Raw genomic sequence first — 70,866 nt, forward strand, 5'->3', positions numbered from 1 at the left:
CCCAGACCAGTTCAAAACTAAACAAAAACAAAATACATAAGATAACATAAAACAAGGAATTCGGACAGCACCACCCATAACCAATCAACAATGTCCCAAACGCAAGACCAAACCCACTATAGAAGAAATCGTAACCAAAGGTACCAAAGGAAAATGGTGATGACTCAATTGCTGTTGCTGCTACTGTTGTGAAGTTTGTGTATTCATTTAAATGGTTTATTCGGTAATAGGATTGTGCAATTCATTCATTAAGCCCATGTCCAATGTTTCTCATTTGTAAAATAGGTCCTTTTACGATTTAGCTTTCATTCGTGTAAGTAAGCATAACCTAATTTCAAAAACGAAAAATACATAACCTAATTCCACAAAAATTTAATATAAAAAATTGAAATATATAAAGAATAGAGAAGAAGCAAGAAGAAGCATATTGGAGAGAGTATGAGAGAGAGAGAGAGAGAGTGAGAGATAGATACCTGGAGAAGAGTGAAGAAAATAACCTTTGGAGAAGATAGCAGAGAAAAACCCTAGGGAGAAGAAGAAGAAAAGAGCGTTTGATTTTTTTTCGTAGAACGCGTGCTTAGGCGTATAATTAAGCGTGTATTATCTAAACCGGACTGTGTGGATTGTATTAGTTAGTCAGGTAAGGAGAGTATTAAAAGCCCAACCCGTATAAAATAGTCGAGTAATTAAATAATACAAGTTGACACCAAACACCTGACATAGACTATTTACTCCAATCCAGAGTCTAATACGGTGTACCAAACGAGCCCTGAGCTTCTTTATTCTCAAGGATAAGATGCGTATTACTAGTCCAATAAATAATTAAGAGGTATTATAAGATAGTTTGGTAACCATTGGGATTGGGTAAACTGATTGTGATTTTTTGAAGAGGCAATTTATGCCATTTTGGCGAGAGACCTGGTTTATTCACTATCAAATAAATATATGCAGGCAAGTTGTCTATGTCTACTTGTCTAGGGTTTAATTAAAGAAGGGCAAATTAAATAATAATAAAAACAGAAACATTTATCTTTACCGCTCGATAACTGGAAAGAGCTCTCCCACCTTGGGATATGTCAAGCAAGCAATCAACCAGTCCCAATATTGTTGGTTTAGCATGAGAATAAACATGTTCGGTGATGAAGATTCATTGTATATAAACTAGTAAGCCCATTTCATACTTAGCAACTGTAATTTATAAATTACCATCAACCAAAGGCAACTGCGTTTTATTATGACTCCTCAGCGATTTTCACACCAAAACAGAAAACTTCCGATTCCCTAATCTCAATGAACATTTTAACTGAATTTAAATATTAAAAAAAACAATTGGGAAAAAGAAATAAAGATGAGGGAGACTTGTTTGACAATAACTTTGGAAGGATGCATGAAATTTTTCTAAGCATTGAAAATGGAAAACCACCATTTCACAAAAGTCACATGTGTGCACCACACGTGACCCGGAGGGGGGACCGACCGGACCCCATGAAAATGACAAGGATAACCCCGTCTCGTTTTCAGTTTAGACCACGTCCACCCCACTCCTTTTCTTCGGAAGTCATTACATAATTACATTACATGAGAAGCCCCACAAAAGGGCTTGCTGGAATTGACAGTTTTGGTCTCCTCCTTCTTCGGTGCACCCAACCCATCTATCTGCCTATTTTATATTCCCTATTCCCTATACGAACAAACAACAACGTTACCGGTTCATCGGACCAGCTGACTCGCCGGTCCATCCAAATCCATGTCACGCCCCGCGCACGAGCTGCACGTGCAGTTTCCCAGTTCCAATTAAAAGCACCACAAATTACAAAATAAATCAAATTTTACAATTCAGAATTTCTGAAAAAAGAAAAAGAAAAAACTAAGAGGACGAAACGTTGGACTATCTTTCTCTCTCTCTGGTTCGAAAAGAGCTTCTTCACAGAGAACAAACCGAGGGTTTTTGCCAAGAAAGATAGGGAGGAATAGAAACCCTAGGAGCTAGAGAGAGAAAGCCCCAAACACACACACAGGGAAAAGAGAAAGGAGAGTTACAGAGTGGGGGGAGCTTCTCTATTGGAACTGTGTCAAAGCTAGGGTTTTCGAATTCGTTCATGAAGGTAAAGTAGAAGACACTTCTGATTGTAATTTTTGCTATTTATATTTCGCATTATGATGTTGTGTGATTAATTCGATTTCAATTTGGAATTAGCCTTAATTAAGCACATATCTCACAGCATTAATTCTCATAATCCTGATTATAATTTTCCATATCCTCGTATTTCACACCACTTCTCGTTCGGCCGAACCCTGAAAGCGTGGGATTTTGTTTCTCTTGCTTTTACTTCGCTATTTTGGATACTAGGGTTTGGTACTCTCTATACATGGCAATCGCAGCTGTTTGTTTTGTTTGGTTTTTATAACTTCCTTCTGAATAAATCAAAGGAACTCTATGCATAGCGGTTGAGTCTAGGGTTCACTGTCTGGTTACTGAGTGTGGGTAATTGTTTTCCCTACTAATGTTATATGCCTGTAGTTTCTACTTGCGCTTTCAATTTATTGCTTGTTCGGTTGTTTCAGGATTAGAGTACTTTTTATTTGTCGATCCTCATCAAGAAGTTTCTATCTACACCAGGCGGCAGGTATAGATCACTCTCTCTCTCTCGTGTTAAACAAGAGATTTGGAATATGTTATGTTAAACCTTTGTCTCTGCATGATATGTAAGAGATGCTTTTATCATAGGCGTTCTTAAATGGTCATTTATTAATTATCAGCATATTTATATATTTATGTATTCTAAATTTGGCGGTGAAGCAAAATTCTCCCTTCAGTACAACTTTCATTTCATGATTTATTGGACATCATAGTTTCATTTTATCCTGTTGTATGCTTGTATACAACATCATACTTTGAATATTCATATGAATTGTAGTTATTTTTATTGGATGACTCTCTGTGGATTAGTTCTAAGAACACTAGATGTTGTGCATGTGAGATAGCCTATTTTCTCTTCTTTATGCCACGCTTCCTTCCCTAGCAGCAGAAGTTTAAGTCATTTCATATGAGTTTCGTTGAACATTTGAGCTAATTGTTTTTATATGTTTTTAAAGCTCTTTGAAAACCCTCTCATTGATTAATGCATTGTCTGGCTGCTATACCCTTGTGCGGACTGGTGGAATGTACTAGTCTAGCAATAAGTTTTTTTTTTACTAATATTATTTTCAATAAGTTGGCTAATGACAGATTAGTATCTGATTAAGGATTCGTATATGCTGGATGTAAAAAAGTGAATCTTGTATCTGAATTCTGGTATAACCAGATTCAACGGGCAGTAGAAATGTGTCGGGTGTAACATCAATATGGGTATATTGGTCGGGCAGTTCTACTAGATTTTGGGAGTAGAGTTCTGTTCAGAGAGAAGTAGTTATTCTGTGACTGTGGGATAAAATATGTCCCGTAAACAAGAACTGCTAGTATAAAACACGAATTATCTTGTGAAGGATCATTAAAGTTGAAATTTGATTTGTGTTTTTCTTCTTCTTCTCATAATGGGGTGCACAACCCTCTCTCTCTCTCTCTCTCTCTCTCTCTCTCTCTCTCTCTCTCTCTCTCTCTCTCTCTCCCCCTCCCCAATGGTTGTTGTCATCTTATCCCTGCGGTGTTGTAAATAAGCAATGGTGGCAACGTATAATTTGGGGCTTACTTAAATATAGTTCATATTCATACTTTTTCAATGTTTTATTTCGAAATCTTTTATTGGAAAGAATCGTTTAATTTTGAATTATTTGAGGTCATTGAATTCTTGAGTGTTAAATGTACTTAACTAATTGGATTTGTGGGCATTCTGTCTTTCCAATTTAGCAAATTTATATATATTCTACTTTACAAGATCTCATCTGGGTCATATTATCCTTCTTTAGGTAAATATGTTCACATAATTTTTCTGTTATATTGACCCAATGATTGTGTGTTAGTTTATTTAGTTAACATTTATCTAATGCCTTTTATACATTTACTCTTCACCTCTCCGGCAAGTATATGTAGTTCACTTGTTAGATTTTGTAATTGGTCTCAATTCTTATACTTACACAATGAGATGTATGTGTGTATGTACTTGAATTTGTACTTTAGTTCAAATAATCATGTTCTCTTTCTTCACCTAACAAGGATACAAGAATTATAGAATGATTAGTTATGTTTGATTTACGTTTTAATAAGAAAAGAAATGGTTTGAATGACCTTAACATGCCATGAAGTTCTACTATTTTGTTGCATTTATAGGCAATGGGGCTTTATAAATTGGTGTAAATATCATCAAATACTACCATGCCATGATGCACTGACTGCCTGATATCCTAAATATGTTTAATTCTGTGTTGCTGACCATTTGAGGGCAATCATCTCATATTTTTTGTTGCAGTACGTATCAGTAAATTGGTATTAGTTTGTGTAAATGATTTTGTTTATAAGTACTGCTCCTAAATTATAAGTGGATTTAACTTGCTTCTTCATAATTTTATATTCCTTTATTAGAGGTATCATATTGCATTCTTGAAGCTTATGCTTTACGTGTCAATACTAGTTTGATCTTGTTTGTGATTAAGGTAATATCGATTTTATATGTCATATGTTTGATGGTCATAATACTTGTCTTGTTACTTCCGCAGTTCTATTTCACAAATATTGTCATCAAAGCCTACTGCAGTTCTTAATGGAAATTAAAGTTTTGGTGTTCTACATGGACTTCTTCGATTGTAAGCATGTTATGTAAAGCACCATGACACTCGAAGATTTCTTTACTTTAACTGAGATGAAAGATGGGCTCACAGCCCCGTCTCGAGTTGAGGAGCTGGTCAATGTAATGCAGAGTGAGAAAGATTCTATTGCGAATAATGTGGGTGATGCAACCCGGCAGTGGGCTGCTGTTGCTAGCACAATTGCCGCCACGGAGAATAAAGATTGTCTTGATCTTTTTATTCAATTAGATGGACTCTGGTTTGTTGATAGATGGCTTAAAGATGCTCAAAACTTAGGTAATGATACAAATGAGAGCTTTGTAGAAGAGTCAATAACTGCTCTGTTACGGGCACTTGAAAAGCTGCATATAGACAATAAGCGGTCAATATCTTCAGGGATCTGGAGTACCGTGAAGAGTCTTCTTGGCCACAAAAGCACAATGGTTCAGGATCGAGCGAGACTGCTGTTTGATAGCTGGAAGCAGGATGTTGAGAATGCTGAGGTTCTCTGTGTTGATGGGAGTTCTAAGATTTTGGAAGAAGATTCTAAGGCATCTGCTGTAAAAAGTACTTCAGAAGTAGGTACTAACAGAGAAAATCACACATCAGGACCTGCTCGAGATGAATTGTCCCCATTAAGGACTTCAGGCGATCTTCAACTAGAAAGTGCTGATGCTGTACTGAGTAATAAACAGTCCCCAACCCACAAACTTTTAGACAACGCAGACATCAAAGATAGATCTCCAGATCCTTTGGCCTCTGCTGTTGTCGTGGACCCTATTCAAGAAAGTCCTATAAAAGATGAATCCTCTATATGTTCTGTGGGAGGAACTACTTCAATTGGAACTTCTAGTTTTCCAGTAGCAAAGCTGAGCAATGTTGATGGACATTCCGACACTCCAAAATCGAATGAGTTGTCCAAAAATGAAAATCAGGATGAGAAAGTCAACAGTTCTCCACAGAAGTTGGGTGTGACAGACATCTCTTCGGGGCCTGGTCTGGTGGAGCCAGGGGTTGTTTCTTCAGGTGCTGATGGTTCAAATTCCCAGGTCTTTGCTACTGATTCTGCGTTGCAAAAAAGTGTTAATGCCAACCAGGACGATTCTTGTCAAAAATTGACTGCTCTTGCTAACGAAGGGACAGCTGCATCTGATCCAAAGGGTGTGATGGATGATGCAAGAGCAGTAAATCATTGCAATACTACAGTTCAAGATGGTGAATGCTGTTCAAACACTCCAAATGACTTGTCCGGTAATGTTAGCATGTCAGGAAAACTAGAAGATTTAGAGACTTCTTCCAGGATGGCTGACCTGGGAGCTGTTGATGAAGAGATGGAGCATGTCAGCGATGAAAGTGAGGAATTGACAACTGCTGACGATATTGATCATGAGTATGGGATGGTTGACGCTCTAGAAGTTGCTCGACAAGTAGCCCAAGAAGTAGAAAGAGAAGTAGTGGATTATAGAGAACCATACTGCAGTTCATCTTCAGAGAAAATCTCAGAAGGTGGACTCAGACGAGCTGATAGCCCAGACTCTATAAATGGAGAACAGGACTTACCCACTCATGTTTCACCAAAGGAGGCGGCAACTGAGCAAAGTCATTCGGCAGAGGTAAATCCTGAGAGGGAGGGCCACATAGTCAATTCAGAAAATGTGGGCACTATTCCAGAACAATGCACTAATGACATGGAGTCCTCTCAGGTGACTGAAGCAGCTCAAGAACCTGAACTTATCCCCGAAAAAAGCCTTTGTAATTTTTTTGATCTAAATCAAGAAGTGTGCTCTGATGAAATGGATCGCCCGGTAAATCCTGTCTCTACTCCAATTCCTGTTTCAAGGCCAGTAGCAGCTGCTGGTTTACCTGTGGCCCCTTTGCAGTTTGAGGGGGCTATTGGGTGGAAAGGATCTGCTGCTACTAGTGCTTTTCGCCGAGCATCTCCTCGCAGATTTTCAGATGGTGACAAGAATCTTTCTACAGGGGCCACCAGTGATGGCTCAAAGCAGAGACTGGATTGCCTTGACATTGATCTGAATGTGGCTGAGGGTGGAGATGATTTAGGAAAGCAAATTCCAGTGTCATCTGGCCTTCCTTCTGGGGAATCTTCAGTTGAAGTGAGTCAAAATAGATCAGGGAGGCCCAATTTGGATCTAAATCGTATTGATGATGATGGTGATGCCTTACCATCGGATTTAAGGGTGGAAGGACAGTTCTTAAACAATCGGAATGGCCGTCGCAGCCCATCTCCTGCTTCATCGTCATCATCAATGCAGCCTTCTATGAGGAATTTTGATTTGAATGACAGGCCATATTTTCATAATGATTCTACAGATCAAGGACCAGGTAAGTCTTCTCAAACTGCAAATGCATATGGATGGCCTAAACCGGATGCTTCAGTTATTTCTATCATGGGTACTCGAGTGGAGATAAACAGAACTGATGCTCCTCAAACTCTGTCCCTGGCAAATGGCAAGGCTATTGAGACTGCAGCAGATGTTAGCATGGCAAGAACGGGGAATCTTTTGGACATGGGTTCAACGGTCTCTTACACTCACTCTCCTGTTTTTGGGTACAATGGACTGGCAACAGGGCCTACCATGTCGTTCTCCTCAGCCATGTATGGACCTGGTGGCACAATCCCCTACATGGTGGATTCTAGAGGAGCTCCTGTTGTGCCTCAAATAATGGCGTCTCCGTCAGTTGTTCCGCCTCCATTTTCCCAGTCACCGTTCATTATGAACTTGAGTGCGATGGCACAACCAGGTCTAAATGGTGCTGGGCCCTCACGTCCTCCTAGCTTTGATCTGAATTCTGGCTTTATGGTTGAGGGAGGCAATAGGGACTCGGGCCTGAGGCACCTTTTCATTCATGGTCAGGGCGGCAGGTCTATGGAGGATCATTTGAGGAACAACTCACAACCCCCTCCTTCAAGTTCCACCGTTGGTGGGAAAAGGAAGGAACCAGATAGTGGCTGGGAATCATTCCCGTTTAGCTACAGACATCAGCAACAGCAACCACCATGGAGATGAGAAATTTTTAACTGCGGGCGGTCGTCTCTTTGGATCAGTTTCATAAATCCAACTAAGTAGTTTGATACATGCGATCCAGAAGTGGGTGAGCTCATTCGCTTTAGTTGAACTGAATAAAGTTGGAGGAAATTATCAAGGTAACATGATTTATGTGATTAATTGCAGAAGGAAGAATTAGGGTCTTGTTTTTATTTATTGGTTTTTTTTTTCCCTTTTCTTTTTCTTTCTGTGTTTCATAGAAGGCCATTTGCAACATAGGAGGAGACTTTGGTACGTGTAGCTGTAATTTTTCTTCCATGTATATCACAGAAATTATAGGAACAAATTCCTACATTATTTAAGTGTTGATTACGAGGAGGGTCTCTTAATAAGTGAGTTTACCGGAAACAGAAAAAAGTAAGGATTAAATTTAGAATGTTGTTAAACGAATTCTAAAATTAACATAGTACATCTTATTATTAAATTATTTATTAAATTACTAATTTATTCTAATATAAAATAACTAAAAAGGATATATTAATTTGTGAAATAAATGTAATTTTAATAAGTACACTTTACTAACGTTGATTCTCTGCTTGTTTTTTCTCGATTTGCTTGATTTTTCTTTTAAACATGTCACATCATTTAAAAACCATCTAAAACATTGACACCACATTTTTTTCCCTACACTTATCTTCTTCTCCATCTTAGCATTTGGACAGCCGAACTCTTAAAACCAAGCCCAGTAGAACCTCTTCTCCTTTTAGTCACTCTTCTTCTTCAAACGTGTAATTTTTTTCATTTTTCTCATCTTTCAATTCAAGAAATTTCCTATAATATTTGAAGTCCGTCGTAAAAACTTGTTTTCTCCAATTTCCCTCCACAAAAGTTGCCACACAAATCATATTGGGACCTATATCAGCAAGTAAGGCAATGAAAACAGACGGCATAAAATACTGTGTTTTTTGGAAAAAAAAAAAAATTTAAACCCTGAAGCTGCAAAATTGAGTATTTTAATAAGAGTGATTCACTTCCTGAGTATTACTCATTATTTGATTTAGGATCAATATCAAAGAATTCAGTTGAATGTTTTTGTATCATTAGTTAGATTTTGAATATATCAAAAACAATTTGTCCATATTGTAGGGTTAAAAACTTTGAGAATCAAAGTATGGAGAAAAAGGGATTATGGGGAGATGAATGTTTTTTTATTTTTTTTGGACAAAGAGAGTATTATGATGTATCAAGGGTATCTTTGGTAGTTAAATAGGTTGTATTTAGTTCATTTTACATTTTGATTTAAATATTAAGATGCACTCAGTTAATTTTAAAGTTCGTTTAGCAGCACTCTAAATTTATATTTACTCTTGATAGAGTCCTTCCAGCCCTACGCCTCGTCAGCCCAATTTCAGTGGGCTGAAGGCAATTAGCTATGTTTTTGGCCCATTATCCAGTTCCACAGATTAGATATAGGCCCAATATCTGATTTCCGCATATATTAGTATGGAGTCATTCTGTAGTGAGGAATTTATATATAGCCCTTAGGTGAGGTCATTTCTCTTAGAGAGACTTTGGAAAAGTCCAATGAGAGAAATTTTTTAAAAGAAGCCAAAATGAACAAAATTGCCCTTATTTATTTTTGGATTTCTTAAGGAATCCTTTACATTTGCATGTCTTTGGTTTGAAAGTTGAGAGGTTTTTTTATCTTTTTTGAAAAAGCTTTGGTTTTTTCCAAAAGTGAAAGTTTTTTTGTGGCTAAAACCTAAATTTACTTTTCTTATTAATCGTTAAATCAGGCTAATCAAAGGTTAAGAGAAAAAACCTCACCTAAGGGCCAATATAAGGCCCTCACTATAGAATTCTTATATTAGTTTGGCCGGATTGGGGACCTCAATTTCTGTATTTGGGCCGCTATTAAAATTTGGGCATATTTGTGGGCAACCATTTAACTATTTGGGCCAATTATTAGGTTCCCTTTAAAACATTTGGGCCTATTACTAGGCCGCCATTTATATTATTGGGCCTCGCCATTTAAGTATTCGGGTCATATATTGGGTCGCAATTTAAAAACAATTGGGCCTATTATCGGGCCACCATTTATATCATTGGGCCTCATATTGGGCTTCTATTTTGATCATTGGGCCTCTTAGTGGGCAGTCATTTATCTCATGGCCTATATTGGGCCTCTTATTGGGCCAAGTTTTACATCATTGGCCGCTATTTAAGATTGGGCCTTTCTTTGGCTGCTATTGATGAATTTAGGCCTATTATTGGGCTGCCATTTACATATTTGGGCCTAGTATTGGACCGCTATCTAAAACTTCGTAACATTGTTGGGCCGTGATTTTAAAAATTGGGCTTGCTGTGGGCTACTATATTTCGGCTTAGTTTTGGGCTCCCATTAAATTATTTGGGCCTCGTTTTGGGCCGTCATGAATCTCTGTTCCAACATTGGGGGACCACATTGTATATTCAAGCCCATAAACTGGGGACCAACTTTATTTTATGGACTATATCAGGGCCTCATTTCATGTTCTTGCCTTTACCAGGAGAGCATTTTATATAACAGGAGCACTTTACGTCATGAAAGGCGTTATTTGTTTCGGACGAAAGTTCATATTTACAATTTCCAGACCTTTATCCACTATAATATCAATTTCTATTTTAGTTACCTTTTGATTATTACTGTTTTATATTAAAACAAATCATGAATATTAATGTAGATATACGAATAATGCTTAAAAAATTAAACAAATTAACTGTATTAATGCAGATATACATGAGACAGGCAACCAAGCACGATTAAATTACATTAAAAATTCTTTTAGCACAAGCTAGCCAGCTCTTGCTACCATGGTAGTACGGTACCGGTTACGTGCTCAGATGCTCCTCAGTACCCCTTTGAAGAAACCAATCACACTTTGCATGGTATAGGGGATTCATTGCAAGCTTGATGGAGCTACCTCCGCTTGTACCTGAAGAAAGAAATCGAAACAGAGAAGAATTATTACAGAATTCAGATATACATGAATATCATTCATGCGGGGAGGTGATAAATACTTCCCTCCTTACCCATAAGGAGGAACTCCTCCTTACCTTTTGACTGAGGAAGGAAAATTATTATTTTTCAAAAAAGGTTGAGAAAAATCGTTAAGTGAAAAACAAAACAATGGGATTTAAATTATTTTTTTTTTTTTTCTGTTTTGGTGAAACACCTAGGGGTTCAGTAACAGTGGGGAAAAAAACCTCTTTTGACAATTAAAATATAGAGGAAATATCTCACTTTGTGGTTGAGCTACAATAGGAGGTCAGGAGGGAAGTATTGTCCATAAAGGATTGGCTTAATACGTGTCCTCAAGTGTACCATTAAAGTTCCTTTGTTTATGGAAACTAGAAAATACAAACATTTGAGCCACTAGTACCACTACAATTCAATGTTGCATAAAGGACCTTTCATTTATTTTTTCAAAACCTCTACCCTAAAGGACTACAATTCATGCTGCCAGGCTTAACCAAACAAGAGCCTAAATGATTTATTTCCCATCAGGATGAGATGTTCCTGCGAATTTATGTATAGAATTTATGTCCTCGCTCATCTGCCAATCTATATATAGAATTTATGTTCTACATTCAGCTCAGTTTTGGAGTGACTTAACCACAGATCTATTTCTCCAAGACTTTCGTTAGCCGAAATGAGCATCCAAAATTTAACTAAATGTAGAATATATATATATCAAATACAATGCTCAAGAAGGTGCAAATTAAAACCGAAACAAGTATATTAATCACAAGCTAAGGTGATTCATACCTTGACTTGCTCTTAAAAGAATTTTTGGACTTTTTCTTTCCGGCTCCATTGCTTTTTCTGTTCTGCTTCCTTTGACTCATGTCGCTCTGGAACAGGTCCTGCATCTCATCTGTCCTTGACTCAGTTCTTTGCGGAGTACTACTAGACTTCTTGCTAGGCTTCCTCCCAATCTTGCCAGCATCTGTTGCCTTCTTTGCAGCCTTCACAGCTTTTGCCCGTCGGTAAGCCACATCAACAAGTGGCATTCCAGTCTTCTCCTTCTTACTTTTTCCACTACCCTGCAATTTCTTACATAGTGATCACTGTGCGCAACTACACAATATTTTCTATCATAAAAGTTTTTTTTTCTTTTTCCAAATGTTGAGCTTTATGATTACATTAAAACTTAGAGAAAAGCACAACACGTACATAGAGGTACAGTATCTTTGACCATCTTCTAACCTATCTACTTAATATATACAATCATCGAAGTTTTTTTTTAAATGCTGAGCTTTATGAAGAAAACCCCCTACCTGGAGGTGCAATACCACATACAGGAGAATTTTGAAAATCATACTGATGAAATCGAACTGTTATTTAGCCATGGAATGCCTTTTCACAAAGGGAAATGCAAGGGACCAGATCAAGCAAACCCACTTGGCTCTTTCATTAATATAAAAATAAATAATCACTATCTAGAACCTCAGACCTCAAGCATAAAAAGTTTACAAACACCAACTAACCAAATGCTTGTGTTATTTGATAACCTCTCTGTTTATGCATATTATTCCACCATAACAAAACATATATATATACACTATTTAACTAATCATACATATGTATGATCTCACAGACCAATCTTGGTATCCAGGATCCAGGACTGTGTGGCCCTCATGCAGGATCACTCAGGCCAATATAGTAAGACTCAAAACTAAGATGACAAAAAACTGAACACTCTGGCTATTTTAATTTGACCAAAATGTGGACAACACAGGAACGAATGAGAAAGGCGTGTGTGTGTGTGTGTGTGTGTGTGTGTGTGAGAGAGAGAGAGAGAGAGAGAGAGAGAGAGAGAGAGAGAGACATACATCCGACTTTTCATTTTGATTTTCCTCATCTAACATTTCCCTGGCTGCTTCCAATTTCCTTCGCTTCTTTCGGGGCAAATTTTTCTGCTCCACAAACTTACCATGTTACATGCTTAACTTGGATTAATTAAAAAATAGAAGAAAAAAAAAATCCAGGATTATATCACCTCACGCTCCCGCTTCCTCTTTTCTTTCAGTTTCAAGTCTTCAGCTTGTTGGGCACTGATTACCTCAATTCCAGAGTGCTTTTCACTTTCATTGGATGCCTGCCAGCAGGAGAAAAAAATGTTACAGCATCATACCTTTACTTTGTTAAGTAAACACATATTGGAGAAGGGCTTTGACATAAGATTATCTAGCAATATGAGTAGTTTCTTTTCTTTTTTTATTGATAAGAATAATAAATTTGAAGATTAATTTGGTCTTACTACAATTTGAATGACCACTTTTATTTTGGCATTCAAAAGAGAAACAAAAAGTTTAGATATACCCTGTTAAGTTACAGAGTGGGCATAATAAAGTTCTTTATATCGCATACAAATACAATAGGGCCTAGTGACAAATGAACAGGACAGGTGGTAACTGAAAATTGAATTATCAAATCAGAAAACACGGCAGGTAGATAACAGTACAAATGGTTCCCAAGCGGTCATATCGGAAGCATTTGTAATGGTGTTTGCAAATGTGTCTTTCTTATATAACACAAATTTGTAGTCTATAAAACAATCCATGCAAATAACAGGCATCCATGAACCAAATCAACCACATTGTATATGACTGAACAAACGCATGTCAACATAAGACAAAAACAGTGCATCAATAAATCACCTTAGCTGCCTTCATTACAATCCTTTTTTCCTTTTCTGTTACAAACCAGGTTCTTTTGGGGCGCGAATAAATTTCATCTTTGTGTGCAATCATATTCTCTGCCTGCATTAAAGGCCACAAACAATCATAGTAGCAATTATATACGTAGCATCAACCTCCAAACAATGTATTGGTAGCAACATCAAAGTTCCCAAAAGAAGGGCAATGTAAAACCTTCTGATTGTTTATTACGCTCTAAAAAAATATGACAATTATATAGCAAGGGCGGAGTGGTGTTAAATACCTTGTTTGCTTCCATTTCAGCTTTTCTTAGTGCTTGCTCTTCCCTGCATATATTTGGCATCTAATTAGTTCTAGGGAAGACTAAATGGGTAAAAAACTAACGAAACAATAGAAACCTCTCTTCTTGAAAAATTGCGGCCACTTGATCTTCCATCTGCTCAATTATCTGAGACCACTTAGTAATTGATTGTTCTGCCACAATTCGACTCCTCAACTTTGAACCAGCTCTTTTTGCCTATCAAATTGAGTTCCACTGAGTTACAGAAAGGTTACAATAACAATTACATTAAATATGAAAATGTAAATTCCAGAAATCATGATCCTCCTTTAACAAGCAGCAGTAATTGGAAGACTTAGAAAACTTGAGGACGAAGGAAGAAACTCGTCCAAGAACACAATAAGGAAAAACATGACGCTCACAATGGCTTTTAAAAGTGATCGGTCATTGTCTGTCACGAAAGTAACAGCATATCCTTCTCTGCCAGCTCTTGCTGTACGACCCACGCGATGAACATAGCTGCACAAAGAAACAAAAGAGATTGAACTCACAAGGATGCACAAACAAGAATACATGCACAAACAATAAAATGGGACATGCAAGTCAGCAACAGGTGTATGGTAGGACAGGTGAATGCATGAATACATGGCAACTGTTAAGAGTCTCAGTTATTACCTTGTAAGGTCACGAGGACATGCATAGTTTATAACTGTTTGAACACCAATTATGTCAAGTCCCTATAAAATAAAAAACCGATTCATTAATTTCCATAAGGAAGCAAAACTTATGTATTTTACTTGAAAGTCAAGATGAAAGGGGAAGAAGAGACCACACTCCAACAAATTCACCTCTCTCCCACTCCCCACCAAATACACAGATACAAAAAACACAAATAATAAACATATGAAAGACAATAGAGGGATAAATAGATGGGTGGTGGAGTATAATAATAATAATATATTATTATTATTATTAAGGGAATCAATTGCCTGAAAAACTAGGGAAGAAATCGTTACCAAGTTTGGCCACACAGGAATTACTGACTAAGAGACGCACACACCTGGAAATACTAATGTACAGGAAAAAAATTGAGAATTTGTTCTTACACGAGCAGCCACATCAGTTGCAATCAAATAATCAGCTCCCTGCTTCCTGAAAAGTTCCAATGCCTACATAAACAATAAAAGAAAAGAATTTGAAAGATTAATACAGAAAGAAAAAAAAAAGCTCATCTGGAAAGCAAACGTATATCCAACAGGTTTCGACAATTTTCTCTACATTATAATATTATATATCCGAGAATACTTCACTAACACGTTATACAAATAACACAAATAACAAACTGTTCCCCTATGCACAAGTTACTCACATCTAGGCGCTGGACTTGAGTAAGGTTGCCATGAAGCTCAGCAGCTTTAAAGCCAGCTAACCCAAATAATATCTTCAACCTGTGTGCTGCCTGTTTTGTACCACTGCCAAAGAAAATACAAAATTAACAGAAGATATTAGGCGACAAGAGGAAGGGAGTTTAAAAGCAATTGCTTACTATGAAGTATGAAGACAATAGCGATTTACACATATAATACAAACCTGAATATGATCACTCTGGAAGTGAATGTCTTTGAACACAATGCAAGTAGAACTGCCTCCTGATTTACTTCACGCATTCGTCGTATTCTAACCACCCTACATGACAGTCAAAATGATGCAGACAAAAATATGACATAACTCATACACAAACATGTTTTTCAACATACATGTACTCATGACTGAATTATAGGGTCAAATGTGCAACAGTTAAAAAAAATATTGATTGGAGCAAATTGGAATATTGAGTATAAATGAATTACTCCTCAGTTAGTGTCACTGGACGTTTCGCAGAAGGGTCAGCTGAGAGGCGTACTGGTTTGGTCAGAGAAAGTTTGACAAGTTCATCAACTTCTTCAGTCATCGTAGCTGAAAATAGCATGGTTTGTCTCCTTTTGGGGCATACACGAATCTGCATATACACTAATGATTAGAAATTGTTTAATAATTTAAAAAAATTGTAAGACAAAACAGCACATTCTGCTTTTTAAGAAAGGGGAAAGGGGATACCAGCTCACGAATCTCAGCACTAAATCCAACCTCCAAAAGGCGATCTGCCTCATCAAGAATTAGAACAGCGAGATCTTCCAAATCCACAGACATAGAATTACGTAAATGATCTATAATGCGTCCAGGAGTAGCCACAACGATATCTGGCATTGATCTCAAGGCCGCCTCTTGTGCCTGATAAAACATGGAATTACTTCGATATTTTTGTGAAAGGAAAAAAAAAACAGATGAGCTAAAGAGCAATTAAAAAAACATTTCGTGGGCAAGCATTATGTAATGATCCCCATGGGCAGATGCACTTCATGTGGATCATCATTTCATTCACTTTCACATAATATGTTAACTTTTTCCATTCAGAGGTACGATGTAGTTTTTGTGCTTGCTACAAGGTCCTCATATTTGAGTACAAATATTTGACCTAATTCAGTTGATGCAAGCAATCCAACCTCAAACCAGGAATCTGACGATTAAGCATTAAGAAATGAATGCAAATCAAACCTTTAATGATAACCCTCCAACAACCAGGCAACATCTGATATCGGTAAACTGGGCAAGTTTCTCAATCATACTATGAACCCTGAAACCATGACCAGAAATTAGATCGAAACTAACAAGGCAAGACCAAAGGAGAAAAATTATATGATGTTTTACAAAGGGAACTCCTCAAAAAGCAAGCAATCTTGTCAGAACAACCAATATAAGACAAAATACGATATTATAGTAAGTATTAGATTGACTAGCTCATACTTAAGTTTCAACCAATTTGTCAACCAATTCCATTTACAATGTAATCCACTCTAAATAGGAGAAAAGGTGGATAAATATGTATAACGTTTTAATACAATAACCAAGGACAGAAATAACACATACTGAACTGCCAGTTCTCTGGCTGGGGTCAGAACAAGGACTCTTATAGCTGGTACCCGCTTCGGGCGAAACAATAGTCTCTCCAGAGTAGGTAAGGCAAAGGCAGCGGTCTGTGAAAATATTCCAGGAACAAAAGCGTTAACAGATTGAGATGAAATAGGAAGATCAGTCATTGCATGAACTAAGACAATTTTGTCACAACTACCGCGACTAACACAATCCCTAACCCTAACTGTAATGGTTACTTTACTGAAAGGAGAACTGGTTTACCTTCCCAGAACCAGTAATTGCACTCCCACATATATCACGCCCGGTCAGAGCTAATGGTATGCACGCTGCCTACATACAAAACCCAATAATTCAGTAAACTCAGACGATGTGTATGAAATTACGAAAGTAACAAGTAATGAATTGTTAGCGGAATAGGATTGGAGACCTGAATTGGAGTCGGCTTGGTATAGCCCAACTTCTCACACGCCCGAAGCAAAGGACGTGACAAATTGAGCTCCATAAACGAATTTGCATTAAACGACGCTCCGTCTGAGGGAGAGAAAAATGACTTACTGTCACTGACATTAGTGGCATCATCGCCTTCATCATCTTCTGGCTTATAATCTTCCTAAATAACCAACACCAAACAAGATTCATTTCAAAAACTTTATATAATTGAATTTATTGAAAGAGTTTCAGTAATCAAAAGAAATAGAAGTGTTAGTTGGTACCTGTTTGTCGGACTCGGATCCGGAGCTAGTACCATCGTCGGAAATGGGGTCTGAGATTGGGACGGATCGTTGTTGCAGGGCTTTGGAGATCTTGAAATCGACGGAGGTGGTGCTTCGACGAGCATGTTCTTCGGCGACTGTTTCGGAGTACGCAGCAAAGTCCCATGGGGATTGAGAATGGCGAGGTCGCGAGGGTTTTACACCTTCTTGTTGTTCATCTTCTTCTTCCTCCTGTTGTTCTTCTTGCTGTTCTTCTTCTTCGGCATCGGAATATTCTTCGTCGCTTGGGGGCTCGAATACGAAACTCGGAGCCATTGCAATGGAGAACTAATGCGGGGTCAGGGATGAGTTGAGGTTTAGGGTTTATGGATATTGGCTTAGGGTTTTAGAGAAGGCGGGCAATACAATCCAAACGACGACGTGGTGAACTGGAAGCAAGAATTTTTGTAGTAGGTGTGGCTATATCTCTTAATCGTTGGATCAAATTTGTTAATCTAATCTAGCGATTAAGAAATATGACCTCATCTAAAGGCCATATAAGGCTCTCGCTATAGAATGACTCGGAGTGGAAGGTGCTTGCTTTTTAGCTTTGTTAATGGCTCATACCATCACTGTGAGTCGAGCCTATTAGAAAACGCCACGTGACCATAGTTGGGCTAGGTTACCTTTAATACCGACCCGATCAAACTTGGTACCCTCGGGGGTCGATAAAAGGCCTCCATGCCAAGATCTAACGGGACAAAGGTGTATTTGAACACCGGCCCTACCACTGTGGTGCTAAGTTCGACCAGAGGCGCATCAATGACCAACATGCATGATCAGACCCTTGTCAAGTCAAACACTCCACCCATTTGATAAATAGCCTGGCAAGTGAGATAGATCAGTTAATGTACATCTCATCCAAGACCAGGTGTTGCCTTACCTTTTGAACCCCAAGCGAACAGGTTGGTGATGGAAATGGATCATTTAATGTACCTTCCATCCAAAGCCACATGTCACTCCGTTCGTTTGGTACACAGGACTGTCTTGGCATGGACTATGCTTAGGGACTGGCTTGGCTTGGCTTGGCTTGGTCTAAGTTGGATAACACTTATCCTGCGTTTGGTGTATGCTTGGACTAGGACTATAATTTTTTTATTTTTTCAAAAATATCTATATATATATGTATATATGTATTTTATAATATATATAATATATATGTATATACATGTATATAAGTATATTATAATAATATTATATATTTTAAATAATATAAACGTACATACATATATATAAGTGTATATAGGTGTATATATGCATATTATAATATACATGGGTATAATACATATACATATATTTATATATATGTATGTATATTATAATATATAATATATATGGGTATGTTATAATAATAATAATAATAATAATAATAATATACATATATATATATACGTGTATATATGTATATTATATATGTATGTATATATATGTATATTATATATACATATGTATATACATGTATTTTATAATATATATTATATATATACGTATATACATGTATATAATATATGTGTATATAGGTGTATCTATATATTATAATATATACATGGGTATAATACATATACATATACATATGTATATTATAATAGATAATATATATGGGTATGTTATAATAATAATAATATACATGTATATACGTGTATATATGTATATTATAATATATATATACATATAGTATAAATATATAATGTATATGTCTATATACGTGTGTATATGTATATTATAATACATACATGGGTATAATATATACACATATATGTATATATATTATATATGTATATATGTGTTTATATATATACATGTATATACGTGTATATATGTACATTAATATATAATATAATATATATTACATATATACATGTATACATGTATGCTATTATTATAATATTAATATGTATGTGTATATGAGTATATTATAATAATAATATATACACATATCTATATGTATTTATACTATATTATATATGTATATATGTGTATATATATATATATACTTGTATATGTGTATATACATGTATATATGTACATTATAGTATATGTGTATGTAATAATAATAATAATAATAATATATGTTATTAGTATTACAATATAATATATGCATCTCATACATTGGTAAACATAGGACTAGCTAATCCTCCCTTTCTACATGGGATTAGTAGTCCCCTCCTAAGGAGGTGTTTTTGGTGGGCCCGGTATTAACAATCCCATCTAAGACTAGAATTAAATGAAACAAACATGGTACTAAATTTAGTCCAAGCCAGTCCAAGCCAAGCCTGTGTACCAAACGACCCCTATTTCTTTTCTCTCCACCTTACTACCACTTCCGACTTAACCATCGGAGGGAGTTTATCTGGGACCAACCCTAGTTCGCTCATATTCTAATAGCTGTTCAAAGTCTGCAAGCCTTCTACGAAGAGCATCCCAACCCAGAAGATCTGGTACAGGCCTTAACCTTAATTCACGCTCATACTATACATTATACAAGAAGGATACGCTGTTTACAAGCTTTTTGGGCCAAGCAAGAAGTTGTTTATATCATGGCCAATGGCCTCTCAATTGCAATGTCATTTAGGCAGTGATTCTTTTCTTTTTTTCCCGGTTTGAAAAATGATTAATTCATCAAGCTGCATTTTATCTTAAATGTAAGGAAATTTTGACCAAACAGTTTTATTACGAACCAAAATGTTTACTTACAAATCCTCATAAAATGTTTATGAAATTGAAAATTTTGTTGTAAAAACCCGGCGTGGCGTGGCGTCGAATTCGATGGTATGTATGTGGTACAAAGAAGACTTTGGTTGCATTATATATGTACAAGTAGAAACTGTCCTCGCCGCTTCCTATTCGACCAAATCAACTTGAGGTCAAGTATTCCGAAAGAAAAAGACGGGATAACTTCCAACTCCGACGTGTGACCTTCCCCGAAAAATCTTAATTTTAATTTCAAGTGAAAGCTATAGTGTTTCTCACCCAACTGAATGTGCCCAAATATAATTTGCATCGGTAAACTCTAGGATTGAAGTGATAGCGTCAATTAAACGATCAATTGTATGATTTGCGCTTCTTTCAAAATACACCGTGTGCAAGGATGAACCCTAGTTGAAAATACTCCCATCGTTTATACTGATGATCAGCAGTTTAACCCTCTATCAATAACAAAACTGACGATTAATCCTGCATAATTCACCTCATCAAAACAAAATTCAAGCACATTCTAAAATGACATTGCAATTACTAACGAGTCTTTGGCAAACAAGCAAACTAACCAAACATGCTCGCGGCCTGCCAATTAGCTACTAACAGAAATTCCTGGTAACCCTTCCCCGACTGCTATAAACTCCAAGACATGCCTTTTAGTTAACTTCGTGATTCAAATAAGTCAAGTGGATGCTCAAATTGGAAGGTTCACCTTAAGGGACAACCTCTTCCACCAATTTGTCAGTCTAGCTGGACTGACTTGAGGCATTCTCATATCAGACATCAATTGTTGCAGTATCTCATCCCTTTCCATTTTGGCTCGATATCATTTGAGTCAGACGATTCAAAATTCTAAAGATATAGTCGATTGTTCTTCAGCTTGTATAATATTTTCCTATTGGCGTTTATGATGACCAAATGCACAGAGAATAAAGACTTATTACATGAAGCTTATGCTTACCAAATAAAGAAACAGCACTTTTAAATCCATGAATATCCAGCCTTGCTTTATTTGAAAACAAATGGTAAAGATGATGCCATTTGATTCTGAACAGAAATGCGGAAGAAGTTTACTGGTAACACTCTAATTCAAATTTCAATTTCAGGGAGAGATGGGAGACAACCCTTAATCACTACATTAGATACATGGAAAATGCCTAGATAGTTAAGTGCATAGCAGAGCAAAGCACACAACCAAAACATAATAAAGCAGATCATATCAATTGGATTTTGCCAATTCATAATCAAACTCCTAAGCACAACTCAGCAAAGCATTTCTTTACCTGACAGCCCTTGCTTGCATCCATCTATATTAAAAGGGTACCATTATCACATTTTTTAAAAGAGGGGGTAGAGGGAGCCACAAGTTCCCGCCACATAGAACTCTCATGACAAAGGGGGGCGATACATATCGAAGTCAAACACAAATTTACAAATCAAATTCATTTCATCCATTTTCAAGACTCTAGACCATACACTTCCAGAGCAAACAACACACAATCCAGGTAATAATATGACAAGGGCATACACTTCCACGAGATGCATTACAACTGTGGAAAGCACAGAATCAGAAAATTGCAGCTTGCAGTGTCTCTGAATATAAAAAACAAAAACAAAAACAACGGGTTTAAACAAGACGATTTTGGGAAAACAGTAAGTCAGAACTTAATACTCTTTCAAGCACAAAATAAGAACTTAAAGAGAAAGAAACAGTCCTTGTATATTGTAGCATATATGATAAGACGTAGAAAATTAAACATGAGCAAATACCACCAGCAAATTGAGTTAAATTATTATTTACATCCAGAAGAAAATGGAAAAAAATGAAAACAGATCTCAATTTCTTCTTAGAATCGTCTACTAAACTAATAAACAAACAAAAGCAAGTAAATAAATTACAAATACAAAAAGAAAAAGGAAAAATGAGAAGGGGAAGAGGGTTGTAATAGGAGAAACAGTGATACCGATTCGAATCAATGGGAGACCGAATTATCTCCACCAGAACCGGAAGCTCCGTCTGCACTGATAGTCACAGTTCGCTTCTGCCTCTGCTCCTCATATTCAGGGTCATCGGTGGGCAGCTCGAACCGGCAAACCGGGCAAGAATTCCTGGAACTCAGCCAAGGCACAATGCAATCACCGTGGTACCCATGCCCACATGGCAGCTTCTTCGACACTTCACCAACATTCACCATATCCTTGCATATGGCGCACACTAAGGCCTCATCCTCCGACGCAATTTTGACCGTCGGTAACTCAGATACGGCGTTTTTGGACGCCGGTGGAGCCCCTCTCCTTCCAGCGTTATCACTTTCAGCCAAGGTCTGCAACAAAGCCTCATAGCCAGCTGCGTCCACGTAATCCTCGGGATTGCCGATATATCGGTCCGATTCGGGTACCTCAAGCCGGAACTCGATCGAGTTGTCCTCCAGTCCCATCAAGATCTCAGCCCAGTCCAGAATCCGGTTCCTGCCGGTCCTTGCTCGGGTCGCAATGTCTCGGATGCGGAGACGAAGCACATCGCGACGACGTCGTCTCACGTCTTGTTCATCGGTCTCTTGCTGATCCTCCTGGTTCTCTTCATCCTCGTTATCCGATCTATCTTCTTCGTCTTCTACTTCCTCCCCGGCTTCTTCATTTTCCTCACCTCCTTGGTTGTGAAACTCAACACTGTGCGCATCGTCTTCGTCCTCGTCGTTGTCCCACCCGTCCATCTCAATCCTGAAGAAATCATCCTCGGGCAAAGGATTTTGTGGCAGCGGTGGTGGAGCGTCCTCTTCACGCGCCGCTTGAGCGATTAAACGGAGCACCTGGAGGAAGGGAGAGCCGAAAGTCGGGTCGTCAACCTGATCCGTCGATTCAGATGGAGGATCCGACTGTGCATACGACACAGCCGGTATCGACTCGACGAACCCGTTCTTGCACTCGTGGCAGATGATGTCCGGCAGATTGGCGAGGGTTTCGATGGAAACGCGTTTGTTGCAGTGGTAGCACCAGTACTGCAGCGTCTCCGTCTCCGCCTCCGGCACAGATCGTGGTGGCGACTGAGATGGAGTTTCAGCCATTGCGTGTCGGTTTTGAAGATGTCCGATACGGCCAAGAAAGACCTTGTACGACAAACGAAAGAAGAAGGAGCGGAGAAAGTGGGGGCTGCAGATTAGATTCTTGAGGACCTGTACGCCGAGAGTGTCAATTGTGTACGGGAAACGCTTTGGTGTTGCTGGGTGGTTGCTTGCCTTGCGTTTTGAGCCGTTGGATGGAGTGTAATTTGATGATGTAAATTGGACAACAATGTTCGACCGAAACAAATTTTTGGACAAAACAATTAGCGGTCCATATGGGCGTGGAAGGTGGCTGGTACCGTAAATGCAATAACTAATAAGAGAGAAATGGAATTTGACCCCAAAACAAAAAAAAATAAATAGAGAAAGGGTTTTTCAATAAGATGAGTGAGTGTAACAAAGTAAACAAACCAACAAACCCTAAAATGTTCATTCTTTAATATATAAAAAACCTAATTATATCACCCCTAGCTCAGTATAAAGAATACGCAAAATATATGATTTTAGCAATAAAAAATGTATGTTCTATATAAAATTTAAAATAACAACAAACCATTGAAAATTAATTAAAGTGAATTCAGTACCAAATTAACAATTTTTAGTGGGAAAAAATATCGCAATACGCACGGTAGGGAAAGCGCCTTTGACCACATTTGAACTCTTTTTTCTTTTTCTTTTTTCTTTTTTTTTTGGTTTGTTTTTGTACAAAGGTAGAGTTAGGACCCCGTTTAGGATTGTGTTTTTTTTTTTCCCAAAACATGCTTCACTTTAAAGTTAAGCAATCTAAAGTATTTGGTAAAAATAAAATATCTCGTTTATTTTAAAAGTAGTAGCCTTTTGACAGTATCTTTTAAAAGCAAGCTCTCTGTTGCTTTTCGAAGTTATTTTTAAAAGAAGCATAGAAGAGTGTTTAATGAATTTTTTAATTCCCAAAATAACATCATTAATTTTTTAAAATGACACCACTTTCACCTCCACATCCAACTCAACCAACACCACCACAACTGCCACTGACACTACCACAAAATCCTCATCTGCCACCACCACCATCACAACCACTTCCTCTTCAACCTCCACCGTCATCTCCACCACCACCACTACCACCACATGATTAGTGCATAACACTTCAACATGATGTCTATTTTAATTATTATTCACAATTACAATAGATTTATATTAAAATTTACCAAACAATTTTGAGAGTGTTTTTTGTACTAACAACACTTTAAAAATATTGTTTACCAAACATAGAGCTACTTTACTTTACAGTTAATTATTTTTAAGCATATCATAAGCAACTTTTTTTTTAAGGGTAATGATTTCCCCACTCCAATTTTATCTACTTACACTCATTTTTTAGTTATAAAATAGAGTGTAAGTGGATAAAATTAGAATGGAGAAATCACCACTCTTTTTTAAAAGTGACAACAATCACAAATTGACCCTACATTAACACTCACCTTCCCTGGGCTATATAGCCAAGCCCAACCTTGGAAACAAATTTTTTTACAACATATAATAATTTTAATTTTTTTACATTTTAGTCCAACCCAATGAGATTTGGCATATAATTTCTTCAATTTTTATTGTGAGCTAGTGCTAGGGATGATTTTCGGACAGATTGGATGGGAATTAGGGGATTCTAATTCCATTCCAAAAAAAATCTTAATGAAAATTATATTCCAATTCTGTTCCAAAATACTTCGGAGTTTCAATACCCATTCCAATTCGAAAAGCTCTGAATTTTTGGAATATTTCGGAACTTACATATTTCATGTTTTTTTAAAAAAAAATTTCAGAAACTAGTTCAAAATTTTAAACATGCTCAACCATTTGAAGGATTTAAATTAACTCAAAGTTGAAAACTCATACCATAAGCTTGGAAAACTATTATATGCTAGTACTTAGAAATTGTTATACTTTATAAAATAACTTGTCTCTGTTTATTTGGTCATCAAATTATATTTAGTTCAACATAAAATTAGTAATTGTGTGTAGTACAAGCTTGAAACCCCAATATATTTCGGAATTCAAAATTTGTTGGAATCTCTAGATTCAATCCAATAATTTTTATCGGAATTTTCGGGTTTCGAAACTTTCAGATGTCATAATTGATTTGGACTTGTCAAAATCAAAAATTTTCAAAATAAAATCGGTTGGAATCGAATTTTCCATTCCAACTTGCACCCGTAGCTAGTGCACAAAAGTTATATTTTCCAATTCTAATAATGTCACATCCAACAAATTATAGTATAGTTGTTCCTGGGTTGTATTAGTTTTTCTTTCTTTGTTGACAAAATATTAGGCCACTCCTTCCAAAATACCCTTGATTTGTTATGTAAATAGTAAATATTTTAGCATAAGTTTAGTGTCACTATCATACCAATTCATTGTTGGTCTGTTGGTATTTATTTTTTCCTCAAATTATTTGACACGGAATAAATAGTGCGAGATGTGAGTGGACAGATGAGTCACTCACATTGCATATACACCATTTGTTCCGCACTAGAGGAAAACATGGGAAAGTAATTAATTTCTCATCCATAAGTGTCATTTCTCATGAATCAAACAGGGCCTTAGTAGTAGTTGCTTTGTTTTGGGGAAAAACTTTCCACTTTGTCTAGCAGGGAAGTAAATCGAATGGAAGCATGGCGTGATTACATCTAATCCGAGTTGACATTGGAGATCAGGACAGGATTTGCCATCACCAGACTGACTCACCCGCGAATATATATGTTCCTGTTTTAACAAAAAATTTAGTACAATCTTATATCTTAACACTCGTAGAAAAGTGAAAAAAAAGAAGAAGAAGATCCGATTATGGTCGGCTGTGACTAAAATGACCAGACAATGGAACCATGGCCACCGTCATGTTTTCAAATGGGAGATGTTTTAAGTAATGTAATTTTGTTGGGACAAATGTTCTTTTATTTATTTGTTTATTGGAGGGAAAACAAACAAAGCTTAATTTACAACTGACTCTTGCAGTTCCCAACTGTTAATTAGAGAGAGAAGTGTGAGCCCAATATTTATTTATAAGTATAACACACAATTGCATTACCTTGTCCGCATTAATTATTTATACACAATCATATTCCTCACTCGATCCAAAAAGCAAAACCCTCCATGTACGTCGTTCGTAGATAGACGCAAACACATCAACACATCAACACATCAACACATCAACGACCGAGAAAAAGATATTTTACCCACTTCAAGATTCCTGCTATCAATTTAACGACGAGCCGTAGCTGAGTTGGTGCGGGAGCCTAAGCCGGACCTCAGAAGCCGACGACTGGACAGCGACACCATGCCAGCAAATACCACCCTTGCACATGTCGTGGACATGAACAGAATGGTCGCGCCGGATTGCATACGTGGCTTTACGGGACACGTCCCACGTCAGAGTCGCAATCAGGATAAGGCACACCACGATGGTGGACACGATTAACACAAAGCCACCACTGAAGCTCTGACCAAACACCACCGCATACGCCTTGATCCCTGTGATCACTGCCACGTAGATCGTCGTCAAGTTCCCAGCCACTGCATCAGAAACCGCCATCTGCCTCGGCCCGCCTTGTTGAGAATGAGATAATAGAATTGAGAGACACTGATCTGCTAATTATTAGCTCTTTGACAAGTCTGGGGTGGCGGCTATTTAAAAGAGAAATGAAAGGGAGTCCACTTTTAAAAGAGAATTAATCAAAATTCAAAGGTTGCTTCTGCTAAACGCAAATCTGGACTGCTTTTGGAGGAAAATATTGAAAACTTGGAAGGGGTTTTAAGTCAAGAATGCGTCTTCTTGGAATGTTGGGAGTTTATTTAAAAGGATCAAAACGCAGTCGTATGGATGTATCTCAAATCTGATCAGTCAGCTCAGCTGTCATCTGATCTGCTGTCATGGTGGCAAATGTTGAATGTTGAGCTTATCTTCAGTTTTTGGGCGTTTCTTGCAAGGGAAAGTGGAAGGTATCATCTTTGTTGTCGTACATTCGCCTATTTTTTAATCAAACAAGATGATACCACGTGTCAACTTATTTCTCTCTTTTTGAGATATGGTAGCTTTTTACTTGGTTGTCCTTGTACCAGACTTGCCAAACAATCTATTTGAGTTATGTTAGGCAGTACAACGACGTCGTTGGCTGCACAACGTGCTTCTCATCTTGTTTGTCAATCTTCTTGTCTACTTCTCCCAAGGTACAATGACATTGGCCCACCCGATTTTTAGAGGGAGAGTTTTGGAAGTAAAATTGAATGAGGACTTAATAATGAAGATTGGTGGATGAGAAACTCTAATGTAAGCATGACATGGCTCGGAGCAATTCACCCCAAATTATATTTTGCTTGGATAGTTGTTATTGCTTAAAGTCTCCTCCTCCTTTTTTTTTTAAATTATGAGGTTGGATTAAAGTGTATAAGTGCGATGGTGAATATTATAGGACTATTGGATGGTGGTGGTGACCAAACTCTTCTACTAGGGCTAGGGGCCAACAAAAAGGAAGGGGAAAATAAGCCCCGAGATGCAACGAATATCTTGTGCATTGATCTTCTAAGGTCTTTTATTTATTTATTTTTATGTTTATTGAATATCTTGTACATTGATCTTCTAAGGTCTGGTACTTGATCATACACCTTGCATAATCAGATGCAACGAATTCAAGCTTGGACATGGATGAATGTGTATCTTTCTCGAAAGGCTTAAAGGGCTGGCAATATTTGAGATCCAAAGGAGGCATCGACCGAAGCACGGTTCAAAGTATTTCATTCATCTTTATCGCATTCAGTTTCATAAAATTAACCAAGCCTATGGGGTTGGGGAGTGTGTGGTGGCACTGACCCCTAACTAGGTAAAATAGTAAGTGAAATGCTTATTAAGAGTCAAACTTTGGTGTCAATGGGTCTAGCACAGTTAAAAAAAGCTTTGATTTGTATATTATTGGTCATTGAATCAAATTTTCATGGCATATTGAGAAACTCTCTCCCTTTATAGTTTAAATTATCGCTTATATTAAAAAAAAGAGTCAAACCTTGGTTCATTATCGCTCATAGTTGACAACCTCATTTAAACTCCTTAACTAAATTAAAATGATTTATTATCTCATAATTAAATCAAAAAAGGAGCACTGCATTTGTATGTATTTATAACTCATGCCGTCCGACTGGTAACTCCAGCCAGCAAAAAGAAATAATACAGATGCTATATATCATTGTTCCTACACAGAACTTCATTCCGCACCACCAGCATAACTTATTCAGTAGGTATCTACTTCATATAACTAATTATTATTATATAGCTTATCTGCTCCAAGATTAAAAATAAATAAATCAAATAGAATGTATATCCATAACAACATTTCCCCCTCCAACCCATACTCATTTTGGGACCACAAAGATTAGGCGTAAAACAAACATTAGAGTGAAATATAAGCGACATTCTTTGTATTATATTGCAATTACTTTAATTATTCTCCTCTACCCACCCTACAAACTATAAAAAGAAAATAAAAAAACATGCAACATTAAACAACGGCTATTCTTTTAGACCATTTGAGAAACAATAGCTGTGTCTCCAGATATGGCTGGTTAGAACCATTTATTGTATCGGTTTTATTTGTTTGATAAACCACAGATGCATTGGCGGATTGAGGATTGTGACCTCTTAGGGTCATAGTATAAAAGTGTCGAAATTTTTCTAAGAAGAAAATAACACTAAAAAACAAAATGTTGAAATGGTCCCTGTGTTTTATCTTATCGGCCAATTTAGTCCTTGTGTTATTAATTTGGCCAATTTAGTCCCTGTGTTTGTATCTGTTAACAAATTTGATCCTTTTAGTCAAAATTATGTTAAAACCTTAAAAAAGAACATTTAAAATTAATTTAAAATTTTGTAATTAATTGTAAAGATTTAAACTCAAATAATAATAATGCTAAAATGATTAAAACTCACACAACCTCAACCTCCAATGGTCTCGATTCTCGTAGGAAAAAAAAAAGGGTTCTTAGTAGAATTGATGCTTACTCTTTTCTTGCTGCAAATTTTCTTCTATCTTCTGTTTAAGATTTTCTCATACTCTACCCTTCATCTCTCTCTCTCTCGATCCATGGGTCTGGATGTCATCGACTTTTGCTACAGCCAGGATGATCAATTGGCGGTAGAGCCGTCAAGCTTACGGTGACTGGCTATGATGATCTTCATGATAGAGAGAGAGAGAGTGACACAGAGTTGTTGTAGTTTAGGTGGGGTTGGAATGGTGGTGAGGGTGGCTATGGTTTTGGGGTTGGAGTGGTGGTGGTGATGGTGGCTGGGTTTGGGAGGTGGTTGAGGTGTGTGCGCGAATTGGGGAAGGTGAAATTTAAAAGAAATATATTCCATTTTCAGTTTGAATTAAAAATTTTATCATCAATTACATTTTTTTTAAAATTAATTTTATATTTTTAAAGGAATGGACCACATTGACTAACATATACAAACACAAGAACCAAATTGGCCAAATTCATAACACGGGGACTAAATTGGCCTATGAGATAAAACACAGGGACCATTTTAACATTTAAGCCAAACAAAAATATAGTACTTCTATTCATAATTCATGGCAAAACTAATAATACAAACTACAATTATCAATATCTCATTGTTGAGGCCCAAAAAATCCAACGATGGGCTCAAATATATTTCTAGCCCAGTACGACACCTAACTTGGGAAGAAACTCGACTTGGGTACGCAAGAGTTCATCATATGTGTTTGCACACGTGTCACGCCAAGCAAATATGCAATACGCCACGCAGAAATGTCGTAACAAGCCCGTAAAATATACTAGCTCCATGAACCGCGCTTATTATCCCGTCAAGTGCCATTTGGCCCGGTCATAGCCCATTACAATATGGCAAAGCTCAAGTATAAGCACGCCAAATAACATGCAAGCTTAAGTGGGCCCAAGCCACGCGAATGCCTAGGGCTTGCTGAGCGGGTTGTGGTATTGATGGTTACGAGTATTCACGAGGCCCATTGATAGTCCAAGGAATATAAGTTTTGGGCTACTTGGGAGCACCAAAACTCAAGCCTATTTCTTAAGCCCAAACATATGGGTAAGCATGAGAGAGAAAAACCAATACCTTAGGAAAATATCCAATGGCCTGCAACACTTAGGAAAATTCCACATCAGCCAAAACATCTAGCACCTTGTAAAAAAAAAAGAAGCAAATAGGCTGCTTCCAGCAGCTTGACAAAATCAAAACAAACTCACATACCATTGAAAATAAAACACCAACAACCCAACACCTTAGAAAATAGCCCAGCCCAACACCTTATAAAATATCCAGCATTTTTGAAAATATCTCACATCCCAGTTAAAACTAGATCGAAGTCAAACCATCGTAAGAACCAAGCAAACCTTGTGTTGATGGAAGTAAATCACCTTTTGACAAGCACACTTACCCATTCTTTCTTTTGCAAGCTCTGGTGGGAAAACAAGAAGGAAAAGCAAGAGGCGCCTTACCCAGATGGACGAGTCCAGCTGCAGGATAGTCTTGGAACCCCAAAAAGCTCTGCTCCTATGTGCTTGGGTTGGGAAAATTACACAAAAAAGGATTGAATGGAAGAAAGTGAAGAAAAATTGAGAATAAGACTTGATAAAATTGGGGGCTTCCAACGCCTATAAAAGAAGGCACCTTCTACCCAGCAAAATAACTCAGCCAGATCGGGCAGCATCCTTACTCATTGTTGGAAGCTTAAATTTCAAGTCGTGTTCTTCCATCTTCTTCCTCTCTCTCCCATAACTACATCTAGAGAAAGCAAGCATCCACTCTTACTACTGGAACTCTTCAATTTCAAGCTATGTTCTTCTATTTATTCCATTTTTCTCTTCTAGCAAAACACCCAAGAGAGTGACGAAGCTTTCGTCAAGTCGCTGGAAGATTTGCTCAAGCCACTCATTCTCTATTTCCATATCTCTTTCTCTTCCTTAGCCAAAATCCCATCAAATTTCTCTTTCCCCTTGCTCTGAACCTTTGAAATCCAAGCTATTTCTCTATATTGCTAAACTCATGAAGACTTAGCTCCCATGCCACAAGCTTCCCAAGCCAAGCGATATTTCTAATCTGTCACAATCGTTTGATTTATTAGTGAAAGGAACCAAAGTGTTTTCTAATGCTCTACGAACCTTTCAAAACACACTTGGGGCCTGATTCTTGAACTCAAGCACATGGGCAATTTTATCCATCCTCTCTTTAAGGCAGCCTAAGCCCATTCGTCAAGCTATTGGAACAAAAAGACCTCTACACTCATCTAACTCAATCGGTCTTGCTCTTGCACTTCAATTACCCAGATTAGACGAACTATTCGTTAATAGTTTTCTAGGGCTTAGAACATTAATTTAGGATATCAATTTCATTAAAATTATAAAGGATATATCAATTAAGGGATGAGGTTTGGGAGGGTTAACTATTGGGTGGGGGTTTGTTAGGGTTAGGGTTAGAGAGTAATCTAATTAGGGGAAGAGGTTCGATAGGGTTAACTATCGGGTACAGTTTTGTCCATGTTATTTTTAAAAAATTACATGGCTAAAATGATGTCGTTTTGCCATGCAATTATAAATAAAAAAAATAAAAAATTTTGTAGTGCACGCAGCACAACGCTGATGTTGCGGTGACATTCTGTCTAGCATCTGGTGTGCAGCTGCAAGGGGTCACACCACCAGCTCAGGAGGACCTCCAAGCCTATTTCCATGGCTTCCAAGAGGTCGTGCAACCCCACTATCGCTCTACCATTGATTATATGGGATTAACTATCGAGTACCAATCCAGCCTAACTCTCAACAAATGACTTCATTAAAGGCATGTTTACTTATCTGAAAAGGGAATGAGAGGAACAGGAGTCTCATTCCTGACCACTCTTTTGTTTACTTGCATATTGGGAATGAAAAGTGATGCAGGCCCCACATATAATCATGACTTTGATTCCTAATATAGGGGCAATGGCATTTCAGATGGGAGAAGTGGTATTGTTGGGCATGGATGAATCGGAATGGATATTTTTTACCCAAATTACCCTCATATAGTTTGTGAAAAAAAAAAAAAAAAACAAGTTTATGCCATTTTCTTTGAACATAAATATATTTAACTCAATTGTATATATTTAGATATACTAGGAAGTAAGAATTAAACTTATAAAACATGATTATTTTTACAGAACTTCAAAAATAAAATAAAATTAGAGAACTTGAACAACAACGAAAAAAATAGAGAACTTTTCTCATGTATTTTTTTTTTGGTTTAAAACAAAAAAATTTATCATTTGAAAATTTGTGTGAGTAGTTGAACAATTTGGTATTGGATTTGTTTTGCAAGGGCATTTTGGTAATCAAAATAATTTTGATTCCGATTCTTAACAATAATAAATAGTTTTGATGAGAATTCGTTTTGTTTTCATTCTAATTCATGACAGTTAGTAAATAACTTAATTGGAATGCTTGACTTCAATTCCTGAATGCTCTAATTCATGTTTATCCTGATTTCTGATTAGTAAACATGCCTAACTGCTTCATAAAACAAAGTACCTATATTAACCTCTATGTTTTATTGAAAAGAGATATTAAATTTGAATATTCCTTTTCTATATTTTGTTTTATAATAAAAAAACACTCTATGCTGAAGTGAGAAGCTACTTAAATCCTTTTTTTTTTTTTTTTATAATCAAGGAAAGATAACTTTATTGAACCAACAATTTCAGGGTACAAAAAGTAAAAACTAGACTTTAGTAATACAACAAGAGTGGCCTTGTTAAAACCTTGCCTTTAAAAACCCCCAAATGGAGGAAAATCCGGTCAAGGAAAAAGAGTACCACAACACCACACCTAGTATAAAATGAAAAATAAAAAAATAACTTGTCATTGGCCAAAACATCAAAAAGCCATAAATGACCATCCTCTAGCCAAACTTGAACTTCTTGAGACATAAGCACCTTAGCTTTCTTTGGATCTGTAAGGTCACAGACCCCATACAGGACTTAGAAGGTTGAGCCCCCAAGGGAACAACATGATTGGTAACATCCGACAAGGGAAGAGAAGATTTAACCATACTATTCAGTCACGAAAATCGCTTCCAATGGCCTCGAGCAGCATGAAGAGATTATACTTGGCTAATCACCACAGAATTGAAAGGCACACCACCAAAGGTATAGAAAACCCACTTGGAAAACTTGGAAAAGGAATAGACGAAGGACAAATTTGACTTAGGAAACCAGCACGAACAGAAGAAACCAATGAAAAAGGGTAAAAACCTCGAAGACAAAAGTCCATGTGTTGGATAAAAATTAAACTTGGCAGAAAAGCCCAACTCCAATCCAACGAGCTCAAAAAACTGGGCCTCCAAAATATAAGAAGAAACTGCCTAGGCAATAGAAATCCACCTGACTGATAACTGTTTAATGTTAACAAGAAGAACGTGACAACCGCTGGTAACTGACTGATACCAATCGTCTCAACCGATGGCACATCCACGCATGAGAAACGAGAGAAACGAACAGTAAGGCGATGATCACCAACATTCGTCGTGTCCTCCATGACTGCAAACGAGATTAGACTAATCCTGATTTTGTCCATCAGGGAATCTTGGACCACCAAAAGGCTTCAAAATAGCATGTAAAATACTATTTTAAGGTTTCACCACACGCACATGAAGATCCAGAGAAGGCCGGAATTAGTCTAGCGTCCGATGTTCCAAATAGCCACAATCATGACAGAATTCAGGCAGATGCTCATAAGTGAAATCAACCTATTTCACACCAATATCGGAAAAGGAAATATTCATACCCCTCCAAAGAGATTTGGTAATATTAACTCTAACTCTGACCCACAAGCATCGACCTACACAATCTACTTAAATCCTTTAACCATGGATTCTTGAAAAAAACCAAAAAAAAGCCCTTTCAACTAGGAGGAGTGAAAATGTTATGGTCAGTCATCACAAAAGTATATTGAATTGAAAAATTGGTATGCACTTTCACGAATATCTGAGAGGCCCAATCCTATTCTTTTAAGAGATATTTAGTCATATTGTAATAACCCAAAACAAAATATCTAAAAATTAGCATTAATTTATTCTAGCAAAAAGACGATTTTGCCCTCGCATTATTTAATAGGAAAAAAGTTGACTTTTTGATCGAGAAGGAATTTGGCAATTTCGCTTATGCCGTTGCGTAGAGCACGGTGAAACGAGTCCTTAGACACGGAGTGGACTCGAATTGGAGTTGTAACGAAGAAAATACGGTCAAAATACCGTGAAGGGCAAAACGGTAATTTGGAAAAAGTCAGATTTTTATCTCTTTTCTCCTCTCTCTCTCTCCTCCCGTCGCACGCAGCCCGTGCCCCTCCTCCCTTCCCGTCGCCACACCGGCCACCACAGGGCACGCCGATCTCCGGTGTTGGTACCAGCAGCTTCATCTCGCCGCCGCCGTCACGCCACGACCCGCCTCCACCCCTGCACCGGCCGGAGCTCGCCGGAAACTGGAGGAGAACCGCCGGTTTTGGGCAAAACTTCATCTCCTTCGTTCTCCCTCAATTCTCAACCAAATCGTTCGAGTAAGGCACCAGAGGATTAGCAGAACCACATGAGGGACCTTCAAAGGGTCCAGCTAGCTCGGACCAGCAGTGAGTGGACTTTTCTTTTCTAAATGATATTTATAATTAAATTTTATATTTGATCTTGAATAGGTGTTATTACATATTTTCTGAACATGAATTGCATCGTGAAATATCTTTATTTTTATAATACTTAGTTGAGCAGCAGACTTGAGATCTTTGATGCAGAAACTTAGCTCAGATTTATCAGATTTCGGAGAATTATCAGATTTTTCTAAATTAGAACCACCATGTACCCGCTTGTTTTTAGTGATTACCCTCAGACGGACCGATGTCTACGGACATCCAGTCTGTTTACAGTTCTATCAGTGCACTTGACATTGCCTCACGAGGTTCGGGGACGCTCGGACCGTGAGTGCCAGGATTTGCGGCTCGGTTGACTCTGTGTCCACGAGACTGTCAGGATTTGTGGCTCGGCTGACTCTGTGTCTCCGAGACCTGCCAGGATTTACGGCTCGGCAGACTTGGTGTCCCCGAGACCTGCCAGGATTTGATGCTCGGCTGACTCTGTGTCCCCGAGACCTGCCAGGATTTGCGGCTCGGCTGACTCTGTGTCCCCGAGACCTGCCAGGATTTGCGGTTCAGGCTGACTACGGTCCCCTGTATCTTGCCAGAGCGGCTCGAGTTGACTTGGTGTCATCGAGACCTGCCAGCGGATTAGGCTGACCATAGTCCCCTGAATCCTGCCAGTTTGCAGCTCGGATAGACTTTGTGTCGCCGAGACCTGCCAGGGGATTTGACGGATTTTACAGGGGTACATTTAGGTGGTAGTTTAAAGGAATTTGAGTGCTTTTATACAGCTATTGCTTTCAGTCATTTTATATTAGTTTCCTCAATGTTCGTGCATGTTTTATATCTCCATATAATTGTTCAGTTTTACGAATTTATATACATACATTTATATATAGTTAAATGAATACCTTATATTAAACACAGTTGAACTTTAGCCTTACTTATCAAGTTATTTTTGCCATGGGGTTATTATGATTATAAACTGATTTCAAGAACATTATTTTTGTCCACTCACATTTTCAAACTTGTTTTTCGCCCCCAGGCTGTAAAAGTGCGCAGGCATCCACCACCGGGCCACTCCTAGCTTCCGCACCACCAAGAAACGTAGGATTTTATTGTAAAAGTTCTTGAAATCTTGTAAATTAGTAGAAAATGCTCTGATATCTCGTTTTAGTGGGAAACTTGATCTGTTGAATGCTTGGTTATTTTATTCTGGCAGTTTGTGGAAAATTATTTGCTTGTTTAACAGGTGGAAGATTTTGGGTTTAGACAAAATACAGGGGAGACTCTGCCGAATTTTCGGCAGGAGTCTAAGGGAAGTTTTACTAATAATTGTAACAGGAAGGGTAAAAAGGTCATTTGTGCCCGACATTCGCCAGGTGTCGGACACGCACAGGACTTGGTTCGAATTCCAAAGTGGAATTGGGATTGGGTCCTGTCACATATACTCATTCTTAGCACTAATAATATAGATAAACTATACACCATTTAATTTCTATAAACAAATTCAAAAAATGACAGCTGACCCTATTGAATTTAATTTTGATTATTCAATTACTTTGATGCAGTATTTTGGATATTTTTATGAGGTTTTGGAGTTGGACTTGTTTTAAGAAATTAATAGCAATTTTGTAAGTTATAAGAAGTTAAAGGCCTCTTTGTTATGTTGTAAATGAGCTTTGAGTGTATTTCTAAAGTCCATTTCATATATGGTTTTTTTATAATTTAAATCCTTATATCTATATATATAAAGCAAAAGGCAGAGAATGGTGAAACATTCAAAATACCAGAAAATGCCATTTGTTAATTCAAACATTAAGAATTGAAATTATTAATTAAATGAGGATAATATCGTAAATTCATATTTTTTAATATTAAAAAAATTAAAATTAAAAACAAAATAAGATAATAGGTCCTACTTTTATGGAACATAACTACCCTGTTATTTTTTTTTAATTCTAAAAATAAAAATAAAAAAGAAAAAGAAAACCAATTGGCACATGCGTGAGCATGTGTCAAGGGGCTAGTTGGATATAATAGTGAATCTCCCTTCTTTTAATTGAGATAGATTCAAGCAGAAGAATCAAAAATCGATGAGCGTTGGATTTTATCCACGTCAAGGACGAAACAAAATCCAATAATAAACTGCCACGTAGAAGAAGTAAACTCTATCCGTAGGATCATACATGTTGGCAGCACAAGCTTCATCGGATAGGTCAAGCAGACTGGAGATCTCAAGTCGTCGGTGGGCCCGTCCGCAATTCCTTGTGTCTCCACGTCAAGGAAACAGAGCAGGCCCAATAAAATCCAGCCACGTATCCATAAACAAATCAAGAAGCGTTGGTTCGCCACGCTGGCAAAACGAGGCCAATCCAATGTCAAGTTGCCGTTAACATGACGCTCTCCGTCTAAACAGCAGAGCTATGTATAAAAACTAAAGCTAGGAAACATTGGTAAGCACTGAAACGGATTTTCTCAGTGAGCGAAGTTACTAGAACAACTTCTTCGAGTGTGTTGGAGTAGTAAGATGAGGAAGTGGACGATCCCTTCCGCTCTGCTTCTGCTGTGCCTTCTCTCTCTCCTGCCGGATCAGGGTAAGCTAGGGTTTTCATAATCTATTGTTTCTGTTCATTTCTATAGATCTTGATTAGTCAATGCTGCATTGCTCTAAGTAAATGTTTCTAAATTTTGATGTTCATATTTGGAAGTTGAAATTGATTAGGGTTTTGGGGATCTATGTTTGTTCAGGTCGGAAATTACAGGCCAATGCAGAGGATAGTTCTGAGGAGCTCGTAGATCCACCAAAGGTTGAGGACAAGATCGGGGCTGTTCCCAATGGGCTATCCACCGACTCTGACGTCGCTAAGAGGTGAGAGGTTTACCAATATCTGAGTTTTATGAATTTGAAGCCTCTTTAGCAGTTTCTGAATAGATGTGTATTACTTACTGCCACTGTAGGGAGGCCGAGTCAATCTCAAAGAGATCGCTCCGCAGCAACGCGGAACAGTTTCAGTTCCAGGCAGAGGTGTCTCGGCTCATGGACATTATTATCCACTCTCTCTATAGCAACAAAGACATTTTCCTCAGGGAGCTGATCTCCAATGCTTCTGATGTAAACCTTTGACACTAACTTATCTCGTACAACGTTTTATCATTGACCTGCCATGATTTCGATGCTAACGGAAAACTTTTCTCGATTTCAGGCGCTCGACAAGATTAGATTCCTTGCCCTTACAGACAAGGAGGTTTTGGGTGAAGGCGATGACACTAACCTCGAAATACAGGTTAGTGGATGTTGCTTGCGTTGCTTTGAATTTATGAAGCATAACAAGCGATATATGTTATTGAATCTTGTTGGATTGTCTAAAAAATAACCTGTGCAGATTAAATTAGACAAGGAGAAGAGAATCCTCTCCATACGTGACAGGGGTATAGGTATGACAAAGGAGGACTTAATCAAGAACTTGGGAACCATAGCAAAATCTGGAACTTCAGGTATATATTGCTTTATATATTGAGTCTGAAAATTTCCGGCGGAATTATGTGTTGGTTATACTGATTTAATTCGTATTTACTTTGCTTGCAGCCTTTGTGGAGAAGATGCAGACAAGTGGTGATCTCAATCTTATCGGGCAATTTGGAGTTGGGTTCTACTCTGTATACCTCGTTGCAGATAATGTGGAAGTCATCAGCAAACACAATGATGACAAACAGTAGGTGTTTAAAATACGTGTTACTCTTTCATTGATGTTGTTATGCTAACAGTTTTCTTGGGGTACGCCTTAACTGTTATAGATGATCATATAAATTTCTTGTGTTTCAGGCATGTTTGGGAGTCAAAGGCTGATGGGTCATTTGTAGTTTCCGAGGATACATATAATGAACCACTGGGACGTGGTACTGAAATTAGATTGCATCTTAGTGAAGAAGCAGGGGAATATTTGGAAGAGAGCAAACTAAAAGTAAGTGGTTCCCCATTTTATTTCATTTCAATTTTTACTTACATTGGTTCCCCATTTTCCTGGGTGCTGGTACAAACTATTACTCCCATCTTAATTATGCCTATTATATAACCAATAACGCTCTCATCTCTGTTACTTGGATGCATTGTTCTTATTTTTGTTTTATGGTGCCATGATAATTTGATGATTGTTTTATTTTTTTTGCAGGAGTTGGTGAAGAAATATTCTGAATTTATCAACTTCCCCATCCACCTCTGGGCAAGCAAAGAGGTTGATGTGGAGGTTCCTGCCGATGAGGATGAGTCCTCTGATGAGGAAGAATCACGTATGCACCCATTATTCAGTTTATTTTCTCAAATATGATTGTAAAAGCTTTTAGTGCTGATAGCAGAAATTAATTATATTTCTAAGCATTAAAATTTCATCTGGTTCGATGCATATTCTTACATATTCTTGCCTCCCTGCTTTTACCCAATGATTGTGAACAGCTGAAAGCAAATCCTCCGAGGAAGAAACTGAGAAAAGTGAAGATGAAGATGAAGATTCTGAGAAAAAACCAAAGACAAAGAAAATAAAAGAAACTACTTATGAATGGGAGCTTCTAAATGATGTTAAGGCTATATGGTTGCGCAATCCAAAGGAAGTAACTGATGAAGAGTACACCAAATTCTATCACTCTCTTTCCAAGGTAATGTTCTTATGGTTGCATGACCTTGTAGAATGTTTTTGGGAACTAAATCACCTTTCATATTCTGTGTATTCATCAATTGCACATATTTATACTGTTCAACAGGATTTTGGTGATGAGAAGCCTTTATCATGGAGCCACTTTACCGCTGAAGGTGACGTAGAATTCAAGGCTGTCCTGTTTGTGCCTCCTAAGGCTCCTCATGATCTATATGAGAGCTACTATAATGCCAATAAATCCAACTTGAAGTTGTATGTTAGAAGGGTTTTCATATCAGATGAATTTGATGAGCTTTTGCCAAAGTATCTGAATTTTTTGAAGGTAATGCAGGATTTGTTTAAGTTCTTGCAATTAGGTTTATGAGATTGATTTTTACATGCTTACCAAAACTGGTTTTTACATGCTTACCAAATCTGGTTTTTACATTGATGATCTTATGATCAGGGTCTTGTTGATTCTGATACCTTGCCACTCAATGTATCACGAGAAATGCTTCAACAACACAGCAGTTTGAAGACAATTAAGAAGAAGCTCATCCGGAAAGCCCTTGATATGATCCGTAAACTTGCTGAGGAAGATCCTGATGAGTCCAATGACAAAGACAAGAAAGGTATGGTGCACATAAAATTGCTTCTTGTTAATATTTGCAAGCAGTTTCTTTGTACAATTCTGGGAGTTTTCAATCAGAGCGTACGATTTGTTATGTGGTGCATTGATGTCATGTTTACTGCATCCCAGTTGAACTTGCATTAATACCAACCCTTGAAAACCAACAACTTGAGCTTCATGTTTTGCTGTTTTTTTTGTAAAAGTTACTGATGCTAACAGGGGGGAGAGTTACTAAGTTTGCATTAATTGTTCACTTATGCATTGTGTTGAATTTTGATGCGAAAACAGAGCTTGAGAAATCCAGTGATGATGATGAGAAGAGAGGCCAATATACTAGATTCTGGAATGAATTTGGCAAGTCCATTAAGCTTGGTATCATTGAAGATGCGGCTAACAGGAATCGTTTGGCAAAACTCCTAAGATTTGAGAGGTAAACATATTTTATGGTACTATTTATGTTTAGTTTTATTGGCAGCACTAAATGTCCTTATAGTTGCCTTCATGGGGTTGAATGACCAACTATGAACTCTCTGGCAGCACCAAGTCAGATGGAAAATTGACTTCACTAGATCAGTACATTTCAAGGATGAAATCTGGGCAGAAGGACATATTTTACATTACTGGAGCCAGCAAAGAACAGTTGGAAAAATCCCCGTTCATTGAGCGGCTTAAGAAGAAAAATTATGAGGTACATAAAAAAGATATTCAATCTTTGCACTTGTTTAAATAGGTGATATTTGTTACTTTCCCACTTGTTTGAGTCACGAGGAAGGGATTTTTTTTGGGTCTCTCTGTTTACCTTCAATATCTATTGTTGCAGGTTATTTTCTTCACAGATCCAGTTGATGAATATCTGATGCAATACTTGATGGACTATGAAGACAAGAAATTCCAGAACGTGTCAAAGGAGGGTTTGAAACTTGGTAAAGACTCAAAAGACAAGGAAGTCAAGGAATCATACAAGGAACTCACTAAATGGTGGAAGAGTGCTCTTGCCAGTGACAATGTGGATGATGTGAAGCTGTCCAACCGTTTGGCTGACACGCCTTGTGTGGTTGTGACATCAAAGTATGGTTGGAGTGCAAACATGGAGAGGATCATGCAGTCTCAGACTTTATCAGATGCTAGCAAACAAGCATACATGCGTGGCAAGAGGATCCTTGAGATTAACCCAAGGCACCCAATCATCAAGGAGCTCCGGGAGAGAGTAGTAAAGAATGCCGAGGTATGTTCGAGACTTATTCCCCTTCACTTGCATATTCAGAAATTTGAATGGAGGAAACATATATGAAGAAGATATATGTGCATTCATGATCGTGTTAGCTTTTAAATGGTCTCCAACATTTATAAATGACTGGTGGCTCTTCCTTGCAAAATATTTTCAAGAAATCTTGACCTTTGTAACCTGGATTTCTCTCATTGGTTCAAATTGTTTCATTTCTGATTGAGTCGCATTTGGGGATCTGATCTTTGTCTTTGTTATGAAATCAAAATGGTTCGTCATTTAGGTGGTTTACATGAATAAATAGGCACATTGCTATCACAGGTCTGTTAAGCAATTGAAAGGAGCCAAGGCCTACCCCTACTCTTATGGTTGGGTTTAAAAGCATGTCTTAGAAAAAAACCATTTGTTGAATTGTTAGTGAATCCGGTTTATCTTATTCAATATTTTTGCTTGCTCTTCAGGATGAGAGCGTAAAGCAGACAGCACAGCTTATTTACCAGACTGCACTCATGGAGAGCGGTTTCAATCTTCCAGACCCCAAGGATTTTGCCTCCCGCATTTACAGTTCAGTGAAGTCTAGCCTAAACATAAACCCTGATGTTGCAGTTGAGGAGGAAGAAGATGTTGAAGAGGTTGAGACAGAAACTGCTACAAATGAAGCGACAGCTACCCCTGAGGCTGATGCAGATACACTGAAGGATGAGTTGTAGGTTGCCTATAGCCGATAGGGTGGGGTGATACTTTAAGGTCCAATGGGCTTTGGCCTTTCACGGTTCAGTTTCTGGAGAAACGGGAAATCGCTGCTTTGCACTTTTTGATTTAATTTGGTTAAGTTAAAGACATTAGGTAATAGATTTACTGTAATCGTATAAACCAGAATTTTGTCTCCAGCATCTAGTTAATGAGTTTCAGAGAGACTATGCCATGTACTTTCTTTGCAAATACAATGTTGTTCAATTAATCAATTGTCTCTGTCTATTTCTTTTCCTCACCTTGTTGAGTAATTGCAGCGTTATATACAAGCAGGCCGCAGGCGCACGCTCTCTAATGTCTAGTGTGATATATCTTTGAGTTTTATTTATAATGCAGATTTTAGACAAGTTTATCTTGGCTGGTATAGGACCGAAGAGAAAACTCCATCTTGGTTTAGGGTTTTTAAGGAACTGGCTCTGGGCCACAAACAATTCTTCCGATCTAAGTTTAGCAGGGAACTGGTTAGATTTTCAAAAGTACCAAATGAAATGATGGACCATAATTACACTCATTGCGATTCGCAGGGTCAAAAACTTCAAAGAGACGAGAACTAGCAAAGCTTGTAGTTCCAGCGAAGTTTTTTCTGTTTAGCAGCTGGTGCCCAACATTTCACCAACCAAATTACCTAGATGGATTCAAAGATAAGCAAACACTTTGTTTTTAACTGACATTGCAATCAAGTTCTTTGTTTTTTACTGACATTGCAATCAAGTTGACGAATGAATTGGAATAATGGCAATGCCTCAATCTCAAAATGCTCTTTCTTATATACTTCATTCGTACACTAACTTACCACTTGCTATCGTTCAAAAACTAGCCGAGGGAAGAAAAAATATTAACAAAAACTGTATCTTTATATACTACTCTATGCTAAAACTATATCTAATCTATATCGTCGTCTCTCTCTATACTATACAACCTCTTGACTTCCTCATTAGCCTCCGAGGCCCGCACGTGCGTGTATATATATTACATAGGATATGAGACTAAGAATGAAGCAACGATAGAGAAAGAAAGAGAAATAAAGTGGCAACCAATGAAGTGTAAAGAGCAGAAGAAGAAAGGGTCTTCGTTGAGTCTCCAGTGAAAAAGTTCGGAAACCATGGAGGAGGACTGTTACTGTTTCCCACCACCGCAGGGACCTCCCCTGTCGTCCCACTCCCACCTCCAGACCCGTTATTTGTTGTGGTTGTTGTCTGCCCCGACCCATTACTTGTTGTTGTAGACGTACTTGCAGATTTTTGACTGTATGCACCACATATAAATCAAATTATAAGTAGAGAAAATGTAAATGAGACCCACCCAACCCAACCCAACCCAAGTAGCTGATTTCTTTAATAATTATTTATGGCTGTTTCTCTAACATTGAAGAACAATCAAAAGCAATCAATAGTAATCTGGTTTCCTAGTAATGAGTCGCTGCTGGCTTGTGGCTCACAAAAGATTAGTATAATTAGTACATGAAAAAAGTTGCAGGAAAAGCAAAACGGGAATATTGGGAAAGAAGATAACACTAATTATGAATAAAATATAAATTACCTTGTTGTGGAAGGGCAGAATGTTATGGTGTAATCAGCTCCAGTACAAGTAAATGTACTGCTGGCATCGTCATACGCGTAGCTATACGATCTAGGACACGCGGCTTTAAACATCTCCGAATAAACCGACGGCTTACAAGTGTCGGGGGTACCAAACGCGCCGTTGCAACAATACTCCGGGCTCCCAAAAGCCTCACACGCACTCTTACACGCCGCGCCGTCCCCGACCCGTAACTCAGCCGGGCACCGCTGGTTCAAGTCCGTTGCGCACCCAGTCGACAAACAACTACCCGACCCGCCGCTCGGCTCCACCATCATGGGTAAGTTGTAGCCGTCCACTAAGCTGACGTCGTAGAAATCCTGGTTGTCGGAGCCGCCGATCGTGAACTCGGCGAGAGTGGCTGGTGGGTTAGCGCCGGCGCCATTGCACTCGACTTGGTTGGAGCCGCAGTCTCCGGTGGTGCAGGTGCCCTGACCGGTGGTGGGGTCGAAGTTACAACCGGTTCGAGCCCAGAATCGGCCTGACCAGTTGGGTGGGGATTGAAATGAACGGGAGGCGCCGTGTTGGAGTTGGAGGCCGGTGCTGTCTAATCTGCTACTGCCGGCATTGGATAGAATTCCGGGCCATACAGTGTAGTCGCACTTGTTTATGATTGTAAATGTAGCTCCCGCTATGCCTGTAACATTACATATATATATCAAAAAAGAAATGTTATGTTTAATTTTAAACATAAAAATTTTAAACATAAATAATGTGATAATAATATAAATTTGAAACATCTTGAGGAAATTAATATCGAAAATGAGTGCTATGCATACACACGTACCTTTGCAAATTGTAAACAAAATGAGGGTGATGTACAAAGAAGAAAAATGGAAGATGGCCATCAGATTCAGATCCATTTTGGAGAATATTTGATTATGTACTGAAAGAATGCTTGTCTTGACTAGCCTAGATATCCAGAGAGAGGATTTATAAACTCGAATAAGAAGATTAATAATTTGAGAGAGAGAGAGAGAGAGAGAGAGAGAGAGAGAGAGAGAGAGAGGGAGATGGAAATGAAAGCAGAATAGAAAACAGATTTTGAGGGTGAAGGAAGAAATCTGTGACTTGTATGTAATGCTTAATTGTGTAAGTAGGATCCTGTGGGATTCATTTGGTGTGTTTTGTGGTTTGCACGTCACTATTTATATAAGGTGGAATGGAACACTTTGTATAATTACAAAAATATATAGGAGCCCCGTAACTTCCAGCGTAGGTTGTTTTTTTTGGTCTGAAACTTCCAGCGTAGGTCAAACACTCAATCCAAGGGAAAGCTGCTGCAAAAATAAATGGGAAAATACTTATCTCTTTCTTTGGAAGTAAGAATTCTTATTCTCTTGCCTATCAAAATTTGAGATATGTGTGGAGATTTTTCTTTTTTTGTTTTTTATGAATTATTTTCGCATATGTATCACGATCTCCTTGAATAATGTCCAAATAAATGTATATTAATTTTTCTTATAGTATATTGTGTATCGTACGTCATTTTTGTATAATCTCATAGTTTTCTACGCATGGGCATGGGCTGCAACAGATGTAAAAAATAGAGAGATCATTTGGTTGATATGTACTGCCAAGATCTAGTTCAATGGCAAATCAAGCTTGAATTTATTTGAGTGTACTCGACCCTATCCCTACCTATAGTACAAATAATCCATCCAAACACCACTATGGGGACATGCTAAAGATATGTACCTTTATTATTATTTTCACCAATATCCTTGTTCCTTATCTTTCTAATCATCTGTTTCTCTTTATTTATTTATTTATTTTTATTAAAGGGGAGGTTCGTTTAATTCTAATCACCTGTATCAAGTAGATTATATAAATAATTCGGTATACGTTCAATTCTAATGATAGAATTTGGGTACAATCTACACATATATTGTTAGTAATTCAAGTCCTTTGACTTCAATGCCGTGTAGGATTACATTCATTTTCTAATTTTATGATGTAATTATATATATTTTTTCTTTTTAAATTTATTTTCATGTTCCAATTATGCCCTTATGATTTAAATCGACTGATTCATATCATAATAATTAGCTAATTAATACAACTATTGATTCTGATTGCAATTCATAAACGGGTAAGAAATTAATTTTAGGCCAATAATTACTATATTTGACCTTTTAGTTAATTATGATTTGAATTTATAAAATATTTTCTTGTCTATCCATTTTAATTTTGAAAATTCCATAAACATGCGCTGATACAAAATAAAATAAAATAAAATAAAAAATTCCTATAATCTTTCTTCTTCATCTTGTTCATCTTCTTCTTTCTTCTTCCTTGTTTTTCTTCTTACAATCCGATGGAGAGGAGGTATAATTATCTATGGACTAGGAATATACATGAATGTTAATTAGGTATGGATAGGTAAATTACCTATGGAGAAGGTATACATATGAATGCTATTTGTCTATGGAGGAGGTATACATATGAATGTTAATTATTTATGGAGGAGATATATATGATATGAAGTTACCTATGAAGGAGGTATACACAAACTTGCAAAGTAGGTAAATCAAACCACCCAAAGACATATATACCTCACCATAAGGTATTCACTGGTTGAAAGCTTTTGATAAATTGAGATTAATTGTAGAAATGTGATATTAATTTATTAATTGTAGTAATTAATAAAATTCAGATGATTGATTATACAATGACAATATGTGTAAATGTTTTAAAAACAGTGACCAACACTTTGCATACTTGGATGTCCTATTGAGTCACTGGATCCAATTCTACGTCAAAAGAGAGGTGAACTGCATTCATAGTGCAAACTCAAAATTGAACTTATATCGAAAGAACCCAAAAATAAATATAAATGTTGGGTTACACTTAATTCTTTGAACTGACCTATTCTCCTTTATTCGAGCATCTATAATTTGATTTGGTATACGTATCATGTATCAAGTATCAACAAGCTCCACTTAACAAACGTGTTCCGACCATTAATTGTATATGTTGAAGGAATCTTGCTTTTGGGTTCCTTCCCATATTCAATGATTCAATAATGTCAATGAGCATCCTCAAAATTTCTGTAGGGTTGACAACTTTACTTTACTAGGTGGAATTAGATTCTCATAATCTCATATGCATATATATCTAACATTCTTTTAAGTATTCATTTCACCGAAATTAGGTGAAATAGTGAACCGAATCACGACAAATAATTCCTCAAAAGTTGAAAGTTTTCAAAACTATTGACATACTCTCAAATAGATAGTAGTTATATATATATATATTTTTCATTGTGCCATGCACATTCTGAATCAATTTCATTATTACAAAATCCAGCTATTAATAAATAATGTTGAAATTATGGTAGTGTATGCAAATGTAGCCAAAGAAAAAGGAAGTTTCTTTGCTAAAGGGTTAGTGGAATTGAGAAATAGTCCTGAATCGTCCGTGATTGGATTATTTTTTATACTCCATGACCATGAGTGAGTGAGATCGCATTGGAAAAGGAACTCTTTGCACAAGGATGGGAAACCTAGCACGTGGGACGGTGAGAGCATAGCTGTTTGTGTTTACCAGCTTGCCACGTGTACTGTTTGTTGATGTTTTTTGTTCATAAATTTACTCCAACCGCCCAAAACAATTTTAAAAACAAAATAGACATGTTTATTTCTGTGTGATTCTTTTTCGTTAAATGAAACTATGTTGCGTGTGTCAGCATGAACAAAATTGTTAACTTAAGCTTATGGGTGATTTTTTTGGGTTTAGGATCTGGTAAAGCAAAAGCTTGGAGTAACCGACATTGCTGATACAACTCCACGTCACAGCATACATGGTGGCGTGGAATGCACTTCCGTTGTGGGACTCTGTTGTCTTTTAACCCTTTGTTTACCATTCTCTATTTGGCTGGAAAATGTGACAGTTGGAACTTGGATTGGAAACCGCGTCTTTCTTAATGATTTTCGAATACGAATTATTTATTTATTTATTTGGTTAGTATATAAAGATAAAAATCACAAGGTTAGCGTAGTCAGGATGGCCGAGTGGTCTAAGGCGCCAGACTCAAGTTCTGGTCTTCGAGAGAGGGCGTGGGTTCAAATCCCACTTCTGACATATTTTTTGACAATTTTTATATTTGATTAAGTTTTTACTTCATTAAATTAGTGCCCTCAAAAGAGTTTAAAAAAGAATAAGGTTCATTGAAATTTGAGCACACCCAAAGCCAAATGTAAGTTACCATCAATGACAAGAAAGCTTATAAATTTGGTAAATTAATATTGGGTGTCCAGAATGTCAACAAAGCATATGTGTACAGTGTTCTCTTCTGCGGCAAAGTGTAATGGCTACATGATACATGGCATGCATGTGGAAAAAGTGTACCACTTTTCGGGCAATGACGTGCATGTTGTTGCCTAGCTTTGCTTTGCTTGTGTGTATTGATGATGACTGTGATTTGTAGAATATCTGCAGTATCCACCTCAAAAGACCATACTTAGAATAACACACAACCACCAAACCTAAATTGAATCATGATAGATCAGCTAGCTTAATTAGCTGCAGAGAATGGCATTAATATGATCTCCCTTCTTTTTAACTTCAACATATATATATATATATATATAGAGATTCATTTAAAGAATTCTTCAAATAAACTTCTTTGAGGGACACCCTTGTAGGACTCACTTCGTATTGTATTTTACTAATCCAAACCGTCTATTTTGTAGATATTTATTAAAAAATTATCTCTACAAAAAATCACTTGAATCCAATATTATTTGACCACTCAATTGAATTATTGAAAGTTTAGTATTTTCTTGAAGCACCGTTTTCATTGATTTTATTGGATGTCAAAACAATTTTCGATTTTTCTAATTTTTTGCAAGGATGATCTATGCATGTAGACTTAAAAAATAGATAGTTTGGATCGTTGAAAAAAAAAATTCATAAGGAACCTTAAAGGGTGTCCCTCAAGTAAAATTATTTGAAGAATTCCTCAATAAAAAGACATTATGACAGAATGCTGATTAATCATCCTATTACTCATAATCACAATAGTTGAGGATAAAGTAAAAGAGTTTAAGTTGCTTAAAGTATGTTGTCTAAGAGTAAGGGTAAGATATTAATTTGTGGCTGATAATAATCCAATCCCCAGCACACCAAAACTAGTGGTTCTGTTATGACCCAAAAAAACAAAAACAAAAACAAAAACAAAAACAAAAACAAAACTATTGGTTTTGAAATCTTCTGACCATATATGCATGCAAATGCAAAAAGTGATGAAATCCTATATATATAGGTTATCAAGTTATTGGAGAAACCCAACATGATGACATGCAAAAGTGGAATGTCTACGCTGCAAATGCAAAAGGTGTTTGCTCTCCATCCTTCATATATATAATTTGCAGCATGTGCAAGAACTAACAGCAGAAAGTTATCTTATCTTGGACCAAATTAATGTCCTTTATATGTTGGGATAAGAATTCGCAACCCCATATCGTGCACAGGGTGTTAACCAACGACTGTCGTTTCATTTGTTGGTACTTTAAAGCAACTTGACGCAGTTGCAGTTGCAGTTGTTTCCTTTTCATTTCTTTCTTTCTTTATTGAAGATTGGGGTCACAACAATCTCACACCACACTTTGGACGGGGACATGGCTTTTTCCTCATGTTGCTCAAACTTACATGGTTTGCTTCATTTTTCTTTCTGACTTTTTGCTGATAAGTCATTGTACTAATACTAGCAAGTAGGTATGCATCTGCATGCAGATAGATACGGTATCTTTTTTGCTAATATACTTTTATCTCTGCTTTTCTTTTTACTTTGCTGCATATGCATATCTGTGGAAATAAAATAAAAGGCAGCTGTCTGTGTGATGACAAAGCGATGGTATGGTATGGAATGCAGGACTAACCCCCGTAAAACTTTTTTTGTTGTTTTGTTTTCGGGGGTCTGAAAACCTCTTCAAGATATCTAGCTTTATACAAACATACATATGAAATGGCCTTGTACGTACATATCTTCTCCCCTAAGCAACTGTGCTTTTGCCATCATCTCTTTCTATTTACAATACAATGAAGAAAACAATCAAAGAAGACTGACTTTGAAAAAGCTATATATACAGATATACACGCATGTTTGACTCACAACAGCATGGCCTTTTTGTCTCAACTCAACAGTATGAAATACTTGATAGTGGATCTGAATTTGGCGGAGACCGAGAGTTGAGTTTGGGTTTTTTCTTAGGTCCTGGAGGATGATTTGACAGGGTTTAGGGAGTGGCCCAAGTCTTTTGGGGCAGATAAGACAAATTGCTCATGAGCTAGTTTAGTTTGGGCTCATGGACTTAGTTTTGTAGACTGTTTACATGAGCCCATTATTACATAGGAATTATTAGTTTAGTCAAACAGAAAGTTTTAAAATTAAAAGGCCTTTCATCACACAGCGTTCTTGACGTTTATGAAACTATCAGATTGCATCTTTAAAGTATTTTTGTATCACTCATGATTCCTAACGTTAATATGGGTGCTCTTAAATAGTCCACCTATCAAAAAAATTGTTAAATTTAAGGATATAATAGTCAAATCAATTAAATTTGGATATCCAACACAATGTGTCGTTATGAAAAATGCTTACAACTCCAGTACAGCCAAACCAATAATCAAAATAAGAAATGTTGAAACTACAAGGCCATGCCTGCTCTTTGCTTTTAAGTGAAGAGACTCGAGATTGCAAGGGAAACTGCATTGCTTCTCTAAAATTTCTTAAAATGAGTTATGCGAAAACGACACAAACATAACGTATTCATGGAATGATAAGTTTCTTGCCAGCATAGATTGTATCCCCTGTAACACCATTAGCCTCTTTGATCGCATCAATGGATACCTAAGATGTATATAAAAAGAAAACATATATCAAATCAAAAGCAAAACATGACTACCAAATAAAATATCATACTAGAAAAATAAAAATAGCATCATATCATTTTGTAGTGGCAAAATTTCATACTTCAAAGTGCAACATATTATTACTTTCAAAGGTTTTGGCAGTCATCCAACATAAATAAATTCTCACCCTCTGTTTCACCGACATGTTTATAATGCTTATTATGATGATTTGGACCAGGTTTGGGGGTCTCAAGTGGCATACATTATGTTTTATGATGATTTGAAGCTCAAAAAAGGACCTAAAACCCAAAAAACCCAACTGCTGTTTTGCCCAGAAATTTGAAGATTTTTCGTCACCAAATGTTTTTAACGACCGATGTTCATCAGATTTTTCGTGGCTAAACATTTTTTGCGACGGTGTTCTTCAGATTTTTCATCACTAAAAGTCAAATTTTCAGATCAACTTTAGACTTATATATGCCTTGGGCTCTGGCCAATTGCGACGAATGTTCCAAATTTCCTGATTTTTTGTATTTCCCCAATCTTGGTTACAAGCTTCTATATATATATATTTTATAATTTTGGATTGATTTGACGATTATATCCCTGGATTTAACTATTGACAGATGGACTATTTAAGAGCACCCATATTAACGTTAGAGACCATGAGTGATACAAAAAAAAACTTTTAAAGATGCAATTTAATAGTTTCGCAAACAGCAGTGACGTTTTGTGATAAAAAGCCAAATTAAAATTAAAAACAAAAAGTAATGATTTTGTTGTTGGTTGGAATGGAATCGTAGTCCAATACCTTATCCATAAACGCACTAAACTAGGTAGCATATTGTTTCACAATTATCATGATCAAAATATATAACACATGCATGCTTATTTTATTAGTAGCATTTAGCAATTTAGCATACGATACGACCACCAACTTTCTCTGATCAATCAGTCATAGTCCCTTGTTTTTTCTTCCCCTATATGATAAAGCTTCTTTATAGAGGCGGATTCACTGATTCAGGTAGCGATTAACACACATACACGCACCAAAAAGAAAAAAGAAAAAAAAAAGGTGTTTTCCTTCCAACAACAGGTTACATGTTGGTCAAGAATGGACGCAAGTTTCGCATTGAAATGATTGGGTGTGGCACTGGCGAATATAAAGTAAGCAGTAATCGTACTCGTAGTGAGAGAGAGAGAGAGATTGGGCTGAAAATGAAGGATCATCTGTTCTGCGTACACACTCACTCACTTCAATTGCTTCAATTTGTTAATTTCCATATATTCGGGCGGCTATTATGCATACTGCAAATTTCAGGCTCTATCTGTTTCCATTATTAATGACACTGATGCCGGAACAGAAACCAATTATATATATTTATATCAAAGTTTTAATTTGTGGATATATATATAATAAGAAGATTAAAAAAGAGAGGCAGGAGGAGCTGGTAGTTAAGTAGAAGGCTAGTTTTGTTTTGTATGAGTCAAAACTGAGCCCCCACAACTTCCAAGCGTGGTAGCTGTCCTGCCCTTTGGTCCAACATCCCATTCATCATGACTAGGAATTCAATTAAGCCAACTCCTTTTTCAACTTGATATATAAAACAATACGTTCGTTCATACATGTAAGGATCAAATCAATTTGGCATGACGTGCAGCAGTGCGCAAGTGTCATGGAATTGCAGCCCAACCCCAACTTGATGGTGAAAGAGCAGTAATTAATGGATTGGATTAATGGCTTTTCCATCATCTGTGAGAGCGCCTACAGCTACAATCTACAATCTACAATCTAGAATCTACAATCTAGTAGACGTAGAGTTTGGTTGGATATAGAATTAGCAAACAACATATATAAAGCCAATTTGGTTGGATTGGTTACATATGATATCCACAATGAGTATGAGCAGCAGCTGAACCAGAAAATAAGGATAAGTGAAGAAGACTCTAAATCAATGAATATGCGGCGCTCATTTTTCATGAGTCTTCCACTGTGCACATCAGCAGCACAGATATGCATATAATATAAGCCTTGTTTTTAATGAAATCCTCCTCCAATGAGTCATGGATGGACATTAAATAAAATAAAATAAAGGCAGATAATGCATGAACGAACGGTGCACTCTCATTCTTGTTGTCTGCTGGTGGTGGATTGACGGAAGCTGCCATGCGCGACCAACACAAGACAAGAGCATCAAGGAACGAATGAATGAACAATATATATGTGTTTGATGCTGACCTTTTGCGGCCTCTTCGAAACCTCTAACAGCCGCATAAGAATCTTTGCTTGCATACACACACACACACACAATCACCGAGCTAGATCCAAGCTAGTGAATGTCAAAATCTTTGCATTTGCATACGTAATTAAAAGAAAATTTGGAAAGTGATGTCTTTGTTTAATCTCTCTACTTGGATTATATACAGAACAGAAGAAGCTCAAGTTGCTAACACATATTCATATTCTTATCAAGAAATAAAGTTTTTTTTTTTTTATGGTGACGCTTGTTAGAATTGAATCCACAAAACCCAAAGCTTGCATGCGTCAATTTCAGAGAAACATTTTTAAACAGTAAGACAAGGAGGTAAGGTGTGGATGAGAGAAATTGTGACAGCATGGACTGGTGTTGTTTTTGTGATATTCTTTTGTCGTTGGATTTATTTATTCATGAGACTGAGAGTACACAACAGAAAAAGTAATTCAATCATTACACCTTTGCTTCTAATCTTCGAGTAATTAAGTTGGAGCATGATCACCACCAAGGCTAAATAGGCCATCATCACGTAGGTATTCTCATGATTGAAATTAAGGTTTGCAGTTGCAGACTGCTTCATTATTTGTTGTGAAATTAAGGTGATCTCAACTGAAGCATCATCATCCAACTATCCAAGCTTTATTATTATTGCTTCATAAACATAATGTCAAATTCAAATAATAACATGGGAGCTTCAATGCTTGGTGACCAAGTGACATCAAATGGAAAGATAAAAGCTTCATTTTCTTCCTACCAAATTGGGCAATTAACATTATAATAATAATAAACTCTATATTTGTATAGCAACATTCCCTAAAATACAAACAAACCAATTTCGACCCTCCATTTAACATAAAGAATTGGATGACCAAAAATTAAAAAAAATTCTAAAATATTCCTTCCTTCCAACCAACAGCTCTATCTTCATGTTCACTACCACAATTTTTTGCATTTCTATATATCTAATCTAATCTAATCCAATCCAATTGGGTGCCCCTACAAAACAACTTGTTCATTAAAGAAAGCAACTTCAATTCCTGAAGAAGGTTAAGCAGACGGGTGGTGGGCTTTTCAATCAATGACTCAAATCCACGTCACATGGGCCCCACTAAGCAATTTCACATCGCCATGCCATATAAAATTATAAAAAATAATGAAAATAAAATTGGTGCAAAAAAGTTGTAGGGTCCACGTCCCCAATTGAGGGCCCAAGTTATGGGCCACCCTCACGGAAGAAGTTAGAAGAAGAGCTGCGACAGCAGCTGAATGGCCAGCGCGACGGTAACCAAACCCGCAATTGCATGTGATGTAGTACGCGTGGACGACGATGCTTCGCTTTGATCGTACGAGGCACCTTCGTATTCCATTGTGTTGTTTATCGGCTCCGGTGAGCTGCTTGTAGACGACGGTGTACCTGTACCTGTAGTAGTATTTGTAGGCTGTGGCTGTGTGTTCTGTCCCTGAGACGCTTTCTTGCTGCAATTAATAATACTTACCGTCAGTAAATTTAATTTACCCACTAAACAAAAATTAAAATGCAAATTCCCAAATTATGGACCGTTGCAAAAGTAAAAAAGGAGACAAGTTTGGAGTGTGTGCGAGTGTTTATTAATTAAACAAAGGGAATCGAATCGAATCGAATCTCTAGGTTTTGAAGAGCATCGGAATCTACGCTTTTTGGCGTAGAAATGCATCTTTGTTATTTCTCCAGATTCAGAGAGGTGCGTTCCTTCTGCATTCGAATTGGAGACTGACCGCATATGGAATTCGACTGACCGCATATGGAATTCTAAAAGACTCTTTTGACCTTTAGTTTTTCAATAAAATTTAACAAGGCTAGTTTTGACTTTTGACTACCAAAAAAAGGGGGTCGGGTGGTAGGATGCCGGCTTAGAGCCGTGCTGAGTGGTGGTTGTTCTATCAAACCAGACGCCCGTTCATCAATCCCCCATCACTGACAGCCTGACACTGACTAATGACCCATATTCCGTTGTGCTCAGTTGGCCCATAAGTTGACGAACAAAAGTTATTAAAGTAAAAAGTAAAATATAAACAACCCCAACCCCCAACGTTCATATTGACAGGCTTCGTACGAACTTATTTACCCCTCACAACGTTAAAAAACGAAAGAGGCGGGGAAGGGAACGTGAAGGAGAAATGAGTAAATATGAATAAAAATACCTGGTGCTAGGCGAGGGGCAGAAAGTGATGGTGTAATCCGCAGCAGCACATGTGAAGGTGCTGGTCCTATCGTCGTATGCGTAACTGTAAGCATGTGGACAAGCGTTCTTGAATATCTGAGAGTAGGATGACGGCTTGCAAGTGTCCGGTGTACCATACGCGCCGCTGCAACAGTACTGCGGCTGTTGAAACGCCTCGCACGCGCTCTTGCAGGCCACGCCTTCTCTGCCGTCGGCGCTGGTGACCTTGAGCTCGGAAGGGCAAAGGCCGTTGAGATCGACCACGCAGCCGGTGTTCGAACAGTTGGTCCCACTGCCGCCCTGTGGGACCACCAACATAGGGAGGTTGTAACCGTCGACGAGGCTGACGTCAAAGAAATCGAGGCCGCCGGAGCCGTCGAGGGTGAACTCAGCGAGAGTGGCGGGCGGGGCAGCGCCGTTACCGGCGCATTCTACTTTGCCGGAGCCGCAATCGCCTGTGACGCAGGAGAATTTGCCGGTGGAGTCTTGGGAGCAGAGGGTTCGGCCCCAGAAGCGGCCGCCCCAGGAGGTTGGAGCAGAGATGGTCTTGGTCTCGCCCTTTTGGAGAGCAAAGCCGGTGGTCGGAAGGGGAGGCACGCCGGCGTTGGTGAGAATGCCCGGCCAAACTGTGTACTCGCACTTGTTCACCATTGTGAATGTGGTTGAAAGAACTCCTGCAGGCAAGAAACAGAGTGAAAAATTAATCTACAAATTTACACAAGTTTGCAGAAATTGAGAAAAATTTGCTTAGTAGAAGATAGTTTTGTTATTATTGAAGAATTACCTGATGTGAATAGCCCAAGTATGGTTAACAGGGACACCAACAATGATGCTAATGGAGCCATAAGTTCAGACAAGTAGAGAAACAGAGCAACTGGAAAATATTGGAGGAGGTTGAAGGAATCTCTGCACTGCAGGGCTGGGATCTCGGCACTGCAGATAGAGGATAATGAGAGAGCAGAGAGCAGAGAGCAGAGGTGAGATTCTCAAAAAGTGATGAGGAGTACCGAGTATTTATAAAGGCAGCAGTAGGCAGCAACGGAAGAGCCCCCTCTTACTTCCCCAGTAATATTTGGAAAGCAGGTTCTTACTTACTAGTTATAGGAATAGGAGTATTGTCTCACTTCCAATGGGAGAGAAAGCAATTCTTTCCTGTTATTTTTTCGGCAAGCAATTGAGAACCAACAAAGAAGATAAAAGTAATAAAATATGGAGGCTAACAATTCATGAAAAAGTGCCTATTCTATTGTTGCTTGGTTTTTTTTTCTTCGTTTTGGTATGAGAAAGTGATATAAGATGATACACAAGTGGTGGGATCAACTTTTACTAATATGTCAACCGTCAGTTACATTTCATGGAAGCCTAAAACTTATAGGAATGCTACAGACACCAACTTAAACACTAACTTTTTATTGCGAAATTATATATTGTGTAACACTCCGACTCTAAATTAAATTCCTAAATTAAATTTCTTAAGTTAATTAATTTTGAATTTTCGAATTTATCTTTGAGGTAGGGATAAATTGGTTATTTTATTATCCGGAAAGAGTTTGGGGCAGTGACTGGTATTTTTAAGAAGATCGTACTGAGATGAGTCCGTAGACACGTAGTGAGCTCGATTTGGAGTTGTAACGAAGAAGTTACAATCAAAACATCGGCAATGACAAAACCGTAAATATTTCGAAGTTTGTTTTTTAAAAAAAACCAGATTTTTCCTCTCTCTCTCTCTTTCTCTCTCTCTCTCTCTCGTCGCGAGCAGCCCCTCCCCTTCTAAATTTTTCTGCACAGCCGTGGCTTCCAAGAGCCACCGCTGCCCACCACCGTCAACGACCAGCCTCGAGACCAGTCTTGTTCGAACCGCCACCTCCTCCTCTTCTCATCCCACCCGGTCTCTGCCACTGTCAGCCACTCCAGCCGCCAGAATCTCCAGAAAACGAGCCGGTTTTCACAGATTTTCAAACCACTCGTTCTCTCTCATTTCTTCTCCAAATTTGACGAGTAAGATACTCCGACTACGCATACGCAGTAGGCGGGACCCTCTCAGAATCAAGCAGTGTGGGACTACTTGTGAGTGGACTTTGTTTTCAACTTATAAGCATGGTTTTATAATGAGAATTTTATGCATATTAATTAAATAGTTATTGAAATGCATGTTATATTTAATAGTTGAATTCTTTATTTTCATAAAGTATTGGTAATATATTTTGGGTTTTGACATATTTGAGTATCTTGAGTATGTACATATGAATTTTGAGAACTTCTATATATGTTTGGCTATGTGTGGGGTACTTGGGTTGTTGAGTTGAGATTGTGGAAAATGATGAGTATAGAATGTCAGTTTGGAGTGCTATAAGCACTACCCTATGTACCTCCCCAGATTTGGAACTTGGATACGGAAACTTGAGATACTTGGAAATGTCGGAACCCGGGGCATCCTTGACGGGATGTTGCTGCAGACCCTTAATTGGGTAGTCCGCGCGCGTAGGACTGGTCACAGACGTACGAGTTTTGAGGGTATCGGCTGTACGTGCTGGCTGAGAGTTAGTCCCCCAGTTGGACGGCTCGTTCTCTAGTTACATGGTGAATTGAGGACTCTTCCTGAAGACTCTGCCATGGTGACTAGTCAAACAATCGCCCGGTTGGATTGTTTTCCCTGTATAACTAGGTGTTGGTCATATTTATATTATATATATTTACATATATATAACTATTCATTCATTCTTGTTTTTCGGTGAGGATACTTCCTTGCCGGTCGTGCCAATGGGTACGCTTTCGAGAGTTTAGTATGGGACTTATTGGTGGGTTTGTAAAGTATTTTTTTTGGATTTCGGACTTGGTATCCGGTATTGGTTTGGTTTTGACATATATAAATATTTATTTGATTATGATGGTTTGGGATGCATTTGGATTTATTGCATGGTTTATTAAACAGTGGGGTTATATTATGTTGGTTTACACTAAACTGAACTTTATTTTTGTCCACTCACATTTTTCTGTTTTGCGCCCCCCAGCCAGTAGTTGACTGAGCTCTGCAGCTGAGCCGGATCGTGTGCTTACGAGCCTTGAGCCTTCGTAGGACTCCTTCATTCATTTTTCCCTTGAACTTTATTTTTGTTGTAATTGAATTTCTTAGATATGCTCTGTTATCGCCCGTGCTAGGGTTTGATTTATAAGACCGGAGGCCTTTGTTGTAAACTGTTTATTTGCTTTAAAGCATGTTGCTGGTTGGGTACCTTAAACTGTGAATTTTGAGCAGGTTGAATTTTTTGGGAAAATGTTTAATTTACAGAAGAGACTCTGCCAAAATTTTGGTAGAAAGTCTCGATCCTTAGTAAGTGGGCCTGGTATCGGGGAGATTTCGGTAACTAGAGGCGATTCGCTCCGGTTTTCGGTAAATTCCAACGCGAGTCGTGTCATATTGCCATATCATATGACACATCATCTATTTTAATTTAATTAGCTTTTTATGTTTTTTAATTTTATTTGATTAATTAGTTTAACAACCATACCTTAATATCGTACTAGCCGCACCACTGTCATCTCTGCAGTTCTATATCAGTCACGATTTCGCCATTGACAAACGTCTATAGATTCGATATGGCTTTTCTCTTTTGCTGTCCTGGAAATCACAAGTTTATTTGAGGCCATATGACACTACAATGTGATGGAGAAGATGATAGATGAGATAATCGTATTACTTCTTCCAACAAAGCATTTGCCCAGATTTGGGTGAAAAGACCCCCACTCTTTTTTTGATCAAGTTCATCATAAGTGACGATATACAAAGTTCAAGGGCTACACCCACAATGAACGAGACTTGAAATTTTGGGATCAAGCCAATTCTACTATTTTGTTTATTAGATTTATATTGTTTGTTTAGTTTCCCAGCTTGGTGGTTATTATTAGAGGTGACATTTTAGATCGGAAAACCCAAAAACAGCAAAAATTAATCGACAATTTACTGCAATCGCGAAAAACCAAACCGCATTTGCGGTATGAAGAACCGAACCGCATTTGCTGTTGCGGTTACTGTATTTGATTTTCAAAACTTGCAGTTACTGCAAACCGCGATTATATATTTTTTAATTTAAAAGAATTGCATTTTGTAGATAGCATTGGTGCTAAAACAACACAACGGTGTCTTTCAAATCAACTCACCACCACCAACACTTGAGTTTGTAACTTAAGTTTGTGACATTGGTGCATTGCATTTTCTTTTAGTTTGTAACTTTAATTAACTTTGAATTGGATTTTTCCTTTGGGTTGTAACTTTAATTCATTTTGCATTTGCATTTTCCTTTTGGTTTGTAACTTTAAAGGATTTGGAATTGGAATGGTTGAGAAGTTGAGGTTGTGAATGCTTGATAAGTTTAACTTTAATTGGAATGCTTGAAATTGTAACTTTAATTTTTTTTAGGTTGTAAATGCTTGAGAAGTTGAGGAGGTTGTGAATTTATATATGCTTAAGAAATTGAGGTTGTTAATTTATATTTTTGGGTTAAAGTATGCTTGAAATCAAAAGGCTTCAAAAGAAGCATCAAAATTAGGCCTAAAATATAGAAGATTTGATTTTTATGACAAAAAAAGAACTTGCGGTTTTAAACCGCTAATTCAAGGTAACCGACCGTTTTTTGCGGTTTATTTAAACTGCAAAAAGCGGTCGGCTTGCGGTTTCAAAAATCATCATACCGCAAATAGTCGGTCGGTTTGCAGTTTGGGTAAAAATTCACGGTTATCAAACTGCGACCACTCCTAGTTATTATGCGGCTTCTTGTGAATTGTTTCTCTTTCTTCGATCAAAAGCCAAAGAAGCCAAATGATACAGGAAGATCTGAGTAAAGGAGAAGAGACAGAAACATTTGATTGTTGAACTCAACTCCTTTAAAAGATGAACAAAAATCAATTGTGGCACTGTGCTTAATGAAAGTCATTACAATGATTTTTTTTTCTTTTCTTTCTTCTGTTAGAAGATGTTGGTATAACTTGGCAGAAACAATAATAATAAAATTGAAGAAAATTAACAAAGATAATGTGGCATATGACATGAATTGACATGTCATTTAACACGTAAAATGGTAACGAAAAATTAATGCCTATGGCATTATTGAAAAACTTATACAACATGCTAAAAATCTGACACATATCTAGGATGACAGCTGATAGGTAACCAATTGACAAGACCAAATGTCCACGTGCTCTCTCAAAATGTGAAACGAGTATCTTGGCTTATTTTTTCGCTAATTAAGAAAATAAAATGAGAGAGAGCACAAAATCCCTACGACTCTTAATTTTAAGATTTTGGTTTGGGTCACCCTCACCACCGACCTAGGTAAGAATAAGAGAATATGCCTCTAATGACAATATGCAAATTGAGAAGGAAGTTAGAAACTATAAGCAATCATTTTCCAAATAAAATCATTCATAATATACTTTGGTATTTGTAAATTGCTCAACAAAAAAGAAGAGGTGGTGATTTTCTCACTCCTTTTTGTTTTTTAATAGTTTTTACTATAACAAAAAAGACAGTGTAAGTGGACAAAAAATGAATAGGAACATACAATTTCTAATAAGAAAGGAATGGGAAAATCAGCTCCCTAAGAAGATCCGAGAGTCTATTATCCCCGAACCAAATTAGCAAGCAACATAAGAGTAAGATGGTTACAAAACAAAATATTAAATTGTTTTTAACACACGTACATGTTTGTTTGTTTTCCCAGATTTTATGAAATCTTGTTATTATATGAATAAAAGTATCGTATGGCAATGGAAATTGACCTTTGTGAAGAGCAGCCGGAGAATTTACCGAGTGAGTCCTTCTTTTTGGCGAGCGCACGTTTCTTCTGGTAGTGTTTAACACACATGGATAGGATAGCTGATAGCATAGGAGGGTCAACATTGTCTCACCAAAATTCTTCTCTGATTCGATCTATCTATAAGTTGACTAAGCTGCGACCAACGTCCAATTACAAGAAAAAGAAAGAAGCATGCAGTGCAGTTAAGGTTAGCTTCAACTTCCCAAAGACTGTCTCTCAGAAACCCACATGATCGTTCAACTGCTTCAAATTGATCAACCAATAGCACTAGAACCACATCCACATATACTTAGCAATAATTTTCAAATAAGTAGGTCGTGAGATGTTCCACTCCCTCCTCTAAGGAAGAATGGTGGTACCAGAAAACGATTCATTTGAAAAAAGAAGACTGGTATGACTATCTAGCTAGCAGCCCTTGGAGTTGGAAAATATGTTTATTCAACTAAATAATAAATATCCATCACGATCAAGTATATATTTGCAGATACTTCATTGACTTCTCCTCCTACATACAGACTACAGTCCCAGTCCCTGGGAAGGAACTGAACTATGTAACTATGTTTGTGTATTTTAAATAAATAAATGCATATATTCATAGCCACCACCTTAGACCGGACAAGCTACCTTAGCATGTTTCTGTCTTTACAAGTTAGCTATCTATCACAGCACGCCATTTAAAGAGTTGAGAAGCAAGATGGCTAATCTTATTCTTACTTGATCGGCTGGGTGTGGGTCAAATCAAATTCCATTCTTTAATTTGCAATTAATTGAGGTACAGTAAATCAAGGTGTTAATGTGAATCATCACAGATTCACAGTTGAAGAAATCTTGTCTTACAAGCAATTTACCTACTTCATTTTTTTTATCCGTGTTATGAACAAAACAAAAGCATGCATTATTGGAATATTTATTCTGTTTTTCTTCTCTCTCTTCTGTCTTTCAAGTCTTAATTTCCCTCTCAAATTAATAATATTAGACTGCAGACTGTTGTTTCCTTTTGTTTTATCCCTTACACAGTTTTGTTGCCCTCACATCACAGATTCACAGGGGGTCCAATCCAACAATTAACAACGAACAACATGTCTGTGCAGATTGAGTCAGCCAGTGGGCTCTAAAATCACTTCACAATCAAGAATTCTAATGCCTCTCTAATGTCTCTAATGTCTAAATTCTTAAGTGCAACCTCAAACAAGGGTTTATGCTGATTCCTAAACCCTTTCTCTGGAATGAATGAATGAATGGATGGATGGAGCTTGCAGTCCGTGTCCGTGTCCATGTTCATGCCCCATGTCGACGGGATTATTAGGGACCACCTCACAATATAAAGCAATACTCATTGATTATCATCAAAAAGTAGCTAATCCAGCTGACATCCGACAGCTCCTTCCCTACTAAACAACAACTTTACTAACGATAATTTTTCCGACCAAAAACAAATATCTTCTTCTTTTTCTTTTTTTGTTTCTTAATTAAAAAAATATTTTCTTCCTTTTTTGTCAGAAAAAAATTATCTTGTATCGTACTGCCACTTTTCTTGATATGTGCATCAGAAATTGTGCCTGTCTGTCCGTCAAACACAATAATATCATACACAAGGGTCTCTTTAGTCATCGGAAAATACATTGCAATTTGTGGTATACAGACATTCGCCCAACATGTTCAAACTGCTGAGTGAGTGCCCTCTTATTAATGATTGTATTTTAAAAGATAATTTATCCACGAGCTTCCGTCAGTTGCTAAAACTTTGGAAAACATATTCCATCATCAGCTGATTAAACGCACTTTAAATTTGCTTTGTAGGATTTTAATCAAGTTAGTAAAATTCGATAACAACTTGTCAGAAAAGCATTGACGTGGATGCCCCCCACCAAAACAATAATAAATCATATCAAATCAGCTGATGCAAAAAGCAAGCCAAGTTGATTACACAAAACACCATTATTATCATTATTGTGTTTGTGATGCAGGCAGCCGCAGGAGGGAGAGGAGAGAGGGTCGATGGATTGCTTATTTGCACACCCAACCTTGTTCTTGTCTATCATATCATGACATGACAAACCTCCACGTTACTTTCTCATTCGCGTCCTAGAATTGGACCTTTGCTTACATTCTCTAGTGTCCTTGTGGCCACACACACTGGTGTTTTTATCCTATTCTCTGTCCCCTCCCCTTCCTTCCCCTTTCTCATCAACCACTTGATGACCAAAATTGGCCTGCCCCGCCAAGGAAACTACTAATTAATTAAGAAGATGTTCTGACAAATAATCTAACCAAAAGGCTTTTTGCTTGCGTGGGTTGGTTTGGTTCCATCCACGTCTTCAATAAGAAGCCCACATACAAAAGCCCACGAGTACGACCATTAATTTTTTATTTTATTTTAACCCATCCGACTCTTCACTACAGTCTACAGTACGAGTAAGATCCTGCATGCCTACTCAATACATGTAACACAGTTGCTTTCTTATGATTTCAACTCAAATTCATTGTTTTGAAGGCAAAACTCCCAGCCCGAATTCAATCAATAAGATTGAACCGTGACAACTTTTAATAGTCAACAAAGTAGAGCCAGCCTGAAGTAGAGTTCATTGTTCATCCAGTTAAAATTTACTGGACAACGACAAATATTTACAAGCAGTAGCAGGACACTAGTACAGAATCAAGAGATAAGGCAATACAAACTTACTCAAGTTCATTCCAATTCTGGGTCAACTCCTAGAAAATGATTTTGTACAACTTAAATGGAAGATAATGGACAACACCGTCTGCACCATGCCCGTATAACCTATGAATTTCAACTCCTTTGCCTGTAGTGGCTAACTACAAACTAGGATTACTCTGCTGTGTAACAATTTTATGAACCAACTTGGACTACTTCCAAACAACTACGTTAATGTTAAGACTAGTCGGTATGATTCTGCGAAAATTTAAAAATAAAAATTGCACAACTCAAAGTACAGCCAAGAAAACAAAAAACTTCATTCTTCAATAAATATAACGTAATTGCGCAAAAAAAAAATTTTTGATAGAAATTAAAACATCACATATCAATCACTAGGCTACTTTTAGCAAGGGAACAAAGGAACCTGGTGAGTGACTTTTCAGCACTCACTCTTGCTGCATCTTTCGCTCCCCCATTCTCCTCTGAATTGACTTTGTCTTCCAAACCTGAATGCACTCGACGGACAAGTTTTCGCAATTCCTGTAAGTGAGGCTAACATTAGAAATAAAGAGCAAGAAACAGAAACAATGATCCCTTAGGACGCTCGAACAACCGGTATGAGACTTAATAAGCTGGTGGTTCAAGCGCATGCTAGTGCCCTCATGAAGGGGTTTTTAGTGGAAAGTCACTTAACCAAACTTAAAAATAGCAAGCATGGCGTTAAACTTACCTGGCGGTCAAACTCAACATTCGAAATTGAATATACTTCATTGGTGATCTGAACGTCCTTATTGATCAGACCGTCAAACCATCTGGTAGCTACATCAATGTGAGAACCCTGCAATCGATGCTCAAATAATAAGATTAAATATGTCTGTAAACTACTTAGGAAGCTTCAGCAAACTTTGTTGCACAGTTTCAAACTTAGTATCAGTATCATACCTCTTCTTCCTCCTCATAATCAGTTTCTTCCGCTTCTTCTTGCTCCTCATTATCATCAATGCTCAATGTCTCTGGACCAGATAAAGCTTGCAGCTTACTTTCGTCACTGTCTTTTGTAGCCTGAATTAAAGCATCCATCAAATCCGGCTCCACTTCTCGCAGCATTTTTCCTTTACACAAATTGAATGCACTTTGGTAAGATAAGATCACAGAACGTATAGATGCAAGAAATGATTGGCTTAAACAGATTCAAGTTTTCTGTTACTGACATTTGACTTGACTTGTTCATGACTAACAGTTGCCAATTTGAAACTCAAAAAGAAAAAAGCACTGCTCAAACATAACAACATAGGAGTTCGATTCATTTACATAAGAAAGTTGAAGCCTAATTTAGTTTCTAGGCACGGCACAAAGTTTTTACGCATACCAATATAATTGAACTGCCTTCTCTTCCCTTCTCGGACATCAGGTCCAAATTTCTGCGACAATAACACAAACAGCTTAGCTTCAACAAACAAATCACTAGCTAATACTTGTCTGAAACAGCCAAGAATAAACTAACCAAAAAGTTCAATTACAGGGGCGGCACCTTCACTAAAATCAGAGCATCCAGCACGTCTTGGTCCAGAGAAGCCACTCTACCATCCCCAACACCGTAATTATACGTTAGACTAAAATAGCTTAGCTAATTTTACAAATAAATGAATAAAATTTTCAATTTTGAGTTACCTGAGAATGCGTTTGATTTGAGGGGTGGAGAAGGAGGAGAGGTCCATAGCCCAGCGGACCGCACGGCGGGCGTGGCGCTTCAACTCGTTGCGGCTCTTATATGTAACCGAATCCGAATCCGAACCCGAACCCGAACCCGAACTGCCGATGTTAGCATCTTGGTAGTCGGAGGGTCTGAGTCCGCGTAACAATTTATGGACGCCGCGAGTAGCCAAGTGCACTTTCGTCAAAGAGAAACGATGGGAACCAGTTTTGGTGGTTACTGGAAGTAAAGGCGAGTAGAGAAGATGATGGAAGGTACAGCAATGCTGCTGCAGCACCGGCCATTGCCTTACAAGAAGCCGTCCCATTTGAGCCATCGCTCCCCCTTTTTTCCTCTTGCAGCTTGTTGCTATACCACACCACAGCACTGTATAATATAATTTACTTATATTTTCCTTTTTTTATAAATTGAATCATACAAGTAAAGCTACGGCCCGGCCCAGTATTAAAGAGTTCAAACAGCGGATGTTTCAGTTGGGCTCTCATCATGCAGCAGCCCATAGTTCCAATTTCCATGATCGAATTTTAACTCATAACCGAAATTGAATTAAAAGTTATTTATTTTCCATTGCAAGGGTGTAGTTATTTATTTATCTATGCATCCTCTCTCCGTTGTTCAATATTTATTCAAGAATATATATTGAAAATATAAAAATAAACTGATCTTTATAAAAATGATCCATCCCAAAAGTAGATCTTACAAGTTACAAGCTGATATGAAATTGGGGGAATACAAATACCCAGAATTTTCAGGCTGTAAAAAATGGCGCCTTCAGCTTACAGTAAAAGGATCTTAGCTAGACATTGATCACTATATTTTATGTACACACAAACGCACGAGGCTAGCTAGCAGTTTGTCACATCACATCAAACGGACAGGCACCGCTGCAGCCTTTCCAGTTGATTAATTTCCCCTGATGAAATTAATTAGCTTGTGCTAATTAATGATTTATCCATATGTAAATGTCTGCAATCTACCAGCACTGGTCGGTTTCCCATCTCCGGCCAGCTGCCGACGCTGACATTGTTGTTGCGTACGAATAAGAAGAGCGTGGCCGACTGATCAACATCATGCGGTCGTAATCCGCGCGCTTTTGGGCATCAGACAGAGTGGAGTAAGCTTCGTGGACTTTCATGAACTCGTCCGCCGATGTTTGACCGTCAGTGGCAACGTCCGGGTGTACGACTCTCGCTAACTTACGGTAAGCAGACTTGATCTCCTGACACGTGGCGCTTGTGTGAATCCCGAGTACCTCGTAGAGTGAGGAGCTTGATCCAGTACGGGTGCGTGGCCTGTCGACGGTGGATGTGCAGGAGGCGGAGACGCGAAGCGGACGGTATGTGATAGAAGAGGGAGGAGAACGAAGGCTGTCGTTGGCAAATCCTGCGGCGGAGAAAAGAGGGGAGGAGCAAGTGAAGGATGAGGATGAGATGGAAGTCATTTTTAAAATCTTTGAAATTTGATTGGAGGAGAGGAAGAGTTTGAGTTTTCGTTGTCTTGCGTTGCTTGACGAAGTTATGAATGGAGCGGTGGGTGATTTGTGATTTTATAGACAATGGGCGGACAAAAGGCGGATAAGGTAAACAAACCATGGTTAAATGTGGGGTGGGTTAACGAACTGTAGTATAGGCTTATCCAGTGGTATCTGGACTGTGCTGACTCAGCGAAACGTCGGTGTGCATTGTCCAGGAATCTTAGACAGCACATGTCGCTGCAGTTTTGTTTGGCTTGGCGTTTGACTAGATTTTGTATGTATGAGCAGGATGGCAAACGCCAACAACACGTACGCGGAAACGAACTACATGGACTCATATATTGACCAATTAAAAAAGCAAAACCTGACTTTAATTTGAATTCATAGCAATTAAATGACACTCCACATGCCCTTTACTTAGACAAGTGTTTCATTTCATATTAGCCATCGAACAATAAAATACGAACTAGAGCTATTTTCATTCATTTTAGGCACGGTTCAAGAACTTAAGAGTTTCAAAAACAATTTGAATCTCTTGGTTTAAATTTAAGTGAATTGGGAGAAATATGTTATGAATTTGGCTCGAATATATCAGAATAAATAGAAATTGAATGTATTATTGAAATGCTCATAATTAAAAACAATAAAAATAAAATTAACAAAACTAAAACTACATAAATCAAAATGATAAAATAGGCAAGCTATATGGGAGAAAAAAAATATCTTATCAAACACTGTCCATCTTTCTAAGTTACATTTAATCATATAAAAAGTATTTAAGTTTGAAACTAACTAACGAACAAGAAGCGCAAAAAGGTCAATTAATGCAAAAAATAAATGGAAATAAAATAAATAAAAAGTTTTGGAAGAACGCGGTTTGTTGAGATGGTGGATTGGAAGGCAGGCAAGAGGCAGTGAGGAGGAGGCCCACATGGTATAGCCCACCCAACCACGGCGCAACCACTGTAAAGCAATGTAAACGACGGGCGACCCACTTCGGCGGCATGTGGATTTAGAGTTACCGACGTGCGGAAACAACGGCAGTATGTATGGGACCCACCCACCCTTCGTTAGTATTCAAGTTGGATTTGACCATCCACATCAGATTTTGGAAGTCTGTCGTCCATCCATCATGTACGAGCATGACCAATGGCAATGGCAATGACCACCACGTATGATATAATTTTTTTATTTTATGGGAAAATTCAAATTAAATTAGGATAAGACCTAAGTACGTTCCTGTCGAGCTTAGGATAAGACTAAAGCCACGTCAACGACAGAGCCTGACTGTGACTCGAACCCAGCTGGCAGTTTTAATAGACTTCAAAGTCCTTTTTTTTTCTTCTTTTTACTGATTATATATTTTTTTTTGGTCGGGTTTACTCGTTAGATATAAGTAATTTATTTGTACAAATACAGTAGATTTGATTCTATCTACCATTCATTGTAATACCTATTTATTTTACATATAAATATGTATAAGAGTATTCACAATCATGTTTTTTATTTTTTAATTAAAATTAAATTAAAAATATATAAATATTATTTTAAGAACTCTTTATAAAATTTGAATTTCAATCATGCTCTCCAGTTTAGAGAGTCATAAATGTTAAAAATTTTTTTTTAATTGGTCCATCTCTACTATAAAATAATATAAAAAATCAATGGCGGATCCATGATTCAAAAGTCAAGTAGGCGAAACTTACCTTAAAAACTCAATGATACGAGTGAATTTCATTCATAAAAATAAAAATATACACCTAGTCAGGGGGGACGTAATGATCCTTACCCTCAAATATGCATATCTATACATAAATAAAAGCTTAATAACAAAAAAATAAAACAAAAAATAAAAAAATGCAATGCAACACAAAACTAAACTTTTAAATCTAAAACTTTACCCTATGAGACTTCGAAATCTTAAATTCCTCAATTATCTCTGCATTATCGATACTATTAGCAAACTCTCTTTCAATGTGAAGGATCATACAGTCAGCAAGGAATTCATCAGCTATGGTGCTCCGAAGTTTATTTTTAATAATTCTCATACATGAAAAAGCTCGTTCTGTTCCATTGTTGCTGTAGAAACAGGAAGAGTCGACACCAACTGAATCAACTTGTAAAGCAAATGGTAGTTTTCTACCAAAGTTGTTTCCACCAATTGTTCACATAACTGAGGAAAAGTGGTGATTCCTTAAAGTAGGGAAGGCGATGTATATCATTTTGAAAATACATCAACTCAATTTTTAAAACTTTCAAGTCACTTTGAATGAAATCATCAAGATATAATTTCTCAGCAAGTTTACATAGATGCTCAATATTGAATGACTTGAAGGAATTACGATGATCCAATGCTGAGCTAAGAATAAGAAGTTCAACTATTTGCTTTGGAAATCTGTCATTTAACTCCCTCAACATGCAATCTGTCACATCATTAAACACATCAACGCGATAGTAATGTTCAACTGTAACAAAATCTTTTAGGAATAACCCAATAGCAGAAGATAATTAAATAGGAGAAAATAAGAAGAATACTTGTTTCCTCGTATATGAGAAGAGAAGGGGCTGTCGACAATTGCACAGCCAAGACTGTTGAGAAGAAGCTGCCGATTGTCTAGAATTGCACAGCCAAAAGCTATTTGACTGCTTATAAGTTATATTCCTCCTTTTTTTAAAGTTTAACTGGGCCATTCCATAACACTACGTCTCGAATGGATCGAACCTATAATAATAAAATCTTGTTATTTAATTAATGATAATAAAATTATGTTGGGAGGTTCACATTTTTCTTTAACATGAAGAAGGTTGAGAAAAACTTGTACATCATGGGGTAGGAACTTTTGAGAGGTTCAACCAAAAAAGAAAAAAGAAAAAAAGGAACTTTTGAGAGGATACATAGTGGGAAAGTGTCATTATAGAATTGAATTCCACTTAAAATCACATACATGCAAGTTGTGGGAGGATTGGATTTCATGTGTTGGTTGGTCATATTGTAATACAAAAGTTAGCATTTTAGTAGAAATCAGGGCAAATGCATGAACTATGATAACTAATAATTCATTTCATAATTGATGCTTTAACATTCAGATGTTAGCTTAATTATTGGCTACGCTACATAATAGAGGAAGGGCATTTTAGAAATAAAATAATAATATTCAAACGTAGTTGACTCATATAATGATTATATAAGGAAAAACAATGGGTTGACATAAAGTGGAAAGAATAAAACCATCATCTAACCTAGCATTCATTTGAAAGAGCAAAGCATGTGCATGGATGGAGTGTTGGGTTAGGAGACAATGGGCGGTGGGAGTGATATGGACTCTGACTCAGGCTGAAGCTAGCAGCAACATATATTTGATGGATCGATGCATTCATTAAAAAGACGAGTAAGACAGCACTGAATTATGCATTTGAGGAATTTGATAACATTTGTGATCTGATTCTGATCCCCAAAGCCGAAGCCCCGCACGTGAGGAACCCCAACATTTATCTCGATAATACAACTTACTGACTCATAGTTTGCGCCCCCCTCCCTCTCTGTCTCTCTCTGAATACTTTCAGTTTGAGTCTCTGTGGCCGTGGAGCTGTTGTGTCTGTCTTGTTCCATAATTTTTTATGTTCAATAGCTAGGCAGCGGAAGATGTGCCGCAATTAAATTTGAGCGGTGCGACGTGTCAGAAAGCTGGTAAGTGTGTGAGTGATGATGAAGCAAATCACCGATCACTGCTTTTACTAAACACAAAAGAAAACTATATGATTATCTCCCTTGAATCCATGAGATGAGACCCCACCACGTAGATCACCCACGGGCTTAAGTTAAGAAACATTTGTTCCACATTTAGGCCTACTAGGATGAACAATTGCCAACCCAAAACTCTATAGGCCCAAACTAAGTTTACAAGGCCCGTACGCAGGGTCCACCACCACCACTACCCCCAACACGTCAATGTTTGTTTATTTGTTTTTTAATTCAATGTTTTTTTTGGGGGCAAAATTAGGAAGGGGTAGGGGAAACTCACACACGTGTACCATGGTAACTTGATCTCATGACCACTTAGGAGCACACTAAAAGCCTGAATCAATTCAACTAATACTCTATTGATGAATTGAATTGTATGTATGTGTATAACAATTTAAAAAGATGTTCCTCAATGCGGTCTAGTCCATTAGAAAATGACAATAATTTGCAAACTAGTGGTCTCATCAAGATCGAACTTCCATGGTATCT

At 37.5% G+C, this 70,866-nt stretch overlaps 9 protein-coding genes and 1 non-coding gene across 10 annotated transcripts; 3 read left to right on the forward strand and 7 right to left on the reverse strand.

Annotated features, from left to right (window-relative positions):
• LOC18791301 lies at positions 1,632–8,119 on the forward strand. The gene is made up of 3 exons (XM_020566966.1): positions 1,632–2,105; positions 2,566–2,627; positions 4,654–8,119. Exon 3 carries the CDS (start codon positions 4,764–4,766, stop codon positions 7,749–7,751), a length of 2,988 nt encoding a protein of 995 aa, XP_020422555.1. The 5' UTR covers positions 1,632–2,105; positions 2,566–2,627; positions 4,654–4,763; the 3' UTR covers positions 7,752–8,119.
• Positions 10,439–17,817, reverse strand: LOC18793989 (DEAD-box ATP-dependent RNA helicase 28). The gene is made up of 19 exons (XM_007225168.2): positions 17,400–17,817; positions 17,114–17,296; positions 16,948–17,016; positions 16,681–16,787; positions 16,309–16,387; positions 15,811–15,984; positions 15,564–15,712; positions 15,304–15,399; positions 15,083–15,185; positions 14,820–14,882; positions 14,389–14,450; positions 14,136–14,232; positions 13,832–13,950; positions 13,717–13,759; positions 13,434–13,535; positions 12,773–12,871; positions 12,606–12,689; positions 11,539–11,816; positions 10,439–10,705 (listed from the first exon to the last, which is right to left on the reverse strand). Exons 1-19 carry the CDS (start codon positions 17,712–17,714, stop codon positions 10,690–10,692), a joined length of 2,238 nt encoding a protein of 745 aa, XP_007225230.1. The 5' UTR covers positions 17,715–17,817; the 3' UTR covers positions 10,439–10,689.
• LOC18791630 (E3 ubiquitin-protein ligase CIP8) lies at positions 21,838–23,486 on the reverse strand. Its single transcript, XM_020554581.1, has one exon. The coding sequence runs from the start codon at positions 23,198–23,200 to the stop codon at positions 22,109–22,111; it is 1,092 nt and encodes a 363-aa protein (XP_020410170.1). The 5' UTR covers positions 23,201–23,486; the 3' UTR covers positions 21,838–22,108.
• On the reverse strand, positions 26,088–27,196 carry LOC18788943. Its single transcript, XM_007225853.2, has one exon. It carries the CDS (start codon positions 26,760–26,762, stop codon positions 26,427–26,429), a length of 336 nt encoding a protein of 111 aa, XP_007225915.1. The 5' UTR covers positions 26,763–27,196; the 3' UTR covers positions 26,088–26,426.
• On the forward strand, positions 37,275–42,324 carry LOC18792273 (endoplasmin homolog). Its single transcript, XM_007225600.2, has 15 exons — positions 37,275–37,443; positions 37,598–37,718; positions 37,808–37,961; positions 38,053–38,133; positions 38,233–38,344; positions 38,436–38,562; positions 38,673–38,811; positions 39,019–39,136; positions 39,300–39,499; positions 39,605–39,820; positions 39,944–40,109; positions 40,397–40,538; positions 40,646–40,796; positions 40,929–41,333; positions 41,795–42,324. Exons 1-15 carry the CDS (start codon positions 37,377–37,379, stop codon positions 42,041–42,043), a joined length of 2,448 nt encoding a protein of 815 aa, XP_007225662.1. The 5' UTR covers positions 37,275–37,376; the 3' UTR covers positions 42,044–42,324.
• LOC18792044 (thaumatin-like protein 1b) lies at positions 42,052–45,296 on the reverse strand. The gene is made up of 3 exons (XM_007224224.2): positions 44,452–45,296; positions 43,626–44,301; positions 42,052–43,331 (listed from the first exon to the last, which is right to left on the reverse strand). The coding sequence occupies exons 1-3, from the start codon at positions 44,525–44,527 to the stop codon at positions 43,073–43,075; spliced, it is 1,011 nt and encodes a 336-aa protein (XP_007224286.1). The 5' UTR covers positions 44,528–45,296; the 3' UTR covers positions 42,052–43,072.
• On the forward strand, positions 47,664–47,747 carry TRNAL-CAA. The gene has a single exon. It is a non-coding gene; the product is annotated as a tRNA-Leu (tRNA).
• On the reverse strand, positions 53,493–56,168 carry LOC18790695 (thaumatin-like protein 1). The gene is made up of 3 exons (XM_007222553.2): positions 55,760–56,168; positions 54,956–55,649; positions 53,493–54,250 (listed from the first exon to the last, which is right to left on the reverse strand). Exons 1-3 carry the CDS (start codon positions 55,818–55,820, stop codon positions 54,013–54,015), a joined length of 993 nt encoding a protein of 330 aa, XP_007222615.1. The 5' UTR covers positions 55,821–56,168; the 3' UTR covers positions 53,493–54,012.
• On the reverse strand, positions 63,704–65,537 carry LOC18789104. Its single transcript, XM_007223367.2, has 6 exons — positions 65,119–65,537; positions 64,979–65,027; positions 64,817–64,868; positions 64,390–64,559; positions 64,178–64,285; positions 63,704–63,987 (listed from the first exon to the last, which is right to left on the reverse strand). Exons 1-6 carry the CDS (start codon positions 65,475–65,477, stop codon positions 63,826–63,828), a joined length of 900 nt encoding a protein of 299 aa, XP_007223429.2. The 5' UTR covers positions 65,478–65,537; the 3' UTR covers positions 63,704–63,825.
• On the reverse strand, positions 65,801–66,697 carry LOC18789866 (chaperone protein dnaJ 11, chloroplastic). Its single transcript, XM_007223592.2, has one exon. The coding sequence runs from the start codon at positions 66,600–66,602 to the stop codon at positions 66,135–66,137; it is 468 nt and encodes a 155-aa protein (XP_007223654.1). The 5' UTR covers positions 66,603–66,697; the 3' UTR covers positions 65,801–66,134.

The sequence above is a fragment of the Prunus persica genome, chromosome G1 (genome assembly GCF_000346465.2).
Source record: "Prunus persica cultivar Lovell chromosome G1, Prunus_persica_NCBIv2, whole genome shotgun sequence".
In the NCBI taxonomy this organism is placed as follows: Eukaryota; Viridiplantae; Streptophyta; class Magnoliopsida; order Rosales; family Rosaceae; genus Prunus; species Prunus persica.

Bases quoted from the DNA above. Each gene is read 5' to 3' on its own strand.
- LOC18791301 (XM_020566966.1), top strand. From the start codon at position 4,764: ATGACACTCGAAGATTTCTTTACTTTAACTGAGATGAAAGATGGGCTC.
- LOC18793989 (XM_007225168.2), bottom strand. From the start codon at position 17,714: ATGGCTCCGAGTTTCGTATTCGAGCCCCCAAGCGACGAAGAATATTCC. The intron at 15,186-15,303 runs GTTTGTATTATA...TTTCTTTGGCAG, and splicing joins TCCAGAGTGATCATATTCAG to TGGTACAAAACAGGCAGCAC. The intron at 13,536-13,716 runs GTATTTAACACC...CCTTTAATGCAG, and splicing joins CTGAAATGGAAGCAAACAAG to GCAGAGAATATGATTGCACA.
- LOC18791630 (XM_020554581.1), bottom strand. From the start codon at position 23,200: ATGGCTGAAACTCCATCTCAGTCGCCACCACGATCTGTGCCGGAGGCG.
- LOC18788943 (XM_007225853.2), bottom strand. From the start codon at position 26,762: ATGGCGGTTTCTGATGCAGTGGCTGGGAACTTGACGACGATCTACGTG.
- LOC18792273 (XM_007225600.2), top strand. From the start codon at position 37,377: ATGAGGAAGTGGACGATCCCTTCCGCTCTGCTTCTGCTGTGCCTTCTC. The intron at 38,563-38,672 runs GTAGGTGTTTAA...CTTGTGTTTCAG, and splicing joins AAACACAATGATGACAAACA to GCATGTTTGGGAGTCAAAGG. The intron at 41,334-41,794 runs GTATGTTCGAGA...CTTGCTCTTCAG, and splicing joins GAGTAGTAAAGAATGCCGAG to GATGAGAGCGTAAAGCAGAC.
- LOC18792044 (XM_007224224.2), bottom strand. From the start codon at position 44,527: ATGGATCTGAATCTGATGGCCATCTTCCATTTTTCTTCTTTGTACATC. The intron at 44,302-44,451 runs GTACGTGTGTAT...GTAATGTTACAG, and splicing joins TTTGTTTACAATTTGCAAAG to GCATAGCGGGAGCTACATTT. The intron at 43,332-43,625 runs GTAATTTATATT...TGGTGCATACAG, and splicing joins TTCTGCCCTTCCACAACAAG to TCAAAAATCTGCAAGTACGT.
- LOC18790695 (XM_007222553.2), bottom strand. From the start codon at position 55,820: ATGGCTCCATTAGCATCATTGTTGGTGTCCCTGTTAACCATACTTGGG. The intron at 55,650-55,759 runs GTAATTCTTCAA...TCTTGCCTGCAG, and splicing joins ACTTGGGCTATTCACATCAG to GAGTTCTTTCAACCACATTC. The intron at 54,251-54,955 runs GTATTTTTATTC...TATTAATTGCAG, and splicing joins TGCCCCTCGCCTAGCACCAG to CAAGAAAGCGTCTCAGGGAC.
- LOC18789104 (XM_007223367.2), bottom strand. From the start codon at position 65,477: ATGGCTCAAATGGGACGGCTTCTTGTAAGGCAATGGCCGGTGCTGCAG. The intron at 65,028-65,118 runs GTAACTCAAAAT...TGGGGATGGTAG, and splicing joins CAAATCAAACGCATTCTCAG to AGTGGCTTCTCTGGACCAAG. The intron at 63,988-64,177 runs GTAAGTTTAACG...CCTCACTTACAG, and splicing joins ATGTTGAGTTTGACCGCCAG to GAATTGCGAAAACTTGTCCG.
- LOC18789866 (XM_007223592.2), bottom strand. From the start codon at position 66,602: ATGACTTCCATCTCATCCTCATCCTTCACTTGCTCCTCCCCTCTTTTC.